This window comes from Papaver somniferum, chromosome 3 (assembly GCF_003573695.1).
Source record: "Papaver somniferum cultivar HN1 chromosome 3, ASM357369v1, whole genome shotgun sequence".
Classification (NCBI taxonomy): Eukaryota; Viridiplantae; Streptophyta; class Magnoliopsida; order Ranunculales; family Papaveraceae; genus Papaver; species Papaver somniferum.
In genome coordinates this window covers 76,404,405-76,476,493 of record NC_039360.1, presented here as the reverse complement: position 1 = coordinate 76,476,493, position 72,089 = coordinate 76,404,405, and the positions used below count along the sequence as shown (strand labels likewise).

General features: G+C 38.2%; 4 protein-coding genes, 3 long non-coding RNA genes and 5 pseudogenes across 7 annotated transcripts; all 12 read left to right on the top strand.

The window, feature by feature from the left end:
• Positions 1-22,615: 22,615 nt before the first annotated feature.
• On the top strand, positions 22,616-24,074 carry LOC113361384 (cytochrome P450 CYP736A12-like). Its single transcript, XM_026604639.1, has 2 exons — positions 22,616-23,359; positions 23,505-24,074. The coding sequence occupies exons 1-2, from the start codon at positions 22,616-22,618 to the stop codon at positions 24,072-24,074; spliced, it is 1,314 nt and encodes a 437-aa protein (XP_026460424.1).
• A 707-nt stretch (positions 24,075-24,781) lies between these two features.
• Positions 24,782-25,387, top strand: LOC113361383. The gene is made up of 3 exons (XR_003365104.1): positions 24,782-24,849; positions 24,968-25,018; positions 25,270-25,387. It is a non-coding gene; the product is annotated as an uncharacterized LOC113361383 (long non-coding RNA).
• Positions 25,388-28,068: 2,681 nt separating this feature from the next.
• Positions 28,069-29,838, top strand: LOC113361382 (annotated as a pseudogene).
• Positions 29,839-30,257: 419 nt separating this feature from the next.
• Positions 30,258-32,273, top strand: LOC113356548 (annotated as a pseudogene).
• A 5,934-nt stretch (positions 32,274-38,207) lies between these two features.
• Positions 38,208-39,861, top strand: LOC113359638 (annotated as a pseudogene).
• Positions 39,862-40,519: 658 nt separating this feature from the next.
• LOC113361381 lies at positions 40,520-41,300 on the top strand. Its single transcript, XR_003365103.1, has 3 exons — positions 40,520-40,587; positions 40,706-40,756; positions 41,008-41,300. It is a non-coding gene; the product is annotated as an uncharacterized LOC113361381 (long non-coding RNA).
• A 2,379-nt stretch (positions 41,301-43,679) lies between these two features.
• On the top strand, positions 43,680-45,774 carry LOC113361380 (cytochrome P450 CYP736A12-like). Its single transcript, XM_026604638.1, has 2 exons — positions 43,680-44,685; positions 44,826-45,774. Exons 1-2 carry the CDS (start codon positions 43,783-43,785, stop codon positions 45,438-45,440), a joined length of 1,518 nt encoding a protein of 505 aa, XP_026460423.1. The 5' UTR covers positions 43,680-43,782; the 3' UTR covers positions 45,441-45,774.
• Positions 45,775-46,083: 309 nt separating this feature from the next.
• LOC113356546 lies at positions 46,084-48,017 on the top strand (annotated as a pseudogene).
• A 6,082-nt stretch (positions 48,018-54,099) lies between these two features.
• On the top strand, positions 54,100-55,559 carry LOC113361379 (cytochrome P450 CYP736A12-like). The gene is made up of 2 exons (XM_026604637.1): positions 54,100-54,843; positions 54,990-55,559. The coding sequence occupies exons 1-2, from the start codon at positions 54,100-54,102 to the stop codon at positions 55,557-55,559; spliced, it is 1,314 nt and encodes a 437-aa protein (XP_026460422.1).
• Positions 55,560-56,266: 707 nt separating this feature from the next.
• LOC113361378 lies at positions 56,267-57,170 on the top strand. The gene is made up of 3 exons (XR_003365102.1): positions 56,267-56,334; positions 56,453-56,503; positions 56,755-57,170. It is a non-coding gene; the product is annotated as an uncharacterized LOC113361378 (long non-coding RNA).
• On the top strand, positions 57,169-61,523 carry LOC113359637 (cytochrome P450 CYP736A12-like). The gene is made up of 3 exons (XM_026603234.1): positions 57,169-57,253; positions 59,596-60,434; positions 60,575-61,523. The coding sequence occupies exons 1-3, from the start codon at positions 57,169-57,171 to the stop codon at positions 61,187-61,189; spliced, it is 1,539 nt and encodes a 512-aa protein (XP_026459019.1). The 3' UTR covers positions 61,190-61,523.
• Positions 61,524-61,923: 400 nt separating this feature from the next.
• Positions 61,924-63,768, top strand: LOC113359636 (annotated as a pseudogene).
• Positions 63,769-72,089: the final 8,321 nt, after the last annotated feature.

Below are 72,089 nucleotides of genomic sequence, written 5' to 3'. Positions count from 1 at the left end.
GGATTCCATGCGTACCCAGTTCGTGGAACGCTATGAAGTGCATCAAGCGGCTCAGAGGGTCGGACATATGACATCTGCCATCCAGCACGCCTTAGATGATGTTGTTACAACTCGGTATGCTGCTAGTTCGCTTTTCACGGAGTCTTCATCAATGACGGCAACTATAAATCATGTCATCGCTGATTTTCGCTTGTCACCCTCTGATCAAATGACTTCGCGACTTCCTGGCTATACCCTGTCCTTAGCGGCTGTCTCGACGCTTGTAAACTTTCTCTATCCCAGGGATGAACTCGCGCGCTTACTGGTGTTAAAAGCGGAGGTGGAGGCGCTCTGTACTTTAAGGTGGGCTCGCTTAGACAAAGCTCACAGGGAACGTGGCGAACACGAAGGCACTCTGGAGCTCGCTCGTAGTGCAGGAGGCAAGGGTAAAGTCATGTGAGATATCCGTAGATTGATTAGCGGGGCTGACTGGGAATTATCTCAAGCTGTCGTTCAATGTGATGAGGGGCATCTGATGGCCGAATCCGTGGATATGGACATTTCCCGTTGTTGTGAGCTGGTAGTTGGCTAAGGTCGCACGTCACTTTGGGGCGACTTATTTCACTAGTTGTAGTTTTATTACCTGCTGTTACGCTTGCTAGTTTTTTATTTATGCGCTTGTTTTGGAATTGCCTCTTGTGGTCTTTTGGTGTTATTTATGGTTTGGTGCGAGGCTTTTCTTCTTCGTTGTTACTTCCTCTGCCCCTTTGTCTTGTAGACGTTACCATGTTGACTTCTTAGTTCTCGAGGCCCCAGGGTTTGTTTCGAGCTTATCTTTTCTCGGGGAGGTTCCCTAAGACTACCCTGGAAGCACTATCTCCCATACTTCACTGTTGGGGTGTATTGACACGTGTCTCCACGTGTAAAGAGAAAGAGGAAGGGGGTGTGGGTGGTAACTGCATCGTGAATTACGCTCATTGCCTTTATATACGGTTCTTCTCTCTAGTATGCTTACCGGTATCTTCTTGATTTTCCTTCTCTCCCTCCTGATCAATATATTGCCTGCATGGCCAACTCTCTTCACATGTATGTGTTATCCTTGGCGCCTATTCCTATGTTGGTTTCGGCGGGATTCAGGCGCTGTGAATTGAAGCGACTTTTGCTTGTGAAGTCTGAGATCGAGGATCTTCGAAAGCAGAGGAGGCTGGATAGAGATGCCAAGCACAAGAATTTTAAGTTACGAGATGAGGCGTATCAGACTGCTCGGCGAGCTGACCCATCAGGTCGTGTGCCATTAGAGGTTCGACGAGCGCTGGACGAGGCTACTACCGCTCGTGATGTGACAAATCGATTATTCGCAGATTCTGTGATGATGGCGGCCACTATAGATCGCGCCATCTCCGATTGTCATCTCTGGATTTCGGACCAGATAGCCTTGCCGCTTCTCGGGCATGCTCTGACCTTGGCGTCCGCGTCTACGCTCGTATATTACCCCTATCTTGAGGACGAGTTGGCTCGTTTATTGGTTCTGAAAGAGGAAGCGGGTTTGTTGTGGACACTTCGGTTGATCCATCAAGATAAATCTCGTAAAGAGTACGATGATCATGAGGATATTCTTTCGCTTGCTCGTGGAGCCGGGGCTGAGGGTGAATTTATTCAAGACATCAATCATTTAGTGCATGAAGCTGATCAGGATCTTCGTTTGGCTACTGCCCAGTGTGATAACGGGCGTTTGATGGTGGAAGCTTTGGATGCGGATATTGCTCGTTGTCGGGTATTAATGGCTGATTAGATTGCATATCCCCTGCTGGGATATTTTTTGACTTTGTTTCCTTTTGTGTTTGTTTTGATTCAGTTTGAAAAGTTTTTGCTTTTAAATTGAAGTATTGTTCTTTTCCCCTTTTTTTTTGAATGCGCTTACTCCTTATCTCTCACGTTTCTCTCTTGAGAGGGGTATGCGTACTCCCTTCCTCTTTTATGAGGGGGTGACCGCTGGTAAAAGAGGGTTAAGCGTCCTTGTAAAGTGCGCCTACTCCCCCTTATTTTTATTGAAGGGGTGTTGGGTGGGGTGGGCGCTAGTGAAACGCGCCTACTCCCCCTTCTTTTTATTGAAGGGGTGTTGGGTGAGGTGGGCGTTAGTGAAACGCGCCTACTCCCCCCTTTTTCTTTTTATTGGAAAAGGTGTTGAGCGGGGCGGGCGCCTATTCTTTTTACTGAAAAGGGTATCGGGTGGGGTGGGCGTTAATGAAACACGCCTACTCCCCCCCTTTTCTTTTTATTGGAAAGGGTGTTGGGTGGGGTGGGTGTTAGTGAAACAGACCTACTCCCCCTTCTTTTTATTGAAAGGATGTTGGATGGGGTAAGCATTAGTGAAACACGCCTACTCCCCCTTCTTTTTTATTGAAAGGGTGTTGGGTGGGGTGGGCGGTAGTGAAACACGCCTTCCAGTCAATCACTAGGTGTTTTCGGGGTCCCATGGTCTTTGTAGATTTATCAATCAATCAGATTCCCTTTGCTGTCCTGATATCTTTTGTAGATTCGTCGGTCGATCAGGTGCCTTTGGCTAGCCTGAGAATTTTTGTATATTTGTCAGTCGGTTGAGCGCCTTTGGCTAACCCGAGATCTTTTGTGAATTTGTCAGTCAATTAGGCGCCTTTGGCTGTCCTGAGACCTTTTGTGAACTTGTCAGTCAATCAGGCGCCTTTGGCTGTTCTGAGACCTTTTGTGAATTTGTCAGTCAATCAAGCGCCTTTGGCTGTCCTGAGACCTTTTGTGAATTTTTCAGTCAATCAGGCACCTTTGGCTGCCCTGAAACCTTTGTGAATTTCTCAGTCAATTAGGCGCCTTTAGCTGTCCTGAGAATTTTTATGAATTTGTCAGTCAATCAGGCTCCTTTGGCTTCCCTGAGACCTTTTGTGAATTTGTCAGTCAATCAGGCGCCTTTGGCTATCCTGAGACATTTTGTGATTTTTTTAGTCAACCATGTGTCTTTAGCCATCCTGAGACCTTTTATGAATACACCGCTTTCATAAACTTACTTTTATTGCTTAAGACGGATGTTTACATGGTCTGGTTTATGTGTGGAATTTTTTCAACCACTTTCCATTGATAGGCATTTTAACCTTGGTTCCATTCTGTGAATGGGGAAAAACGGTTTGCTGGTTTTCTAGGAAAGTGGAGAGTCGAGCGTACTGTCGAGGCTCCTCGACCGAGCAAACTGCTGAACCTCACACAGATGCACCGCTGCAAAGGGGGTGCTTAGATTCGGGAAATCAATCTGTAGGACTCCGGCCTAAACCAAGACAATGTCCGTTCCAGAGTTAATTCGGTCTCAAAGAGTAAGATGGGTTGATCTATAGGAGGGAAGCTGAGAATTGTGTGGGATCAATGATGATAGAGGATTGTGGGTGTGTTGAAGGTTTCTGCAATATTACTGAACTGCTGAAATTGAGTTCTGTAAATAAGTTTGTATCGATTTGTTGACAGATGACGATGATAATCGATGATATCCTGATGTCCTCGATTTAGACTTATTTATATTGCAAGAATGATGTACCACTGATCCCTGTAAGTGTGACGGTTTCTTGAGTGAAAGAGTGCGAAAGTGGGAGATCGTGGTAAAGTCAGTTCCACGTCGTGTGGAGACTTGACTGATCGTGCACCCACTACTTTGTTAACTCCTTCAACCGTTTACACGAATTACACACATTTCTCGTTGTGGATGAATCCACGTGTCGTAGACCGCCAGACCAAAACCCTAAGTGATATCCCCCATTTGTGACGTGATTGATTTCTCACGAATTGTGGAGTCTGCAAGGAAGATGTGTATTAGTTAGTCAGTTGTTGACTAATTAGATAATGGGTCTAGGTTTGTTGAATCGAGCATAAGTGGTGAATGCTCAGCGATTCATGGATTGAACATGTAGTTCTCTGAGATGTCAATGAATTTCTGACCAGAGCGACTGAGCAAGTATTGCTCAACTCGACGAATTGCTGAATATTAAGAGTTTGATGAGCCACTGAGCAAGTATTGCTCAATTCAACAAAATACTGAATATTGGTAATTTGACGTGCAATTGAGAAAGTGTTGCTCAATTCGACAAACTACTGATGAATTACTGAATATTGATGGTTAGAACAATAGTCGAGCAACTGAGCAAGTATTGCTCAATTCGATGAATTATTTAATGGTGTTGTGACCCCAATAAAATATTAATCAAAAATATTGGTGACTTGCCGAATATTATTAATTTGGATGTTGATTGTTGAATCAACATAATTTTGTGTTTGAACTTGCTCAGAATGGTGATTCGTGGAGCATTTGTTCGAAACCCTAATTTATGATTAATCCTTCAACAATTGGTGAATTGCTGAAAATTGGTCATGAGTGAAGAGGGACCGACCACATGGGATGATGAGAGTCCGTGTGGTGCCCAGTGCTCGAGTGAGCACGCACCAGGGTTCTCAGTCAGTTTGAGGGTTGGTGGAAGAACGATGATTAAATGCCGGTTTCATCATTTATTGAAATATTGCTGGATTCAGCATTAGATGATAAAAACTAGAGATGAGACATAGGGACCGACCAAGAGAGCATGGGATTGGTTCTTGGTGATCACGGGACCAGTTGTTGGTCATTTGAAGGATTCCCCAGTTGGTTGGAGAGAGTTCGGGCCCAGTATGAGAAATTGAGCAAATTAGGTCAGAATTATGAAAACATGTGGGACCGTCTTTGTGCAATCCCTAGAAATGACTCTGGTCGGTCATGAAGGCATGCACGTGTTGTCGTGGTGTCTGTGTTTTCATACTGAGAGTTTCAGTATTTTCTGATGCGCGTTCGAGCAACATCGTGAATTTTCAGAAGAGTTTCATCTTGACTGAGAATTCTCGATTTTTTGTTGGAATGAGCATGTATGCTCAATTCATCAATATTTTGAAAATATTAAAATAAAATATTTTAATATTTAGAATTGCCGTGAGAGGCTAGCTAGTCGTGTGACTATGTTGGCTTTTGGTTTTTCGTGATTTGAGCAATATTTGAGAAAATATGAAGATATCATGAATTTTGCTCAAACCCAGGAGTTTCATGAATTGAGAAAAATAATAATTATGATAGAATAGGGATTGCAAGGTTTTGGACCGACCATGGCTAGGGCATGGACGGCCAGCTAGGTTGTCGGTCCCGCATACCTTTCCTGTTTTATTATTTTTCATGAATCCTTGAAGTTATGGAGAATCCTTGAAGTTACGGAGAATCCACGAGTTTTTGTTGAAACGGAGGAGTTTCATGAGATTAGGGAATAATAATTATAAAAATATAAGGATAGTGAGGTGTGGGACCGACCACGGCTCGGGCATGGCCGTCCGGCTGGGTTTCCCGGTCCCGCACACCTTTTCTTATTTTATAATATTTTTCGTGAATCCACGAAGTTATGGAGAATTCACGAGTTTTGCAAAACAAGGAAAGTTGCTAAAACCAAGGAGTTTCCACGAGTTCATGAAATAACAAAAAAAAAAAATAATGGGAGAGGCATGGACCGACCATGGCTAGGGCACGGCCGGCCGGCCGGCTGTTGGGCCCGCCCTGAGCGCCTCTTATTATTTTATTATTATTTATTGTTTTCTCCTGTTCTGCGAAGGATTCTTCATTATTTCATATTTTTGGACGCTCGTTCGTGCATCCGGGTGCTCAGTCGTGCATCATTGTCGAGTACACTCGCACCATTTTTGTGGGGCTTACTCAGTGATGGTCCAGATGCCCGGTTATTGAGTATTTATTACTAATTTATGAAATTCAGTGGAGAATAATTTATGAAACTGAGTAATAAAAATGAATAGTTGTTTATTATTAATTCATAGGATTAGCTGTGGATTCGACTACGATTTCGGAATAATAAAGCATGCATTACCATCCTATGGGATCATGGGTTCGACCATAAAATCAGAGTAATTAAAGTTATCTATCACCATTTCATGATATCATATGTGGATTCGATCATGAAATCGGAGTAATGGGATAGTACAGTTATTTTATTGTCATTCTATGAGATCAAGTTGTGGATTCGATCATAGAATCAGAGCAATTGTTATTGCCATTCCATGGGATTAAGTCGTGGATTCGACCATGGAATAGGAGCAATTGTTATTGTTATTCCATGGGATCAGGCCGTGGATTCGACCATGGAATAGGAGCAATAATAGATTTTTCTAGGAGTTCAGTAGTGAATATCACGGCAGAATTAACCTATTGCAGAAAGAATATTATCTAGTTAAGGCGTCACATCCGTTCTGAATGGTGTATAGTCAGGGAGTCACGGTGTTGTTTACGACCTGAAGGCGTTAGTGCTCTCAATATACGGAGAACCGCCTGAATCTATACACGGTCTCTCCACATAGTCAGGGAATGGTGAGTGTCACCGACGTCCTGAAGGCGTTCGCCGCCTAACTATTCTTCTATATGGAGGTGGGTCTCTCTCATGCAGTCAGGGAACAATGAGTGTCACCGACGTCCTGAAGGCGTTAAGCTCTCAATCATCGGAGAACCACCCAATTATGTTAGTCTGCATAGAGGTCATGATGAAATGCCAGGGATCGAATTGCTCAGCTGGTGGAGTTTTTCGAAAACATATTCATCATGGCTTCGTAAAATATGAATCGTTGCATGCCTGAAAGCCATGTCAAAAACATGCCTCATGATTTTACGGTTTTTCCCTTTGTTGAAAATCCACCATCAACACATTCATGCGTCGAAGCTTGTAGTATCCGCTTTCTGCCACTTTCCTTATTGTGAACGGGCCCTCCCAATTTGCAGCGAACTTGCCGGCACTGGCATTTCTTTGTACGTGTGGGGCGATTTTTAAGACCAATTCGTCCACCTTGAACATTCTCTCCTTTACGCTTTGGTTATAGTAGTTTGCTGCGCGCCTCCTATAAGCTTCTGCGAATCTTTCCGCTCGTGTTTTTCTTTCCTCTATGGTGTCTAAATGAGCGAAACGGCTTACTCCATATGGTGCTGTGTGGCTAGCCATTGCCACTCTTGCAGATGGAATCGCTATTTCTACGGGTAGGATTGCATCTTCTCCATAAACTAGCGAATAAGGTGATGCTCCCGTGGAAATACGCTTAGAAATCCTATATGCCCAGAGTGCCAATGGAAACTGCTCGTGCCATTCCCTATGGTGATCATGCACTGTTCTGCTAGGGATGCGGATGAGCGTTTTATTTGTTGCTTCCGCCTGCCCATTCCCTTTAGGGTAATAAGGGGTTGACGTGTGAAGCCTTGTGTTGTATTGGCGGACTAGGTCGATCACGTCTTTGTTCACAAACGACTTCGCGTTATCTGCCCTGATTATCATAGGTGCGTCGAACTTACAAATGATGTTCTCTTTAATGAATGCGGCTATTGTAGCACTCGCGTAATCTTTGAGGGGTATTGCTTCAACCCACTTGGACGCGTACTCAGTGGTGGATATTATGTATTTATGACGTTTCGAGGATGTTGGGTTGATCGGCCCATGAGATCGAGCCCCCAATTGTGGAACAACTAGGGTGTTACTATACTATGTAGCAAGGCATGCGGCGCTTGGATCAAATTTCCATGTGTTTGGCAGTGTAAGCATTTTCAGACGTGTTCCGCGGAATCACCTTCCATAGTTGGCCATTAAAAACCTCCTTCATAAAGATGTAAGAACAATTTCTGCATCCCTTGATGTTCTGTATCGTGGGATCGGGTCATGACTTCAGCTGCTTCCTGACTCGACAGACACCGTAGCGCGACGTTACCATAAGTTCTGCGATAAAGGATACCTTCGTGTATGGAGAAACGCGCTACCTTATTTTGGATCTTTAGGGTCGTCTTCCTGTCACTGGGTAGCTTCCTGTGTTGGATGAAATCAATGTAAGTTTGTCTCCAGTCTACTTCTTCGAATGTGCAGACTTCCGCGGGTTGCGTAGGAGCTTGGAAATCGGCACAGCTATCTTGGAGTGCTGCCGCTTGAGCTGACATGCTTGGCCAATACACGCCCAACCTTTTAAGCTTTCTGCAGATGTGAACAGCGCCGGTCTGCCCACATGTTTCCGCGTGTAATTCTTGGAGTAACTTTTCCGCTTCTCTTTTATTTACACATCTCGCAAGGGACCCTCTGGCTACTCTGTAGTACATGGATCTTTGGATCATTACAAACTGCTTCAAGGCCTGGGTAGGAATCACCCGCTCTTCGTCCATTCGAGTCAAGTCTTCAATGTACACCTGCCTCCAGTCGTCCGCCTCTTCGAAGGACAAGTCTTCTTTCCAAGTGCTGGGAAACTCTTTTCTTCGTATCATGACTATACCCTCCTCTTCGCCATTTAATTGTACCTTACTTTCCAGGGTCGCTAGGGCATCCGCATGTTTGTTTCCACCCCTGCCGGTATGGTCTAAATTCGACCCTGTTTGACTCACCAGCCTTTGGGCTTCCGCTCGGTAGGGGGCCAAGTGAGGTTCTTTGACGTGGAAGTCGTCGTTTACTTGATTCGTTACGAGTCGGGAATCGCGTTTGACTTTTACGCTCCCCAGATTAAGTTCTTTTGCCATTCGTAGTCCTAAAATCAAAGCTTTGTACTCGGCGACACTATTACTGCACGGAAAATCCAGTTTGAATGAGTACGAGAGAAATTCTCCTCACGGAGCTTCGAAAACTACTCCTGCTCCTCCTACAGTACCGTAGGAGGACCCGTCAAAGAACATGGTCCAAGGTTTTTCGACGTCCGCGGCCGCCACCTCTCCAGGTATATACTCATGTACCTCGTCGTCCCCTACTCCTGGAAACATGGCCATAAGATCGGCTATTGCTTGTCCTCTTACTTCATTTGTACGTTGGTACTTGAGCTCAAATTCTGATAATTGAAGCAACCATCAAGCAGTTCTCCCTGTTAGGACAGGCATCGAAGCTAGATATGCTATCGGGTTCGCCGCTGCCGCCACGATGGTTTCGTGCACTAGGAGGTAGGGGCGTAACTTTTGTGTCATGTATATGAAAGCTAGGCACGCTTGTTCTACACGCGGGTACCTTAATTCTGCATCTCGCAGGACTCGTCTTACACAATAGATAGGTGACAGCTCGTTCCCCCCATTTCTTGCGCGAGGACTATGCCTATAGCTGAGTCGGTAAACGTCGTGTAGAGGTAAAGAAGGGTTCCGCGTATCGGGGGTCTGAGGACTTTAGGGATGATGAGGCATTGTTTCAGTTTTTCAAACGAAACACACTGTATTTCCCCCCACACGAAAGGTACATCTTTCTTCAGTAAGGAAAGGAATGCGGTCATCAGCTGCGCTAAACCGGGTACAAAGCGTCGTATATACGATATTCGTCCTATGAAAGCCTGTAGCTCTTTTGTGTTCGCCGGCGGTGCCATCGTCGTGATCGCTTCAACTTTGCTCGGGTCTACTTGGATTCCCTCATTGGTTACCACGAAGTCAAATAATTTTCCTGATGCGACCCTAAAGGCGCACTTGAGGGGGTTCATTTTGAGTTTGAATTTCCTGCATCTTTCGAAGGCCGTCTTCAGGTGAGAGATGTGATCCTCGGCTTCTTGTGTTTTAACCACGATGTCATCAACATACACTTCTACCGTCCGATGCAACAGATCGTGAAATATAGACGCCATGGCGCGTTGGTACGTGGCACCAGCGTTCTTCAAACCAAATGGCATTACTACATAGTAAAAATTGCCATATGGGGTTTGGAAGGCAGTCTTTTTTGCGTCCGCAGGATCCATCTTTACTTGGTTGTATCCGATGAAGCCATCCATGAAGGAGTACCTTTTTTTCTTTTCCGTCGCATCGAGCGTCATGTTGATGTTTGGTAGCGGGAAGTCGTCCTTCGGGCAAGCGTGGTTCAGGTCTCTATAATCCACGCAACATATGATTTTCCCATTCTTCTTGGTTACTGGTACGATGTTGGCGATCCAAGTGGGGTGTTGGATAGACTTCATAAACTTGGCTTTAAGTAATCGTTCCACTTATTCCTTTATCGCGAGAGCGGTGGTCCTAGGAAATTCCCTGCTCCTTTGTTTCACAGGTTTGAATTCAGGTGATACCCCGAGGTTGTGGACCACCAGGTTTCTATCCAGACCTGGCATTTCGTCGTAGTCGTAGGCGAAGACATCTTTGTAATCCTTAAGAAGCGCGACCAAGGCCTCCCTCTCTTCTCTATCTAGATTCTTACTTATCATGATCGAGCGCTTGTCTCCTTGCGTTCCTATGTCGACTTCTTCCATTCCATCCATAGTGAGATCTCCTGGTGTTCGTTCTTCGGCAGCTTTGGTGGTAGTACCTGTCGATTGGCTTCGGAACTCCTCATCATCGATCGTGTTATAAAGGAGTTCAGACAAACTTTGTTCGACGCTTTCATCGGGAGGCTCCGCTTCATTCATTGTCACGTTAGCGTGATCTTGCGTGCTTGCGGGCGCTCCCTCAGTTAATTGCTACAAGCGGTACACATGTCCCCCATTTGGTTTGGAGAAACGTTGAAAACTGGGTTGCTCCTCTTGTTTCCTCTTCTTCTCTGCTGGGAACACCAGTCTTGACGGGCTGAATACGGACTTGGCCGGATCTGATTTTTCTTCCTCTCCCCATTTTGGTAACGGGATGAGTTGTGCTTCCGGAACCTCATCTTCCTTTTTCGGCTCGTCATAGAAGATTGCATCTGCCATGTATACTTCCTTTGGATCGAAGGGGTTACTCGTAGCGGGGATTTGGTATTGCTTACCGCCTACGTTAGTCTTTACACACTGATGGTACGTTGATGCGACCACCTTATGATTAAGTAGCCATCCTCGCCCTAGTAACACATGGAATATAGTGCCCTCTTCTAGTACGTAAATGGTGTTGGACTTCGGATAGGACCAACCCTCATGACCAAGCTGACGATTCCAATGGTTGTCTGAGCCTGGCCTCCGAACCCTTTCACTGTTGTATCTCTCATTCTGATGGCAGACCGTTGCACGCCTAGGACTTCCAATGTGTGCATCGATATTAAGTTTAAGGACGCGCCCCCATCTATGAAAGCCCTCTTTAGCGGCTGCCTGTTGATGTGCACTGTGAGATACAAGGGTCTGAGGTGTTCTCCTGGATAGCAGATATCTTCATTTGTGAACACAATCGCTTCTTTGGGGAGGAGACCACAGGGCCTTCCTGCCGCTATGGAAGCTATAGCCTTGGATGCTTCTTTGATTTGGTCTTCACTGAAACCGAGGGAATCGAAGAATTGTTGAGCTAACACCGTTTTGGAAAACTGTCCAGCCACGTTGTCCGTGTTTGAAAATGCTGGGTTTTCCATCTCGACTTCACATGCCTGTTCCACCTCATCATCCCATGGCTTCCAAACGTCCCCGCTCGGATCGTGGGAGAGCATCATGATTTGGTGTTGAGTCGTTTTGCCGCCTTCCGGGTTGCTCATCTCAATCTCGCATATGTCCAAATTTTTCTGTAACATTCTCCGAAGATTGAAGCAGTCGATCGTAGGATGCTTTACCCTGCGGTGGTAATGGCATTACCTGGTGTCATTTGTGTCAATAGTGTTGGGGTCAGTCTTTGTTGGCGGCAGTTGGATTTACTTGTTTGCTACTCATTGTTCCAATAATCCCACAATTTGTTCTTTTCTACAAGGGAGGGGTGGTGGAAGCGCATGTGTTCCCCAACCCTCTCGGCTGTTATTTGCGCGGGTATTCCTGGGCGTGGTTGAAACAGTGTTCACCAAGTTTCGCCAGATGTAGTATGTGCTCGGTTCCTCAATGCAGTCGGCGATTCTTGTGGCTGCTTCTTCTAGCTCCACAAATGTGGGGAAGTGGAAGTTGACTAGGCTTTTCTTGAAGGATGGGGTCATTCCTCGCACGCAAATTTCCATTAGCGCTTCCTCCCTGACATCCTCGTGGAAATCAAGGGTAAGCAGGCGAAACCTTGCGATGTATTTGTTGGAAATTCAGCTCTGTAACCTTTATGCTTTACCACTAAACATCATATAAGCTGACTACATGCTGAAATTAGACTTGAACCTAGTATTAGCATACTCAACAACTCACTGAAATCAGCACCATACATAGTAGTGACACTACATATAGTTCACACAAAAACAGGTTGTAGTACAAGGAAATAGAAAGCACAAAGACACTAAACCTTTCATGACTTATTATCAACTTTTATTTCCTCACACTACTTTATGATGGATGAAAACTGATTTTTCTTTATAAAACATATGAGTCTAGAAGTGAGTCCTAGTCATGCTTTCCACAAATCTACTCCAACCTTTCCATCATGTGTAGGATGACACTTCAAGGCTACATTGGACAGCACATATGACATATCAAGCTAAAGGACATGTCATACTTTTACTCAACCTTATCTAGCATTAACCTTAAGCTAGTCCTTAATGCATGATTAAAACCATAAACATGCCTTAATGTGGATTAAGATTAATCCGACTTAACATAGTATAAACAAGATTAGTTTAATCAAATGGAGATTTGTTGCATAAAACACAAAACAGTCTAACATCTCCCACTTGTTTAAGAAACAAAACCTTTTTAAACCTTTTATTAGAAACTTTTTATGCTAGCCGCTCACCCGAGTCAATAGTATGCTAGCCTTCGACTATAGAGACCTACACGTCACATTTAAGATGCGTAAGCCGTTTCTATAATCAGAAAACTAGACGGCCTACTATTCTCAAGTAAAACATTTTATTTTTCAACTTAAGTAAAACATTTTATTTTTCAAAACACAAAAAAAAAATTATTGGCTTAGCTTTACGCCAAAACCAACTGACCCTTAAAGACTTTACTTGGCTTAACCTTATGCCAAACCTGAATTGCATTTGTAACTTTATTGGCTTGGCTTAAAGCCATACAAGCAACACTACAGATGCTTTTAAGCCACCCGCTTTTTCTCCTAAATGATATCTCCATTGTCTTGCTCGAATTAAGCACTATGCTTGTATTCATAATGAGACCAAGAACTTTAGGACATTTTAATGATATCAAATGAGAACCATGTCTCATACCATAGACTACTTGATAGGCATATAACACCTTACAAAAGTAAGGAAACAAACATGATGCTAAAACCATAAACATCATATTTCCATTAGCTTTCAACTACAACATGCTTTATCTCAAACTAGAGGCTACTTTATAAGCATTCAAACCATTACAAGAATAAGAGAATGATGATAAACAAGCTACAAAACACCACTCCCACTGAATTTTAGATTGAAACACATGGAATAAACTTGATGGTAAATCACAATCACAATCCCATTGAAATTCAGATTTTACCGCAACACACATGCTTATAATCACTTTATGTAGCTATACTAAGAAACCATGTAGATAGCATATTAATCAGCAAGAACAATAACATCTTAAACTCAAAAACAAAACTAGGTATCATCGCAAATCACCTTTGGGCAGAAAATACGACACACATGAGTCCCAATAAGTTTAAGACAAATTCTCATATGAAAAGCTTTCACTCATATGAGACTTGATTCACATCAGATTTCATTAACATAAAACACCTTTGGGTAAGATTCGTGATTACGATTTCTGAATGAATCAAACAAAACATCACAACCACATAATTCTCATTAAAACACTTCCACATACTCTCAAAGCATCACTTTGGCAACGCTTAGTCGAGTAATGAAAGATACAGATTGTACAAGTTACAATTTTTCAAAACAGGAAAAATTCAGACCTTATACTTGTCCGGAAAACACCATTTGAGAAGCCCAAATCCATCACAGATAAGAACAAAGCTTGATTGTGATATAAGAATCTTCCACAACTGCTCCAATACTTTTTCACCTAATTTTTCAGACTCACCACATCAAGCATGATGTACCAAAACCACGATATGTGAGAAAACTAAACCTTTGGAAGAAAAACAATGCAAAACCCCAACCATACAATCACCCTAGCTGTTGAATATGTAATAACTAGGTGAAACAGAAGTTGAATGTTGGAATTTCAGCTCCATAACCTTTATGCTTTACCACTAAACATCATATAAGCTGAATACATGTTGAAATTAGACTTGAACCTAGTATTAGCATACTCAACAACTCACTGAAATCAGCACCATACATAGTAGTGACACTACATATAGTTCATACAAAAAAAGGTTGTAGTACAAGGAAATAGAAAACACAAAGACACTAAAATTTTCATGACTTATTATCAACTTCTATTTCCTCACACTACTTTATGATGGATGAAAACTGATTTTGCTTTATAAAACATATGAGGCTAGAAGTGAGTCCTAGTCATGCTTTCCACATGTCAACTCCAACCTTTCCATCATGTGCAGGATGACACTTCATGGATACATTGTACAGCACATATGACATGTCAAGCTAAAGGACATGTCATGCTTTGACTCAACCTTATCTAGCTTTAACCTTAAGCTAGTCCTTAATGCATGATTAAAACCATAAACATGCCTTAATGCGGATTAAGACTAATCCGACTTAACATAGTATAAACAAGATTAGTTTAAACAAATGGAGATTTTTTGCACAAAACACAAAAAGTCTAACAATATTTTCCTATCTCCTCGCCTACGCGTTGGTTGCACTTACTCAAGTCTATTGTTGTGACTTTCCTTTTGGCTGAATAGAATTTTCTGAGCAAGAGTGTGGACATGGTCACGAGATGATGCTTCCTGACTTTAGGTTATAATACCAAGTGAAAGTTGTATCAGTTAGCGACTTCGGTAACTCTCTCAAGCATAGTTTCCCATCAGTTGAGCGATCATTCATAGCAGATAGGAACCGAATGAGGTGCTCTCTTGCTTTACCTTGACCATCGTAGACCTTGAATTTAGCCGAAGTGTAATCCTCCGGGTACTGGTATTCTGTTATTTCAGAGGAGTAAGGACTCTCCATGAAGTTGTAATTGTCTTTTTTTACGACCCTATAGTTCGTCTCTAAGTATCTTGTTATCGCATCTTGTGTCATAGCTACATGCTCTTCCTATTCCGCGTTCTCCGTTGTCTCTTTGGCGCTCTTCTCGGCATTGGCTGCCTTCATGAGTTTTCTCAGTTCTTGTTCCCTGCGTATATGGACTTCTAGTTCCTTCCGCAGTTCCTCGAGGGAAGGTTGGGGCACCTCTTCGGTTTCCTGTCGTTTGTCTTCTTCACGCGTGGCACCTGGTTTTTTCGCTTGTATGATCGTGTCTGTTACTATTCATATCCTCTCGCTTTCTAGATTGAGTGGCGGAATATTTGGGCTCTCTGTCGCGCATGAGTTAGCGCCTTCTGTGTGTGTCATAGTGACCTAGGCACGAGCCTCCGGGTGTGGTCGCCAAATGTTGAAAGGTGAATTCAGGTTTGAGGTTCTACCCCCCTAGCTAGCCAAATGACCTCACTTTTCTAAGGTAGTAAGAGAGAGAGTTATCTTTCCATTGTACCTTGTCCTTCTTTATATAGACTCTCCAAAAGCCTCTTCCTTTCATGACATCATGCCATGTGTCCTAAACTCCCTTAATTACTACTAATGCCATCCCTTATCAAATAAAACCTCTTTCTTCCCTCTTAATTCCTCCCTTGTCCTTTTCATTTCATGGATACTTTCTTGGTGGACTTGGGTTTCAGTCCCCATGTCTCATGTTGGGTTTGCCTCCCTTTTGAGGGCACACTAGCCTGGATAAGGAGTAGTATTTTTCATGTATCAACACTAATCATGTTGGCTAGGATTCCATATTTGATAAATGAATAAAAATTAATAATACATATAACAATGCCGAACTGAATATCCAATAAATGTAATTGTGATTATGATAGTAAGATCCTTATTTTCTTTTTCTTCTCACAGTAAATGTCATTAAGATTATGCACTGACTCGAACATTGTTTCTCATTGAAAATAGTTGTTAGAATCCAATGATGTGAATTCAGTACTTTAGCGACTAGTGTAGGGTTATCTCTTCAAGGCACAGTCGTATAAGAAATACCAAGTTAATGGCTTCGTTTTTTGTGCACAAGATTCCGATGAGCGAATGGTAACAGAAAACGGCGGTGTCTCGATGAGAGCAATTACCAGGCATAGAGCGAAGTCTACGGACATAAATTACATCGAAGCTAAAGTTGTCTATAACGGAATCATTAAAAAGATTATCAGTTTAAACTATATGGAATTTGAAGAAACAGTTTTTTTTTTATGATTGGGTCAGAGTTGAAGATAAGACTAATGGGTGCCAAGTTGGTCCAAACTCATACTTGATAAAGGTTAACTTGTCTAAGTTGAAAAGCATTGATAGAGTGCAGGATGAATCCCTTTATCATGGCTTCAGAAGCAAGCCAAGTGTTCTACTCAATGGATCTTTCACCTGAGGGATGGTCCATGGTCTTGCATTCAACGCAGGGGTTAACTTCCTTAGTAGATAACCCTAAGATACCCACTATTTATCAGTCTGTTTTTACTGAAAATGAAAGTTTAGAAAAACTTATATGTGTTGATTCTGTAGTTTAGAATGATATGATTTCCACAAAGTTTTACCTTGTAGTTTAATCATTTGAAAAATCTAAATGCATTGCTTTCTTTTTATAACCTTTTATTATTATGTTTATATGGATTGTGCAGGTTTGTTATAGGTTTTGTGATAATAATGGGGTTAGCTTTGGTTAGTTTGCAGGTTATTATGGTAGAAGTGGAGATGAATGAAAATGGACTTCCTGTTTCCGCTAACGCAACAAAACTTGGCCATAGGAAGGGTGCCTTGGTTCTTACCCATGTGCCTATTTCGTTCAAAACCTGGAAGCACGTACATCAGAAGTACAAAGACGATGTTTGGAATGAATTAAAGGTACCACATTTACCCTGAATCTGAATTTGGTTGACAACAACATTAACTTTGACTTGAGGTAGTTATAGATGTATTAAGCAATAAACTTTGTCTTTCCAGGGAGTGTATAATTTACCTGAGACTTCTAAGAGAACTACAATGAATTCGATGTCTGACCCATGGAGGAGATTTAAGCATGAGTTAAGAGTGGACTACTATGACATATATCCTACTCACGAAGAAAGAATCAAAATTGTGACTCCTCTTATGAAATAAGAGGAATGGATAACATTTTGTATCAATGCAAATGATGAAAAGGTAGCTCAACTAAGAGCTGAGAATAAGAGGAAAAGACAATTGTATGATTACTCTCATTGCTCTGGGCGCAAACCTCATTGCTTGGTCAAAGCTGAACTGGTATGTTTAGCTCAGTTTTAACAATGCTTCGATATGACTCTTATAGAAAATAATGGTTGATCAATATTCACAGACTCATTATATTTGTGTTTTAGGAGGGCGTTAATCTTGGAGTAGAAGTCAGTACCTCCGATGTGTGGGTAAAAGCTCATTCACAAGAGGGTGGGGGAATTTTACCTAGTGCAGAACCATACTTAATTTGTAAGTCAGCTTATTTTCCATTTATATCATTTCTGGAATTATACATATACTATTTATCGTGATTTATAAATACAAAATTTTATGCTCAGTACCGCAGGCTGAGCTTCAGAAGAAACAAAAACAGATCAAAGAGTTGCAAGACGCGGGTACTCCCCCATCAAAAACAGATGCATTGACTGAAGCATTTGGGAAGGATTCTAGGGGACAGGTTCGTGTTGTTGGCCCCGTTTCTCGTACGTAAGTTGATAGTTCTGCTCCTACGCATGCTAAAGTGTATGATCTGAAGTCTAAAGATGTAATTCTGAAGCATAAGGTGAATGAACTAGGTGGTGAGATAGAGGTTCTGATCGGTGGCTTTGGATCATTGTGTCACATTCTGAAGGATATGCAATCTTTAATGCCAGCATCATATGTTGCCTCGACAAGTTCACATACTCATGCGTGTTCATCTGGTCATGGAATTGGTTCAGCTGGTCACTTAGATTTATCTCCTGAAACCTCACCTGTTAACTTAAGTTCACCTGGTGAACACGTATTTCCAGCTCGATCAACAACATGTGATATGCAACAATGTTCCTTGCTTAACATGGATGGTAAAATCATCGCGATTGGTAAACTCTGTACTGGTGAATTTGGACTTATGTGTCACGGCTCGCCTGTACCACCTAATCTTGCAAAGGTTTTGCTTGATTGCATTCTCCTGCCAGCTGAGCGCACTGTAAAAGCTAACAACTTAGCAGCGACCTTTCAAGATGTTGGAATTGGAGGATACATGGTTCATCCAAAGATGTGCATCAAATATGATTACAAGGGTGAATTAACTTTTTTGGAGATACGTTATGCTTCATGGATATCTCATCCATCGTATATCGTGCATACAAGCAACTAACATTAATGGCTTTTATGTTTTTGATTATGTTCACACTTTTATACTTAGGTTGAACATAGCGGTTATGTAACTATTATGCAGTTGTGCATAAGACTCTTTTGCAGTTGTGCTTACAAAGACTTTATGCAGTTGTGCATAAGTATCTAACTTCACCAGAAACAACTTTAATATATATGTATATAAGTTTATTTTACTTTGATTCCTATGTTTCTATTAAACTTCTGTACATATGTGTGTGGTTTTATTCTCTTTTATGTGATTAGGTAGGTGACTTCAGCTAAGGCCATCAGAGGGGAATATCAATCCCTGGTACGTACTTTTATTTATGCTTATGCTTTCATGTTTACATGGTTGAATACTAACCTTCAGTATACTTTTTTGCGAGGTAATGATCAGTATTAATTGCTGGGTGACAAGTGAATTGCGTGAGGATTGGGATCAACTTATGCCTCAGTGTGCATTATTCAGTTAATGCACATTGGAAACCCTAGATAGAGCAGCAGCAGTCGTTGGGAAGAAAAGAAGAAGAAGAAATCAGCCATGGGTAGAAGTAAGTTTTCCCCAAAATCCCTTTTCTATTCTTATGTATGATTATTGCTTGATAATCTGTTTTTATTATTAGATTTTCCGTTGGTTCCATAATCTTTAGTAGTTACTATGTTGACCAGCTTAAATGTGCCCCCTGCTTTCTGGTTCTAGGTTGCACAACCTTTAAGAGAAGCATGATATCTTCACATGAATATCTTTAATCTAATTGGTATATCCCTGTCTATTAAGATGTGATTCATTAGTGACTGGGAGCTGATGACCTTTGTCAGATCTAATGTGGTTGTTTGTTTTCAGTTCTGTTATCTTCACTGCATAGGGTTTGAGTATTTTTTCTTATATTTTTTACATTGGTTAAATATTGCAGGACCTGCTAGGTGTTACAGGCAGATTAAGAACAAGCCTTACCCAAAGTCAAGGTACTGTGTGGTGTACCTGACCCAAAGATTAGGATTTATTATGTTGGCATGAAAAAGAAAGGAGTTGATGAGTTCCTTTCCGTGTCCATTTGGTGAGTTCCCTTTCTGTGTCCATTAGAATTTATGATGTTGGCAACAAGTACATGACCAAGTTTGTTGGGAAGGATGCTTTCCATTTGAGAGTCAGGGTACATCCTTACTATGTCTTGTGTATCATCAATCTCTTGTTCAGTAATATCTTCTCTTTATATACAGGTGATACGTTACGAGCTTCCTAGCACTTAGGAGATCTTTCTCAAAGGTCTGGTAGAACAAGACGTGCTGGAAAGATGGTGAAATTTATACCCCCTGCTGACAGGTATGTGTTATACTGAAGTTCTATTCGTACACAGTACTGGAAACATAAAATTATAACCTATATACCAGTTATAACACATCAGGAAAAACCGAAAACAAAAATGCTACGACCTATGTAATATGATTCTAAAGTAGCAGTTAGTATATGCCTTAGAGGTTCTAATTTTCCTCTATGCTAGCTTATATCATCTCTGGAATTTGAACTCATATGTGAACTCATAACTGAACTTGAGAAATATACTGAAATTTTCTATCTTTTGGTTGTTCATATCTAGGGCTGCATATGGGAGGGTATGGGCGGGTATAAGCTAAAACCAACCTCGTACCCACTGACTGCTGGGTTTTTTTTCATAACAAACCCCGCATCCACAAACAACAGGCAGATTTTGTTACCCGCCCGCTACGGGTTGGTCGGGTATGGGTTTAAACGGGTTTAAACCCGCGTTATATTCAAGTATTTAGAGTAACTTCTATTCTCCTTGATTAAGTGAGAAAAAAAAACCAAAACCCCCAAACTATTCATACCTAGGAAGTTCACAGATGAAGATTAAGTGTTGAATCTGTTGATTTTTCGATTGTTGTCGATTTCTGGTGAAGATTCAAAGTTGTTGTTGTCAATTTCTAGTGAAGATTTCTGGTAATTGTCGTTTGTAGGTGAAGAAGAAGAACTGAGGAGGAAGAAGAGGAGAGGCCGAACAGAGAGAAGAGTATAGAAAGTGAATGAGGGTTATCAGTTATCCTATCTACTAGTATTAGGGTTTCATAATGGACGACTAGGATTAGTTTTATCTAATGGTATATAATTTGCGGGTTTTTTGGGCGGGTATTAGCTTCAACCAACCTCGCACCCACAGACAGCGGGTTTTTTTTCATAACCAACCCCGCACCCCCAGCGGGCGGGTATGGACTACAAACCCACGGGTTTAGCTGGTACGGGCGGGTTTGGGTATCGTGGGCGGGTCTTGTGCAGCCCTATTCATATCATTCTTCAGAAACTTAAGAAATGTCTCCTGAAACTGAACTTTATTGGGTATTGATTGTATGTTATTGGCCCGAATATATTGTTCAAATGGAAGACTTTGTTGTTCGGTGTGCAATGTGTCTCTCACTGCCTGGATTTGGCCTGAGTTTAGAAACTGAACTTCATTGGATATATTGATTGTATGTTATTGGCATGAATAAATTGTTTAAATGGAAGACTTTGTTATTCAGTGCGCACTCAATGTGTCTCTCAGTAGTATTTGTCCTGGATTTGGCCTGAATATGTTACAGGGAACTCTTGACTAGGTCAACGACAAGTTGACTTGATTTTTTTTTGTTGCAAAAATTTAGCAACGGCCAGAAACTGTTGCTAAATTTAGAACCAAAATAATAAAACTGTGTTCGGCTAAGTTTAGTAGTTCTAAGTTTTTTGGTTCTAAATTTCGCAACTGCTTCGGAGCCAGCAGTTGCTAAACCTATTCGCAACAACCAAAATTGTTGTAAAGCCGAAAAAAAACACCCCGGTGATCCTAAAACCGTTGCGAAAAAAAATCGCAACGGCCTGGGGAGTTGTTGCAAAAAAAAATGCAACGCCACGTTTCTCAACAGGTACCTGCTGTTGCAAGTCCCTTTTGCTCTGAAAACAGCCGTTGTTATTCTAGAAAAATGGTTGGTGATGAGTTTGACATTTTTTGAAATGTCATTACGTTGAACACTTAACACTTTTTTTTTTTTTTTGTTCAGTAAAGTAAAGAATTTATTAGAAAAAGGAGAGCATGCAAAAGAGCAGCCAACCACCAAAATTACAATAAAACCAAAAGGAGGGAGGCCCTCAAAACAGAACTACCCTAAGGAGTTTCGAAAAAAAACATTCCTCCAGTGTACAATGACCTCATCGATTGAAATTCCAAACATGGAAGGAGAGTATCTAGCCCACTGAAAAATAGTTAACTTGATATCGTTGATGATGTTTTCAATTGTTCTTTCTTTGTTGTTGAAGACCCGATTGTTGCGCTCCAGCCAGATAATCCAAAAGATCGTGGCATACATACGCTTCCACACTTCCTTACCACATACCGATAAACGAGAGGTTGACCAGTTTGTTGTTATATCCATAGTAGAACCACTAAGATTCACCTGCCTGTTAGTTTCAGAGCAGAAGTAATTCCATATACACTTCGAAAGGACACAGTTAACAAAAATATGATCGTTTGTTTCCGCAACCATCTTGCAAAAACAGCATAAATTAACTATAGCATTGCCACTTGTAGAGACTAACACAAAGTTCCTTTTCTGCAGATTATCAGTTGTAGGGAGCCTATTGAACACTTAACACTTAAAAGGTAGAAAACTTCGTAGTGGGATTTACAGGCAACAGAATCAAATGTACCAGCAGAATGCAGCATCATTATATGCATGTAAGTGAATTAAGAATCCAATAGAAAATTCCGGAATAGGGAGCTAGACTCCAAGTCAAAACAAGAAAAAGCCGATTGGAGAATCAAGAACAAGTTAACATGCAAAATTAAGAGACTTTGATACTAACGATCAGTATTTATTAATTCCAATATGTCGTCTTCACAAGAGATCAATAGCATCACCATTGCCGTTCTTTGCCATAGTACCATTGTAATATAAGAATTTGGAATCTTCAGTCTTGGGCCATGCACTTGATTGTGTACTCTTAGCACTTCTGTTTTTTTGTTTTCTTTTAACACAAACCATGCATATAAGCACAATATTAGCTCCCCTCATTTTATACACCAAACCTCAGTATTTAATAGCTCACTTGACTTGAGTGTTTTGCACCTCTAAATCGTTCTTATTCTCTTGCTCTCTAAAACTTTGACCGTCTGTTATCATTCATGTCTTCCATAACATTTACATGGATTTCATCATTTCTTTTCCTTTTACTAGCTTATATTCTCCATGCCTACAAATCCAAATGCAATCACAAACATAAACCCTTACCTTCTGGTCCAAAAGGCTTACCAATTTTAGGTAACCTTCTCATGATAGGTGAATTCCCTCACCGAGATCTTCATCGTTTATCAACCCAATATGGTCCCATATTCTACATACGTCTAGGTTTCATTCCAACCATTGTTGTTTCTACCCCTCAAACTGCCGAGCTTTTCCTCAAAACTCATGATCTTAGTTTTGCTGGTAGACCCTTCAGTTCAGCAGCCAAAAGTATTTCATATGACCAAAAAGGCTTAACCTTTGCCACATACGGTCCATATTGGCGTAATATTCGAAAATTATGTATTTCAAAACTACTTAGTAGCAACAAAGTAGAGTCATTTAGATCCATGAGAAGTACTGAGTTAGGACTGTTTATCACATCCCTCAAACATGCCGCAATATCGCGCGAAATAGTAAATGTTAGTAATAAGGTTTTGTCTCTCAGTACTGATATGTCGTGTTTAATGGTATTTGGAAACAAGTCAATGAAAAGTAGTGATGATCATAAAGGATTCCAAGATGTGGTTCATGAGGGAATGAAACTTGCGGCAATTTTTAATATCGCCGACTATATTCCTTATATTGGTTTGCTTGATGTTCAAGGGCTAGGGAAGCGGATGAAAGAGGTTAGTAAAGTTTTCGATGAATTGTTTGAGAAAATTATCGACGAACACGTCAAAGTATTCGATAAGGATAATCAGAAAGATTTTGTCGATGTTATGTTGGCTTTTATGGACGAAAAAGATACCGACTTTTTTATCGATCGTTCCAATATCAAAGCGATCATACTTGTAAGTAACTTGTTATTATTACTACGCGAATTTGCTCTCTCAAAGTACAAGTTGTTTTTTCTTTTTAACTGTAGATAAGTTTCAAACTCAGGTGTTGGGTCGTATTTATTTTTCTTTTCATTTCTGGTCCTACAATTATTTGCAGGACATGCTGGTAGGTTCTATGGATACTTCATCAACGGCCGTTGAGTGGACAATATCCGCACTATTGAAGAATCCAAGAGTGATGAAGAAATTGCAAGAAGAGTTGGAAAGAGTCATTGGTTTAGACCGACTTGTGGAAGAATCGGATTTACCAAACTTGGAATACTTGGATATGGTTATTAAAGAAAGCATGAGACTCTATCCGGTTGCACCACTGTTAATTCCCCATGAAGCAATGGAAGACACCATTGTCAATGGCTTCTTCATACCAAAAACTTGTCGCATAATAATAAACAGTTGGGCAATTGGACGTGACCCGAATTCATGGACAGATCCTGAAGAATGTATCCCAGAAAGATTCATGGAGAGCAGGATTGATCTTCGAGGACAAGATTTTCAACTCCTCCCATTCGGATCAGGTAGGCGAGGTTGCCCCGGAATTCAACTGGGTCTCCTAGCGGTTCGATTGATCGTTGCTCAGCTCGTTCACTGTTTTGATTGGGAACTTCCAAATGGCATGTCACCTGATGATTTGAATATGACCGAAGAGTTTGGTCTCACAATGCCTTGAGCTAAAAATCTACTTGCTATCCCAACAAAATATCGTCTTCGCAATTAAATTGAGTTGCACAATTAACAGTACTATGACTATCGATTGCGAATTCCAAAATGTCAGTTTTCACAAGAGATAAACATGGCCACTGTCTATTAGTGTCGCGTAACTTTCTTTGCCATTATGCACATTGTAACGTAGTACAGAATAATATGGAGTCTTCCGTCTTGGATTGTACACTTGATCGTATATGTGTGGCACCTACTTTTTTGCCCAAAAGCTGATTTGGGGGAAAATATCATTCTTACATAAAAATGAACAAGAAAAATGTGGCAAAAGATAATGAAGTGAAGTCGGTCACAATTTGGCCATACTCATGGAGCCCATGATTGGCCATAGTATTTCGGGAAAAATTGCTCGGTAGGGCCGGCCGGTTGCGGTATCCTATCAAATGATTGGCCAAACCAATGTAGTCAATTTCGTCCGTACCGGCCGATATATCGGCGATATTACCGGTATCGGACGCTGAGCGATACGGAAATCCTAATATCGCGATACGATTTTTTACCGATAATATCGTCCGATACGGGAAAAACGGTACATCGATTTATCGGCGATATTCGGCGATATTTGGCTTTTACAGTAATTTATGAGGGCATTTTCGGAATTCTATGAGAAGGGAAGAAATTTAATCCCTAAATCCCATCGATACGCAAAGGGAAGAGATTTAATTCAGGTAAATTTGTTTGCAGGTTCTTCTTCTCCATCTTAATTGATTCTATCTTAACAAAAGGTTGGTTTTCATCATTAACAAATTAGTTTCTCCATCTTAATTGATAGTTCCATTCTTGTTAGATCTAATCAATTTATGTGTGTTCTTTCTGTATGAAACTATCAAACCAACTGTACAGATTCAGCGTATAGCTTCTCCAATGATTAACGTAAGAGCAGAATAAATCAAGGTACGGCTACTGCTGCAACTGTTTCATGAAATATTCTTAATATTTTGTCTAAATCTAGGCTACTGTTTCATTTCAACTCATACTTTGTAGTACAATCCATTGATTTAATTCGTAAATTCATTGTTGGATTTAATTCGTACAATCCATTTCATTTCAACCACTACTTTTGTTGTTATTTAACAGCAACAGAACACAATTGTGTTCCTTGATTTGCTCAAACCACTCTCCTATATATTTTATTTCTGTTGTAGGTTGTGATTATGGATTCTTCTAATGCATCAAATTCAAATGCCACAAACACTACCTGTGATTCATTGCCCTCTTCTTCGGCTACTCAAACTAAAGATCCAGCATGGGAATGGGGTGAACGCCAAGACCTAGCAAATCAAAATATTACTTGTTTGTTATGTAAGAAATTAATTCGTGGTGGTGGAATTACTAGGCTTAAGGAGCATTTTACATATTAAAGGGAATGTTTCTTCATGTCCAAATGTGTCCATTGACATTATGAACAAAGTTAGTCTGGTGTATTCTGTAAAGAGGACCAAAAAATCTCATAGGGATAACATTGATTTGGCGTATCGGCGTGCAAACAACTCAAATGAAGGCTCTGATGCTGATACCGATGTTGAAGAACAAGAAGTTGAAATTGATGGCAATATGGGCAGTCGTGGTGCTAGTGCTGGTGTGGGTGCTAGTCAACTAGTTTCTCAGAATCAGACAAAGAGAAAGAGGATAAGCCAAAGTAATAGTAGAGGTCCAATTGATTTATATATGAAGACAGACCACCAAAAAACTCAACAGGCCACTCTTGAAAGAGACTCAGCTGTGAAAGAGAAGTTAATTTTAATGTTGTATAATTTTGTGTGAAACAATATAAATTATAGATATAAATTTAGAACCGATATCTCCCCGATATTTGAAACCGAGATCTCCCCGATACAATGTTGTACCAGTGTACCGGTCCTCAGCCGAGACAAACCGGTATCCGATATTGACTACATTGGGCCAAACTAAAATTTTAAGCACGAAAGAAAAAAGTAAAAAAAGTAGAAATAAAATCTCCTTACGGTAAATTTGGATTTTACATGGACATAGCTGAGCAGAATCAGCGGATGAAAGAACATTCTAGCCGGACCTATTATCTACCCCTTCCGTCCCAAATCAATTGGACTATTTGTAATTTGCACAATTATTAAAGCAAGGAGAAAAGAAAAGTATGTGTAAGTATTTTTTACAATTATATCCCTATGGATGATAACTAGTAAAACTTAGAAATGATTCATCTCTTAAATCATATCACAGTTTTCGTAAACTTTATGTCGTTGAAAAGCATTTTAAAACACATACGTAAAGAATATAAACATGACTATCAAATTATACATATTTCTTATAGTAACAATAATCAATTAAAAGTGTAGTTTTAGAAATATCCCTTGATTATAGTGAGATAGCTCAATTATTTGTGGGACAAAATTTAAAACCAATTAGCTCAATTAATTTGGACGGGAGGAGTATATGTTTTAAAATTGTAGCAGAAACAAATGTCCTTGCAGAATGCAATCATCAGTATATGCACGCAATAGTGATGTGATGAAGTTAGAACAAGAAAAAGCTGACCGGAGAATCAAGAAGAAGCTTACATAGGAAATAAAGGGACTGTAAAATTCCATAGTTAGATGTCGTCTTCACTAGAGATAACATCAGGGTTATGTTGTGTAACTTTCTTTGCCGTTATATAAGACTTTGGTTATGTTGTGTAACTTTCTTTGCCGTTATATAAGACTTCCGAGTCTTGATTGTATTCAGCAGAAGATTCCACTAAAACAATAAGATGTGTACTGATATTAGTATCTGTGAAAGAAATTACTATCAGGGACGGCCAGGAGTCTCTCGCCACACCTAATAGAAAATGCATCAGGACGGGACGAGCCGAAGCCGAAGCCGAGCCACACCTAATTAAAAATGTATCAGGACCGGGCGAGGCGAAGCCGAAACCGAATCACACCTAATTAAAAATGTATCGCGACAGGGCTGGGAGAAGCTCCACAACACCTAATAAAAAAAATTAGCCAGAGCATATAAAATATGGTTAAAATAAGAAAAAAAATACACGATGCGAAGCACGGGCATAAAATCTAGTTAGAAGGTAGTAAAGGTAACAAAGTCGCGTTAAAAAGTTGTGGTAGAAACAAAAGTATAGGCAAAATGCAACTATCAATATACGAAAAATGGGTCATTTGTCCAAATATTTTTAAATCACGGTTCAAATGGACGAGTAAAAAATAGTTTGGGTGAAATGGCCAAAAAAAAATAGTAAGGATGAAACTGGTTTCAACCTAGCTTAAATTTAAAAAATAGCAAGGATGAAACTGGATACATCCTGTGTAAATTAAAAATAAGAAAAATATTTGAAAATGGGCACGATGAAACTGGTTACATCCTGCCTATTATTAAATTTTTGTCCATTTAAACAGTATCAAAATCTAACTGTCCATTTCACCCATAAATTATTGATTTTGGTCTTTTTAACCAATTTTGTGATCAATATATGCCCGTTAGCGACTTAAGAGTCCAAGAGTGGAGGCCGGCATTAGGAGCTAGACTCCAAGTCAATACAAGAAAAGGCCGATTGGAGAATCAAGAAGAAGTTAACATACAAAACTAAGAGACTTTTGCAAAAAAAAAAATAAAGAAGAAGAGACTTTAATACTATCGATTCATATTTAGTAAAACCAAAAATGTCGCCTTCACGGGAGACAGCATCACCACTGATTAGTGTTGTGTAACTTTCTTTGCCATTGTACGCATTATAGTACTCCTTAGTCCTGGACCATACACTTGATTGTATATTGGTGCATGTTTATTATTTTTTAACACAAGCCATGCATGCATCTAAGCACAATTTAGCTCCCCTCACTCTATATATCACACTCCCAGTATTTAATAGCTCACCTGACTTAGTTTTTTGCACCTCTATATCTTTCTGTATTTCTTGCTCTCTGATACTTCGCCTGTATGCTATTATTCATGTCTTCCATGACTTTTACATGGATTTCGTCTTTTTTTTTCTTTTACTAGCTTATATTATCCATGCCTACAAATCCAAATCCAATCACAAACATAAACCCTTACCTCCTGGTCCAAAAGGCTTACCAATTTTAGGTAACCTTCTCATGATAGGTGAATTTCCTCACCGAGATCTTCATCATTTATCAACCCAATATGGTCCCATATTCTACATACGTCTGGGTTTCATTCCAACCATTGTTGTTTCTACCCCTCAAACTGCCGAGCTTTTCCTTAAAACTCATGATCTTAGTTTTGCTGGTAGACCCTTTAGTTTAGCATCTAGATATTTTCATACGACCAAAAAACTTAACCTTTGCCACATACGGTCCATATTGGCGTAATATTCGAAAATTATGTACTTTAAAACTACTTAGTAGCAAGAAAGTTGAGTCATTTAGATCCATGCGAAGTACTGAATTAGGATTATTGGTGACATCTCTCAAACATGCCGCAACTGAGTGTGAAATAGTAAATGTTAGTAACAGGGTCTTATCTCTCAGTACCGATATGTCGTGTTTAATGGTATTTGGAAACAAGTCAATGAAAAGTAGTGATGATCATAAAGGATTCCAAGATGTGGTTCATGAGGGAATGAAACTTGGGGCAATTTTTAATATCGCCGACTATATTCCTTATATTGGTTTGCTTGATGTTCAAGGGCTAGGGAAACGGATGAAAGAGGTTAGTAAAGTTTTCGATGAATTGTTCGAGATGATTATCGACGAACACGTCAAAGTATTCGATAAGGATAATCAGAAGGATTTTGTCGACGTTATGTTGGCTTTTATGGATGAAAAAGATGCCGACTTCTTTATCGATCGCTCCAATATCAAAGCGATCATACTTGTAAGTAACTTGTTATTATTACTACGCGACTTTGGTCTCTCAAAGTACGAGTGGTTTTTTTTTTTTTTTTACTGTAGACAAGTTTCAAACTCAGTCATTATCATATTTATTTTTCTTCTCATTTCTAAAATTATTTGCAGGACATGATGATAGGTTCTATGGATACTTCATCAACGGCGGTCGAGTGGACAATATCCGCACTATTGAAGAATCCAAGAGTGATGAAGAAAGTGCAAGAAGAGTTGGAAAGAGTCATTGGTTTAGACCGACTTGTAGAAGAATCGGATTTACCAAACTTGGAATACTTGGATATGGTTATCAAAGAAAGCATGAGACTCTATCCAGTTGCACCACTACTAGTTCCTCATGAAGCAATGGAAGACACCATTGTCAATGGTTTCTTCATACCAAAAACTTCTCGGATAATAATAAACAGTTGGGCAATTGGACGTGACCCGAATTCATGGACAGATCCTGGAGAGTTTATCCCCGAAAGATATATTGAGAACAACATTGATCTCCGGGGACAAGATTTTCAACTCCTCCCGTTCGGATCAGGTAGGCGAGGTTGCCCCGGAATTCAACTGGGTCTCCTAGCGGTTCGATTGATCGTTGCTCAGCTGGTTCACTGTTTTGATTGGGAACTTCCAAATGGCATGTTACCTGATGATTTGGATATGACAGAAGAGTTTGGTCTCTCAATGCCAAGAGCTAAAAATCTACTTGCTATTCCAAAATATCGTCTTCGCAATTAAATTGCGCTGCACATTTTAACCATCGATTACTATTTAGTGATTCCAAAATGTTAAGTCTTCACAAGAGATAAACATCACCACTGTCGGTTAATGTTGTGTAACTTTCTCTGCCATTATGCGCATTATAACATATAGTACATGTAAGAATTTGGAGTCTTCAGTCTTGGATATACACTTGATTGTATATTTTGTGTCCCTTATCTTTTGCCCAAAAGCTGATTTGGCAGAAGATATATCATTCAACAAAAATTGAATAAGAAAAATGTGGCTAAAGATAGGGAAGTCGGTCACAAATTGGCCATACTCGTCGACCCCATGATGCGTACTGATACTATTTCGGGAAAAAATTGCCCGGCAGGGCCGGCTGTAGATGAATAAAGATAAAAGCATATCGAATCTCCTTCATCATATTTGGAAATAGTAGAGCAGAGACTGTACATGTTGTCTTCACCGGAGATCACATCACGGTCATGTTGTGCAACTTTCATTGCCGTTATATAAGACTTTGGAGTCTTGACTTGTATTCGGCAGAAGATTCCACTAAAACAACAAAATGTGTAATGAAGTTTCAATTTTTATTTTGACAAAAAAAAAATGTTAAACCTCAATCTCTCCATAAGGAAATAAAAGAAATAATTGAGCTAAAAATGGAACAGTTCTAGCTAGAACTCCGTACTCTAGTGTAGCAAGAACGGTGAGCCTCTCACGACAAAATATATCATCTACAGACTTGCTATATGCGTACCAAGTGTCATCCTCGTCATCGTCATCCTCTTCCACAGTATGTATGGTTACGGGATCACCATCAACAAGAAAACAAAATAAAGTCTCATCTTCTGCGCTCCTCTCTCTGCAAAAAAACCTCAACTGTGCGTCAATGTATTCTTCCATAGCTGTTACATGGATTTCATCTCTTCTCTTCTTTCTCCTAGTAGCTTATTATTTAATTCACACCTACATATCTAAATCCAGAAACAAATCGAAACCTTTACCTCCAGGTCCAAAAGGCCTTCCGATTGTAGGAAACTTTTTCATGTTAGGAGAAGCCGTTCATCGGGATCTCCATCGGTTATCGACCAAATATGGTCCGATTATGTATCTTCGTCTAGGATCTCTCCCAACTATTGTTGTCTCCTCTGCTGAAGCTGCCGAACTTTTTCTCAAAACACACGATCTCAACTTCGCTAGTAGACCTTTCAGTGCAGCTGCCAAGTATATAAGTTATGATCATAAAGGCTTTTTCACTGAATATGGTCCGTACTGGCGGAACGTTCGTAAATTAAGCACGCTAAAGCTGCTTAACCATAACAAAATTGAGTCTTTCGGGTCCATGAGAAGTTCGGAGATAGAGCTATTGATAACATCACTGAGAGATGCTGCAAGTTTACATGAAAGTAGTAGATATTACTAGTAAGATTTTTGCTCTAAATAAAGATATGTCGTCTTTAATGGTGTTCGGAAAGAAGCGTGTGGAAAGTGACCATAATAAGAAGTCGTTTCATGAAGTTGTGCAAGAAGGAATGAGGCTTGCTGCGGCTCCAAATTTAGCTGAATATATCCTTTTGTTGGTCGATTTGATCTTCAAGGTATAGAGAAAGGAATGAAGGCAGTTAGTAAAGTTTATGACGCTATGCTTGATAAGATTATTGATGAACATGTGGAGGTATTTGATAAGGATAATTTAAAGGACTTCATCGATGTCTTGTTGGATTGTATGGCATCTAATGACACCGAATTTTCAATCGGCCGATCCAATATCAAAGCCATCGCTTTGGTAAGTGTGGTCTTTTTGGCCATGTGATACAGTGGTAAAGTCACACACCAGTGGTATGAGTTCAAAACTCGCCAGCATAAAATTCTTTACCGTTCAATTCTTTTTTTTTAATCTTTTGACAGTTTTCCATTTTCCCTGATTTTTGAGAAATAATTAATTTTGACCATTTGATGCAGGACATTCTCTTGGGATCAATGGACACTACAGCTGCTGCGATTGATTGGACCCTGACAGAGATAATCAAGAATCCAAAAGTAATGTGAAAAGTCCAGGATGAGTTAGAGAGAGAGGCCGGTTTGGACCGTCTGGTCGAAGAATCAGATATACAAAAACTTGAGTACCTGGATATGGACGTGACCCGGTTGCACCACTTCTACTTCCTCATGAATCAATTGAAGATTGCCAAGTTAACGGCTTTTTCATACCCAAAATGTCTCGAGTAATAATCAACAGTTGGGCAATTGGACGTGACCCGCAAACGTGGACTGATCCTGAAAAATTCATGCCAGAGAGGTTCATGGGAAAGGATATAGATGTTCGAGGACGTGATTTCCAACTCCTTCCGTTTGGGTCAGGTCGTCGAGGTTGTCCTGGATTGTCGTTAGGCTACTTGGTGGTTCGATTGGTTGTGGCGCAATTGGTTCATTGCTTCGATTGAGAGCTTCCAAATAATATGTCGCCTAATGATTTAGATACAAATGAAGCATTTGGTATCGTAATGCCAAGAGCCAAACATCTACTTGTCATTCCAAAGTAACGTCTTAACAGTTGATAAATATGTAATAATCGATAATGTTTGTGTGTAGGATATCATCATTGGAATTGTTTCTTTGTAAAATTATGGACTTCCAAAACACCAAAAGGCTAGAACTGAACTTAGAATCTAAGACCAAAAAAGTTCGAAATAACAGTCAGACAAAAAGGTCTTGCTACATTAATTGACTATATTGCTTCTACGGCAGGGTTATGGAGCAATTATTCTGTACCCTTGTTTAAAATACATTAGTAAAAGATAAACCCAAAAATCTATATGAGATTATTTTGTACCATCGTATGCAAATCATAGATATTTGAGTACATGAATGTTGGTGAATCATAAGTTCGGTTGGGAACAGTTCATGAACCTGGTTGGCGAATCTTGGTGAACTGAATTTATAGGTTGGATTATTAATTGGCTTCCAGTTCACGAACCCAGTTCACGAACTATGGTTAACTGAGTTCTGGAGTCCAGTAGGATTGGCGAACTCGATTCACGAACCGTTGCACCCTGATTTGTGAACAAGCCCTACGGTTTGTACCAACTGTCCTGACAATGTTTAGCAGATGCTCAAAGACTTATTATTTTAAAATGTTTAGCATTGCTAGCACTCTCTTAAACACTCCTAAGGCTTCATTAATTTCTTAGGTGTTTAAATGAATATCAAGTAACTTTTAGTTTTTTGGCTAACTTGCCAAACTGAACAGTCATTTTGCGCGGTTACTAAACTCGGTCTAACTGAACCTATGTGTATAGTCTTTTATTGCAGTTTGAAGACCTATTTTGTTTTCTTGATTCTCAAGTTATCTTAGCTTGAATTCTAAACTGAAAATTATAAATAGAGCATCTCTGCCAACTAGGAAAATCAAGCCCTGACACTTTGTGTCCTAGTCGATTCAATAGACGCCTCTATTGACCTTTTAGGTCTACAACTAAATATACTTCGCTTGGGGATTCATGAAGTCATGTTTGAAAATCTTTGATGGAGCATTGCTCGGTCGAACTCACAAGTGTTGCCATCTCAATCTTGTAGTGTCAAATTTAGTTGTCAAAACTTTATCTTGATTTATATTTTGCAATTAGTTTAGTCTCCTACTAGGATAGAAATATAGTTGAGAAACAGTGGATCACGACAGTCATCATTGCGTGATCAACCAAAACTTTTGGATACCTTTATTAACCATAGGTAAGTGAAGACTGAACCACCTATTTCTCAAGTTATATTCACTTTTCTATCATTGAGACGTTTCGTGTAACTAATTAGACTATCATGCATATCCAAGAATTTCGAGTCAAGTTTATATTGATAATTAGTCCTCGAAATATAATGACTAAGCTTAATGAACATTTGTTCATACTAAATGAATTTCGGTTAAGGACAATTTATTGTCCGCAATCAAAATCATAATTGAAGTTTTATCTTCTAAAAATAGCTTGGAACAGTGATGTGTGTTATTGATGTTATTCGAGAATGTTTCGAATCGATTTAGAGACAAATACAAAACTACTATAGATTCTGAAAAGATGAGGGTGCCCAAATATACCTCAATCTAAAACTTTTCCACCTATAAGTCCTTTCTCCGAAAGTGATTGTTTATGGACAGAGTCGAGACAATACAACTAATCGGTTCACACTTCGTGTGATCGTCTATGGATACGAGATCGAGACAATACGACAACAAGATAACTTGTGTGATTGACTATGGATACAAGATCGACACAATACAACAACGAAGTATGTTCACTTGATAAATGGTTCAGACTCAACCAAACACAATAAGATTACTATCAAGTAAATAGGAATTAACGTTTGTGTATTTTACTTCTAATTATAATAAAACAATTATAATCACAGAAATAGAAAAGTAAAAGACACATCAAGATTTTGTTAACGAGGAAACCGCAAATGCAAAAAAAAAACCCCGGGACCTTGTCCAGAATTGAATACTCTCAGGATTAAGCCGATATACAAAATCTAAACCAACTTCGTATAGTTGAGACCAAACAACTAAACCTATAGTTCACCTAGTTCCTTTTGTATCCATGCGCCTCCAACTTGCAATAAGTCACGCACTTGGAACAATTCCTTTAGTTCATATTCCAAACAGTAAAGGAACAAAAATCTATGCGGTAACAACTCTTTTCAACCAAGCGATATGAGTTCGACAAAAGGATCTTCCGTTTATCCCAATAAACTCCTTTGTCAGGTCCTTAGATCTATCCAATAACAACTACCAAAATAATTGTCAAGATTTTGCAATCAATACTTTGAATCACAAAGAATTGTATTGACGCTGATCTACTCAACTAATCAATCAAATCTACCGCAAGGACAAACCGATTATAGTTGGATCTTCTTTACCCGAAACAAGTATGTGCACACCAAAGATTATGAACCAAAATCAGAAATCTTCTTCGTCTTCAATCTTCTTAGATCTTCAATAAACACTGCACACAATCAACATGAATCTCTTGTGATCAATCACACACAGAACAGAGTCTGTTAATAATGGATTATCACAAGACGTCTTTAGATCTACAAACAGTCTAAAGATTCCCGTCGAAACTTCGATCTAGTTTGAGTGAATCTTATATCAGAAGAGAATATTCTCATGCATAAACAAACTAGGTGCAATCAAATTTCAACAACCATTAGTCAATCAAATCAATCGAAAACATTGCATAGGGTTTGAGTATTTTTTCTTATATTTTTTACATTGGTTAAATATTGCAGGACCTGCTAGGTGTTACAGGCAGATTAAGAACAAGCCTTACCCAAAGTCAAGGTACTGTGTGGTGTACCTGACCCAAAGATTAGGATTTATTATGTTGGCATGAAAAAGAAAGGAGTTGATGAGTTCCTTTCCGTGTCCATTTGGTGAGTTCCCTTTCTGTGTCCATTAGAATTTATGATGTTGGCAACAAGTACATGACCAAGTTTGTTGGGAAGGATGCTTTCCATTTGAGAGTCAGGGTACATCCTTACTATGTCTTGTGTATCATCAATCTCTTGTTCAGTAATATCTTCTCTTTATATACAGGTGATACGTTACGAGCTTCCTAGCACTTAGGAGATCTTTCTCAAAGGTCTGGTAGAACAAGACGTGCTGGAAAGATGGTGTGAAATTTATACCCCCTGCTGACAGGTATGTGTTATACTGAAGTTCTATTCGTACACAGTACTGGAAACATAAAATTATAACCTATATACCAGTTATAACACATCAGGAAAAACCGAAAACAAAAATGCTACGACCTATGTAATATGATTCTAAAGTAGCAGTTAGTATATGCCTTAGAGGTTCTAATTTTCCTCTATGCTAGCTTATATCATCTCTGGAATTTGAACTCATATGTGAACTCATAACTGAACTTGAGAAATATACTGAAATTTTCTATCTTTTGGTTGTTCATATCTAGGGCTGCATATGGGAGGGTATGGGCGGGTATAAGCTAAAACCAACCTCGTACCCACTGACTGCTGGGTTTTTTTTCATAACAAACCCCGCATCCACAAACAACAGGCAGATTTTGTTACCCGCCCGCTACGGGTTGGTGGGTATGGGTTTAAACGGGTTTAAACCCGCGTTATATTCAAGTATTTAGAGTAACTTCTATTCTCCTTGATTAAGTGAGAAAAAAAACCAAAACCCCCAAACTATTCATACCTAGGAAGTTCACAGATGAAGATTAAGTGTTGAATCTGTTGATTTTTCGATTGTTGTCGATTTCTGGTGAAGATTCAAAGTTGTTGTTGTCAATTTCTAGTGAAGATTTCTGGTAATTGTCGTTTGTAGGTGAAGAAGAAGAACTGAGGAGGAAGAAGAGGAGAGGCCGAACAGAGAGAAGAGTATAGAAAGTGAATGAGGGTTATCAGTTATCCTATCTACTAGTATTAGGGTTTCATAATGGACGACTAGGATTAGTTTTATCTAATGGTATATAATTTGCGGGTTTTTTGGGCGGGTATTAGCTTCAACCAACCTCGCACCCACAGACACGGGTTTTTTTTCATAACCAACCCCGCACCCCCAGCGGGCGGGTATGGACTACAAACCCACGGGTTTAGCTGGTACGGGCGGGTTTGGGTATCGTGGGCGGGTCTTGTGCAGCCCTATTCATATCATTCTTCAGAAACTTAAGAAATGTCTCCTGAAACTGAACTTTATTGGGTATTGATTGTATGTTATTGGCCCGAATATATTGTTCAAATGGAAGACTTTGTTGTTCGGTGTGCAATGTGTCTCTCACTGCCTGGATTTGGCCTGAGTTTAGAAACTGAACTTCATTGGATATATTGATTGTATGTTATTGGCATGAATAAATTGTTTAAATGGAAGACTTTGTTTCAGTGCGCACTCAATGTGTCTCTCAGTAGTATTTGTCCTGGATTTGGCCTGAATATGTTACAGGGAACTCTTGACTAGGTCAACGACAAGTTGACTTGATTTTTTTTTTGTTGCAAAAATTTAGCAACGGCCAGAAACTGTTGCTAAATTTAGAACCAAAATAATAAAACTGTGTTCGGCTAAGTTTAGTAGTTCTAAGTTTTTTGGTTCTAAATTTCGCAACTGCTTCGGAGCCAGCAGTTGCTAAACCTATTCGCAACAACCAAAATTGTTGTAAAGCCGAAAAAAAACACCCCGGTGATCCTAAAACCGTTGCGAAAAAAAATCGCAACGGCCTGGGGAGTTGTTGCAAAAAAAAATGCAACGCCACGTTTCTCAACAGGTACCTGCTGTTGCAAGTCCCTTTTGCTCTGCAAACAGCCGTTGTTATTCTAGAAAAATGGTTGGTGATGAGTTTGACATTTTTTGAAATGTCATTACGTTGAACACTTAACACTTTTTTTTTTTTTGTTCAGTAAAGTAAAGAATTTATTAGAAAAAGGAGAGCATGCAAAAGAGCAGCCAACCACCAAAATTACAATAAAACCAAAAGGAGGGAGGCCCTCAAAACAGAACTACCCTAAGGAGTTTCGAAAAAAAACATTCCTCCAGTGTACAATGACCTCATCGATTGAAATTCCAAACATGGAAGGAGAGTATCTAGCCCACTGAAAAATAGTTAACTTGATATCGTTGATGATGTTTTCAATTGTTCTTTCTTTGTTGTTGAAGACCCGATTGTTGCGCTCCAGCCAGATAATCCAAAAGATCGTGGCATACATACGCTTCCACACTTCCTTACCACATACCGATAAACGAGAGGTTGACCAGTTTGTTGTTATATCCATAGTAGAACCACTAAGATTCACCTGCCTGTTAGTTTCAGAGCAGAAGTAATTCCATATACACTTCGAAAGGACACAGTTAACAAAAATATGATCGTTTGTTTCCGCAACCATCTTGCAAAAACAGCATAAATTAACTATAGCATTGCCACTTGTAGAGACTAACACAAAGTTCCTTTTCTGCAGATTATCAGTTGTAGGGAGCCTATTGAACACTTAACACTTAAAAGGTAGAAAACTTCGTAGTGGGATTTACAGGCAACAGAATCAAATGTACCAGCAGAATGCAGCATCATTATATGCATGTAAGTGAATTAAGAATCCAATAGAAAATTCCGGAATAGGGAGCTAGACTCCAAGTCAAAACAAGAAAAAGCCGATTGGAGAATCAAGAACAAGTTAACATGCAAAATTAAGAGACTTTGATACTAACGATCAGTATTTATTAATTCCAATATGTCGTCTTCACAAGAGATCAATAGCATCACCATTGCCGTTCTTTGCCATAGTACCATTGTAATATAAGAATTTGGAATCTTCAGTCTTGGGCCATGCACTTGATTGTGTACTCTTAGCACTTCTGTTTTTTTGTTTTCTTTTAACACAAACCATGCATATAAGCACAATATTAGCTCCCCTCATTTTATACACCAAACCTCAGTATTTAATAGCTCACTTGACTTGAGTGTTTTGCACCTCTAAATCGTTCTTATTCTCTTGCTCTCTAAAACTTTGACCGTCTGTTATCATTCATGTCTTCCATAACATTTACATGGATTTCATCATTTCTTTTCCTTTTACTAGCTTATATTCTCCATGCCTACAAATCCAAATGCAATCACAAACATAAACCCTTACCTTCTGGTCCAAAAGGCTTACCAATTTTAGGTAACCTTCTCATGATAGGTGAATTCCCTCACCGAGATCTTCATCGTTTATCAACCCAATATGGTCCCATATTCTACATACGTCTAGGTTTCATTCCAACCATTGTTGTTTCTACCCCTCAAACTGCCGAGCTTTTCCTCAAAACTCATGATCTTAGTTTTGCTGGTAGACCCTTCAGTTCAGCAGCCAAAAGTATTTCATATGACCAAAAAGGCTTAACCTTTGCCACATACGGTCCATATTGGCGTAATATTCGAAAATTATGTATTTCAAAACTACTTAGTAGCAACAAAGTAGAGTCATTTAGATCCATGAGAAGTACTGAGTTAGGACTGTTTATCACATCCCTCAAACATGCCGCAATATCGCGCGAAATAGTAAATGTTAGTAATAAGGTTTTGTCTCTCAGTACTGATATGTCGTGTTTAATGGTATTTGGAAACAAGTCAATGAAAAGTAGTGATGATCATAAAGGATTCCAAGATGTGGTTCATGAGGGAATGAAACTTGCGGCAATTTTTAATATCGCCGACTATATTCCTTATATTGGTTTGCTTGATGTTCAAGGGCTAGGGAAGCGGATGAAAGAGGTTAGTAAAGTTTTCGATGAATTGTTTGAGAAAATTATCGACGAACACGTCAAAGTATTCGATAAGGATAATCAGAAAGATTTTGTCGATGTTATGTTGGCTTTTATGGACGAAAAAGATACCGACTTTTTTATCGATCGTTCCAATATCAAAGCGATCATACTTGTAAGTAACTTGTTATTATTACTACGCGAATTTGCTCTCTCAAAGTACAAGTTGTTTTTTCTATTTTAACTGTAGATAAGTTTCAAACTCAGGTGTTGGGTCGTATTTATTTTTCTTTTCATTTCTGGTCCTACAATTATTTGCAGGACATGCTGGTAGGTTCTATGGATACTTCATCAACGGCCGTTGAGTGGACAATATCCGCACTATTGAAGAATCCAAGAGTGATGAAGAAATTGCAAGAAGAGTTGGAAAGAGTCATTGGTTTAGACCGACTTGTGGAAGAATCGGATTTACCAAACTTGGAATACTTGGATATGGTTATTAAAGAAAGCATGAGACTCTATCCGGTTGCACCACTGTTATTCCCCATGAAGCAATGGAAGACACCATTGTCAATGGCTTCTTCATACCAAAAACTTGTCGCATAATAATAAACAGTTGGGCAATTGGACGTGACCCGAATTCATGGACAGATCCTGAAGAATGTATCCCAGAAAGATTCATGGAGAGCAGGATTGATCTTCGAGGACAAGATTTTCAACTCCTCCCATTCGGATCAGGTAGGCGAGGTTGCCCCGGAATTCAACTGGGTCTCCTAGCGGTTCGATTGATCGTTGCTCAGCTCGTTCACTGTTTTGATTGGGAACTTCCAAATGGCATGTCACCTGATGATTTGAATATGACCGAAGAGTTTGGTCTCACAATGCCTTGAGCTAAAAATCTACTTGCTATCCCAACAAAATATCGTCTTCGCAATTAAATTGAGTTGCACAATTAACAGTACTATGACTATCGATTGCGAATTCCAAAATGTCAGTTTTCACAAGAGATAAACATGGCCACTGTCTATTAGTGTCGCGTAACTTTCTTTGCCATTATGCACATTGTAACGTAGTACAGAATAATATGGAGTCTTCCGTCTTGGATTGTACACTTGATCGTATATGTGTGGCACCTACTTTTTTGCCCAAAAGCTGATTTGGGGGAAAATATCATTCTTACATAAAAATGAACAAGAAAAATGTGGCAAAAGATAATGAAGTGAAGTCGGTCACAATTTGGCCATACTCATGGAGCCCATGATTGGCCATAGTATTTCGGAAAAATTGCTCGGTAGGGCCGGCCGGTTGCGGTATCCTATCAAATGATTGGCCAAACCAATGTAGTCAATTTCGTCCGTACCGGCCGATATATCGGCGATATTACCGGTATCGGACGCTGAGCGATACGGAAATCCTAATATCGCGATACGATTTTTTACCGATAATATCGTCCGATACGGGAAAAACGGTACATCGATTTATCGGCGATATTCGGCGATATTTGGCTTTTACAGTAATTTATGAGGGCATTTTCGGAATTCTATGAGAAGGGAAGAAATTTAATCCCTAAATCCCATCGATACGCAAAGGGAAGAGATTTAATTCAGGTAAATTTGTTTGCAGGTTCTTCTTCTCCATCTTAATTGATTCTATCTTAACAAAAGGTTGGTTTTCATCATTAACAAATTAGTTTCTCCATCTTAATTGATAGTTCCATTCTTGTTAGATCTAATCAATTTATGTGTGTTCTTTCTGTATGAAACTATCAAACCAACTGTACAGATTCAGCGTATAGCTTCTCCAATGATTAACGTAAGAGCAGAATAAATCAAGGTACGGCTACTGCTGCAACTGTTTCATGAAATATTCTTAATATTTTGTCTAAATCTAGGCTACTGTTTCATTTCAACTCATACTTTGTAGTACAATCCATTGATTTAATTCGTAAATTCATTGTTGGATTTAATTCGTACAATCCATTTCATTTCAACCACTACTTTTGTTGTTATTTAACAGCAACAGAACACAATTGTGTTCCTTGATTTGCTCAAACCACTCTCCTATATATTTTATTTCTGTTGTAGGTTGTGATTATGGATTCTTCTAATGCATCAAATTCAAATGCCACAAACACTACCTGTGATTCATTGCCCTCTTCTTCGGCTACTCAAACTAAAGATCCAGCATGGGAATGGGGTGAACGCCAAGACCTAGCAAATCAAAATATTATTACTTGTTTGTTATGTAAGAAATTAATTCGTGGTGGTGGAATTACTAGGCTTAAGGAGCATCTTTTACATATTAAAGGGAATGTTTCTTCATGTCCAAATGTGTCCATTGACATTATGAACAAAGTTAGTCTGGTGTATTCTGTAAAGAGGACCAAAAATCTCATAGGGATAACATTGATTTGGCGTATCGGCGTGCAAACAACTCAAATGAAGGCTCTGATGCTGATACCGATGTTGAAGAACAAGAAGTTGAAATTGATGGCAATATGGGCAGTCGTGGTGCTAGTGCTGGTGTGGGTGCTAGTCAACTAGTTTCTCAGAATCAGACAAAGAGAAGAGGATAAGCCAAAGTAATAGTAGAGGTCCAATTGATTTATATATGAAGACAGACCACCAAAAAACTCAACAGGCCACTCTTGAAAGAGACTCAGCTGTGAAAGAGAAGTTAATTTTAATGTTGTATAATTTTGTGTGAAACAATATAAATTATAGATATAAATTTAGAACCGATATCTCCCCGATATTTGAAACCGAGATCTCCCCGATACAATGTTGTACCAGTGTACCGGTCCTCAGCCGAGACAAACCGGTATCCGATATTGACTACATTGGGCCAAACTAAAATTTTAAGCACGAAAGAAAAAAGTAAAAAAAGTAGAAATAAAATCTCCTTACGGTAAATTTGGATTTTACATGGACATAGCTGAGCAGAATCAGCGGATGAAAGAACATTCTAGCCGGACCTATTATCTACCCCTTCCGTCCCAAATCAATTGGACTATTTGTAATTTGCACAATTATTAAAGCAAGGAGAAAAGAAAAGTATGTGTAAGTATTTTTTACAATTATATCCCTATGGATGATAACTAGTAAAACTTAGAAATGATTCATCTCTTAAATCATATCACAGTTTTTCGTAAACTTTATGTCGTTGAAAAGCATTTTAAAACACATACGTAAAGAATATAAACATGACTATCAAATTATACATATTTCTTATAGTAACAATAATCAATTAAAAGTGTAGTTTTAGAAATATCCCTTGATTATAGTGAGATAGCTCAATTATTTGTGGGACAAAATTTAAAACCAATTAGCTCAATTAATTTGGACGGGAGGAGTATATATTTTTAAAATTGTAGCAGAAACAAATGTCCTTGCAGAATGCAATCATCAGTATATGCACGCAATAGTGATGTGATGAAGTTAGAACAAGAAAAAGCTGACCGGAGAATCAAGAAGAAGCTTACATAGGAAATAAAGGGACTGTAAAATTCCATAGTTAGATGTCGTCTTCACTAGAGATAACATCAGGGTTATGTTGTGTAACTTTCTTTGCCGTTATATAAGACTTTGGTTATGTTGTGTAACTTTCTTTGCCGTTATATAAGACTTCCGAGTCTTGATTGTATTCAGCAGAAGATTCCACTAAAACAATAAGATGTGTACTGATATTAGTATCTGTGAAAGAAATTACTATCAGGGACGGCCAGGAGTCTCTCGCCACACCTAATAGAAAATGCATCAGGACGGGACGAGCCGAAGCCGAAGCCGAGCCACACCTAATTAAAAATGTATCAGGACCGGGCGAGGCGAAGCCGAAACCGAATCACACCTAATTAAAAATGTATCGCGACAGGGCTGGGAGAAGCTCCACAACACCTAATAAAAAAAATTAGCCAGAGCATATAAAATATGGTTAAAATAAGAAAAAAAATACACGATGCGAAGCACGGGCATAAAATCTAGTTAGAAGGTAGTAAAGGTAACAAAGTCGCGTTAAAAAGTTGTGGTAGAAACAAAAGTATAGGCAAAATGCAACTATCAATATACGAAAAATGGGTCATTTGTCCAAATATTTTTAAATCACGGTTCAAATGGACGAGTAAAAAATAGTTTGGGTGAAATGGCCAAAAAAAAATAGTAAGGATGAAACTGGTTTCAACCTAGCTTAAATTTAAAAAATAGCAAGGATGAAACTGGATACATCCTGTGTAAATTAAAAATAAGAAAAAATATTTGAAAATGGGCACGATGAAACTGGTTACATCCTGCCTATTATTAAATTTTTGTCCATTTAAACAGTATCAAAATCTAACTGTCCATTTCACCCAATAAATTATTGATTTTGGTCTTTTTAACCAATTTTGTGATCAATATATGCCCGTTAGCGACTTAAGAGTCCAAGAGTGGAGGCCGGCATTAGGAGCTAGACTCCAAGTCAATACAAGAAAAGGCCGATTGGAGAATCAAGAAGAAGTTAACATACAAAACTAAGAGACTTTTGCAAAAAAAAAAATAAAGAAGAAGAGACTTTAATACTATCGATTCATATTTAGTAAAACCAAAAATGTCGCCTTCACGGGAGACAGCATCACCACTGATTAGTGTTGTGTAACTTTCTTTGCCATTGTACGCATTATAGTACTCCTTAGTCCTGGACCATACACTTGATTGTATATTGGTGCATGTTTATTTATTTTTTAACACAAGCCATGCATGCATCTAAGCACAATTTAGCTCCCCTCACTCTATATATCACACTCCAGTATTTAATAGCTCACCTGACTTAGTTTTTTGCACCTCTATATCTTTCTGTATTTTCTTGCTCTCTGATACTTCGCCTGTATGCTATTATTCATGTCTTCCATGACTTTTACATGGATTTCGTCTTTTTTTTTTCTTTTACTAGCTTATATTATCCATGCCTACAAATCCAAATCCAATCACAAACATAAACCCTTACCTCCTGGTCCAAAAGGCTTACCAATTTTAGGTAACCTTCTCATGATAGGTGAATTTCCTCACCGAGATCTTCATCATTTATCAACCCAATATGGTCCCATATTCTACATACGTCTGGGTTTCATTCCAACCATTGTTGTTTCTACCCCTCAAACTGCCGAGCTTTTCCTTAAAACTCATGATCTTAGTTTTGCTGGTAGACCCTTTAGTTTAGCATCTAGATATATTTCATACGACCAAAAAAACTTAACCTTTGCCACATACGGTCCATATTGGCGTAATATTCGAAAATTATGTACTTTAAAACTACTTAGTAGCAAGAAAGTTGAGTCATTTAGATCCATGCGAAGTACTGAATTAGGATTATTGGTGACATCTCTCAAACATGCCGCAACTGAGTGTGAAATAGTAAATGTTAGTAACAGGGTCTTATCTCTCAGTACCGATATGTCGTGTTTAATGGTATTTGGAAACAAGTCAATGAAAAGTAGTGATGATCATAAAGGATTCCAAGATGTGGTTCATGAGGGAATGAAACTTGGGGCAATTTTTAATATCGCCGACTATATTCCTTATATTGGTTTGCTTGATGTTCAAGGGCTAGGGAAACGGATGAAAGAGGTTAGTAAAGTTTTCGATGAATTGTTCGAGATGATTATCGACGAACACGTCAAAGTATTCGATAAGGATAATCAGAAGGATTTTGTCGACGTTATGTTGGCTTTTATGGATGAAAAAGATGCCGACTTCTTTATCGATCGCTCCAATATCAAAGCGATCATACTTGTAAGTAACTTGTTATTATTACTACGCGACTTTGGTCTCTCAAAGTACGAGTGGTTTTTTTTTTTTTTTTACTGTAGACAAGTTTCAAACTCAGTCATTATCATATTTATTTTTCTTCTCATTTCTAAAATTATTTGCAGGACATGATGATAGGTTCTATGGATACTTCATCAACGGCGGTCGAGTGGACAATATCCGCACTATTGAAGAATCCAAGAGTGATGAAGAAAGTGCAAGAAGAGTTGGAAAGAGTCATTGGTTTAGACCGACTTGTAGAAGAATCGGATTTACCAAACTTGGAATACTTGGATATGGTTATCAAAGAAAGCATGAGACTCTATCCAGTTGCACCACTACTAGTTCCTCATGAAGCAATGGAAGACACCATTGTCAATGGTTTCTTCATACCAAAAACTTCTCGGATAATAATAAACAGTTGGGCAATTGGACGTGACCCGAATTCATGGACAGATCCTGGAGAGTTTATCCCCGAAAGATATATTGAGAACAACATTGATCTCCGGGGACAAGATTTTCAACTCCTCCCGTTCGGATCAGGTAGGCGAGGTTGCCCCGGAATTCAACTGGGTCTCCTAGCGGTTCGATTGATCGTTGCTCAGCTGGTTCACTGTTTTGATTGGGAACTTCCAAATGGCATGTTACCTGATGATTTGGATATGACAGAAGAGTTTGGTCTCTCAATGCCAAGAGCTAAAAATCTACTTGCTATTCCAAAATATCGTCTTCGCAATTAAATTGCGCTGCACATTTTAACCATCGATTACTATTTAGTGATTCCAAAATGTTAAGTCTTCACAAGAGATAAACATCACCACTGTCGGTTAATGTTGTGTAACTTTCTCTGCCATTATGCGCATTATAACATATAGTACATGTAAGAATTTGGAGTCTTCAGTCTTGGATTATACACTTGATTGTATATTTTGTGTCCCTTATCTTTTGCCCAAAAGCTGATTTGGCAGAAGATATATCATTCAACAAAAATTGAATAAGAAAAATGTGGCTAAAGATAGGGAAGTCGGTCACAAATTGGCCATACTCGTCGACCCCATGATGCGTACTGATACTATTTCGGGAAAAAATTGCCCGGCAGGGCCGGCTGTAGATGAATAAAGATAAAAGCATATCGAATCTCCTTCATCATATTTGGAAATAGTAGAGCAGAGACTGTACATGTTGTCTTCACCGGAGATCACATCACGGTCATGTTGTGCAACTTTCATTGCCGTTATATAAGACTTTGGAGTCTTGACTTGTATTCGGCAGAAGATTCCACTAAAACAACAAAATGTGTAATGAAGTTTCAATTTTTATTTTGACAAAAAAAAATGTTAAACCTCAATCTCTCCATAAGGAAATAAAAGAAATAATTGAGCTAAAAATGGAACAGTTCTAGCTAGAACTCCGTACTCTAGTGTAGCAAGAACGGTGAGCCTCTCACGACAAAATATATCATCTACAGACTTGCTATATGCGTACCAAGTGTCATCCTCGTCATCGTCATCCTCTTCCACAGTATGTATGGTTACGGGATCACCATCAACAAGAAAACAAAATAAAGTCTCATCTTCTGCGCTCCTCTCTCTGCAAAAAAACCTCAACTGTGCGTCAATGTATTCTTCCATAGCTGTTACATGGATTTCATCTCTTCTCTTCTTTCTCCTAGTAGCTTATTATTTAATTCACACCTACATATCTAAATCCAGAAACAAATCGAAACCTTTACCTCCAGGTCCAAAAGGCCTTCCGATTGTAGGAAACTTTTTCATGTTAGGAGAAGCCGTTCATCGGGATCTCCATCGGTTATCGACCAAATATGGTCCGATTATGTCTTCGTCTAGGATCTCTCCCAACTATTGTTGTCTCCTCTGCTGAAGCTGCCGAACTTTTTCTCAAAACACACGATCTCAACTTCGCTAGTAGACCTTTCAGTGCAGCTGCCAAGTATATAAGTTATGATCATAAAGGCTTTTTCACTGAATATGGTCCGTACTGGCGGAACGTTCGTAAATTAAGCACGCTAAAGCTGCTTAACCATAACAAAATTGAGTCTTTCGGGTCCATGAGAAGTTCGGAGATAGAGCTATTGATAACATCACTGAGAGATGCTGCAAGTTTACATGAAGTAGTAGATATTACTAGTAAGATTTTTGCTCTAAATAAAGATATGTCGTCTTTAATGGTGTTCGGAAAGAAGCGTGTGGAAAGTGACCATAATAAGAAGTCGTTTCATGAAGTTGTGCAAGAAGGAATGAGGCTTGCTGCGGCTCCAAATTTAGCTGAAATATTCCTTTTGTTGGTCGATTTGATCTTCAAGGTATAGAGAAAGGAATGAAGGCAGTTAGTAAAGTTTATGACGCTATGCTTGATAAGATTATTGATGAACATGTGGAGGTATTTGATAAGGATAATTTAAAGGACTTCATCGATGTCTTGTTGGATTGTATGGCATCTAATGACACCGAATTTTCAATCGGCCGATCCAATATCAAAGCCATCGCTTTGGTAAGTGTGGTCTTTTTGGCCATGTGATACAGTGGTAAAGTCACACACCAGTGGTATGAGTTCAAAACTCGCCAGCATAAAATTCTTTACCGTTCAATTCTTTTTTTTTAATCTTTGACAGTTTTCCATTTTCCCTGATTTTGAGAAATAATTAATTTTGACCATTTGATGCAGGACATTCTCTTGGGATCAATGGACACTACAGCTGCTGCGATTGATTGGACCCTGACAGAGATAATCAAGAATCCAAAAGTAATGTGAAAAGTCCAGGATGAGTTAGAGAGAGAGGCCGGTTTGGACCGTCTGGTCGAAGAATCAGATATACAAAAACTTGAGTACCTGGATATGGACGTGACCCGGTTGCACCACTTCTACTTCCTCATGAATCAATTGAAGATTGCCAAGTTAACGGCTTTTTCATACCCAAAATGTCTCGAGTAATAATCAACAGTTGGGCAATTGGACGTGACCCGCAAACGTGGACTGATCCTGAAAAATTCATGCCAGAGAGGTTCATGGGAAAGGATATAGATGTTCGAGGACGTGATTTCCAACTCCTTCCGTTTGGGTCAGGTCGTCGAGGTTGTCCTGGATTGTCGTTAGGCTACTTGGTGGTTCGATTGGTTGTGGCGCAATTGGTTCATTGCTTCGATTGAGAGCTTCCAAATAATATGTCGCCTAATGATTTAGATACAAATGAAGCATTTGGTATCGTAATGCCAAGAGCCAAACATCTACTTGTCATTCCAAAGTAACGTCTTAACAGTTGATAAATATGTAATAATCGATAATGTTTGTGTGTAGGATATCATCATTGGAATTGTTTCTTTGTAAAATTATGGACTTCCAAAACACCAAAAGGCTAGAACTGAACTTAGAATCTAAGACCAAAAAAGTTCGAAATAACAGTCAGACAAAAAGGTCTTGCTACATTAATTGACTATATTGCTTCTACGGCAGGGTTATGGAGCAATTATTCTGTACCCTTGTTTAAAATACATTAGTAAAAGATAAACCCAAAAATCTATATGAGATTATTTTGTACCATCGTATGCAAATCATAGATATTTGAGTACATGAATGTTGGTGAATCATAAGTTCGGTTGGGAACAGTTCATGAACCTGGTTGGCGAATCTTGGTGAACTGAATTTATAGGTTGGATTATTAATTGGCTTCCAGTTCACGAACCCAGTTCACGAACTATGGTTAACTGAGTTCTGGAGTCCAGTAGGATTGGCGAACTCGATTCACGAACCGTTGCACCCTGATTGTGAACAAGCCCTACGGTTTGTACCAACTGTCCTGACAATGTTTAGCAGATGCTCAAAGACTTATTATTTTAAAATGTTTAGCATTGCTAGCACTCTCTTAAACACTCCTAAGGCTTCATTAATTTCTTAGGTGTTTAAATGAATATCAAGTAACTTTTAGTTTTTTGGCTAACTTGCCAAACTGAACAGTCATTTTGCGCGGTTACTAAACTCGGTCTAACTGAACCTATGTGTATAGTCTTTTATTGCAGTTTGAAGACCTATTTTGTTTTCTTGATTCTCAAGTTATCTTAGCTTGAATTCTAAACTGAAAATTATAAATAGAGCATCTCTGCCAACTAGGAAAATCAAGCCCTGACACTTTGTGTCCTAGTCGATTCAATAGACGCCTCTATTGACCTTTTAGGTCTACAACTAAATATACTTCGCTTGGGGATTCATGAAGTCATGTTTGAAAATCTTTGATGGAGCATTGCTCGGTCGAACTCACAAGTGTTGCCATCTCAATCTTGTAGTGTCAAATTTAGTTGTCAAAACTTTATCTTGATTTATATTTTGCAATTAGTTTAGTCTCCTACTAGGATAGAAATATAGTTGAGAAACAGTGGATCACGACAGTCATCATTGCGTGATCAACCAAAACTTTTGGATACCTTTATTAACCATAGGTAAGTGAAGACTGAACCACCTATTTCTCAAGTTATATTCACTTTTCTATCATTGAGACGTTCTCGTGTAACTAATTAGACTATCATGCATATCCAAGAATTTCGAGTCAAGTTTATATTGATAATTAGTCCTCGAAATATAATGACTAAGCTTAATGAACATTTGTTCATACTAAATGAATTTCGGTTAAGGACAATTTATTGTCCGCAATCAAAATCATAATTGAAGTTTTATCTTCTAAAAATAGCTTGGAACAGTGATGTGTGTTATTGATGTTATTCGAGAATGTTTCGAATCGATTTAGAGACAAATACAAAACTACTATAGATTCTGAAAAGATGAGGGTGCCCAAATATACCTCAATCTAAAACTTTTCCACCTATAAGTCCTTTCTCCGAAAGTGATTGTTTATGGACAGAGTCGAGACAATACAACTAATCGGTTCACACTTCGTGTGATCGTCTATGGATACGAGATCGAGACAATACGACAACAAGATAACTTGTGTGATTGACTATGGATACAAGATCGACACAATACAACAACGAAGTATGTTCACTTGATAAATGGTTCAGACTCAACCAAACACAATAAGATTACTATCAAGTAAATAGGAATTAACGTTTGTGTATTTTACTTCTAATTATAATAAAACAATTATAATCACAGAAATAGAAAAGTAAAAGACACATCAAGATTTTGTTAACGAGGAAACCGCAAATGCAGAAAAACCCCGGGACCTTGTCCAGAATTGAATACTCTCAGGATTAAGCCGATATACAAAATCTAAACCAACTTCGTATAGTTGAGACCAAACAACTAAACCTATAGTTCACCTAGTTCCTTTTGTATCCATGCGCCTCCAACTTGCAATAAGTCACGCACTTGGAACAATTCCTTTAGTTCATATTCCAAACAGTAAAGGAACAAAAAATCTATGCGGTAACAACTCTTTTCAACCAAGCGATATGAGTTCGACAAAAGGATCTTCCGTTTATCCCAATAAACTCCTTTGTCAGGTCCTTAGATCTATCCAATAACAACTACCAAAATAATTGTCAAGATTTTGCAATCAATACTTTGAATCACAAAGAATTGTATTGACGCTGATCTACTCAACTAATCAATCAAATCTACCGCAAGGACAAACCGATTATAGTTGGATCTTCTTTACCCGAAACAAGTATTGTGCACACCAAAGATTATGAACCAAAATCAGAAATCTTCTTCGTCTTCAAATCTTCTTAGATCTTCAATAAACACCTGCACACAATCAACATGAATCTCTTGTGATCAATCACACACAGAACAGAGTCTGTTAATAATGGATTATCACAAGACGTCTTTAGATCTACAAACAGTCTAAAGATTCCCGTCGAAACTTCGATCTAGTTTGAGTGAATCTTATATCAGAAGAGAATATTCTCATGCATAAACAAACTAGGTGCAATCAAATTTCAACAACCATTAGTCAATCAAATCAATCGAAAACATTGCATAGGGTTTGAGTATTTTTTCTTATATTTTTTACATTGGTTAAATATTGCAGGACCTGCTAGGTGTTACAGGCAGATTAAGAACAAGCCTTACCCAAAGTCAAGGTACTGTGTGGTGTACCTGACCCAAAGATTAGGATTTATTATGTTGGCATGAAAAAGAAAGGAGTTGATGAGTTCCTTTCCGTGTCCATTTGGTGAGTTCCCTTTCTGTGTCCATTAGAATTTATGATGTTGGCAACAAGTACATGACCAAGTTTGTTGGGAAGGATGCTTTCCATTTGAGAGTCAGGGTACATCCTTACTATGTCTTGTGTATCATCAATCTCTTGTTCAGTAATATCTTCTCTTTATATACAGGTGATACGTTACGAGCTTCCTAGCACTTAGGAGATCTTTCTCAAAGGTCTGGTAGAACAAGACGTGCTGGAAAGATGGTGAAATTTATACCCCCTGCTGACAGGTATGTGTTATACTGAAGTTCTATTCGTACACAGTACTGGAAACATAAAATTATAACCTATATACCAGTTATAACACATCAGGAAAAACCGAAAACAAAAATGCTACGACCTATGTAATATGATTCTAAAGTAGCAGTTAGTATATGCCTTAGAGGTTCTAATTTTCCTCTATGCTAGCTTATATCATCTCTGGAATTTGAACTCATATGTGAACTCATAACTGAACTTGAGAAATATACTGAAATTTTCTATCTTTTGGTTGTTCATATCTAGGGCTGCATATGGGAGGGTATGGGCGGGTATAAGCTAAAACCAACCTCGTACCCACTGACTGCTGGGTTTTTTTTCATAACAAACCCCGCATCCACAAACAACAGGCAGATTTTGTTACCCGCCCGCTACGGGTTGGTCGGGTATGGGTTTAAACGGGTTTAAACCCGCGTTATATTCAAGTATTTAGAGTAACTTCTATTCTCCTTGATTAAGTGAGAAAAAAAACCAAAACCCCCAAACTATTCATACCTAGGAAGTTCACAGATGAAGATTAAGTGTTGAATCTGTTGATTTTTCGATTGTTGTCGATTTCTGGTGAAGATTCAAAGTTGTTGTTGTCAATTTCTAGTGAAGATTTCTGGTAATTGTCGTTTGTAGGTGAAGAAGAAGAACTGAGGAGGAAGAAGAGGAGAGGCCGAACAGAGAGAAGAGTATAGAAAGTGAATGAGGGTTATCAGTTATCCTATCTACTAGTATTAGGGTTTCATAATGGACGACTAGGATTAGTTTTATCTAATGGTATATAATTTGCGGGTTTTTTGGGCGGGTATTAGCTTCAACCAACCTCGCACCCACAGACAACGGGTTTTTTTTCATAACCAACCCCGCACCCCCAGCGGGCGGGTATGGACTACAAACCCACGGGTTTAGCTGGTACGGGCGGGTTTGGGTATCGTGGGCGGGTCTTGTGCAGCCCTATTCATATCATTCTTCAGAAACTTAAGAAATGTCTCCTGAAACTGAACTTTATTGGGTATTGATTGTATGTTATTGGCCCGAATATATTGTTCAAATGGAAGACTTTGTTGTTCGGTGTGCAATGTGTCTCTCACTGCCTGGATTTGGCCTGAGTTTAGAAACTGAACTTCATTGGATATATTGATTGTATGTTATTGGCATGAATAAATTGTTTAAATGGAAGACTTTGTTGTTCAGTGCGCACTCAATGTGTCTCTCAGTAGTATTTGTCCTGGATTTGGCCTGAATATGTTACAGGGAACTCTTGACTAGGTCAACGACAAGTTGACTTGATTTTTTTTTGTTGCAAAAATTTAGCAACGGCCAGAAACTGTTGCTAAATTTAGAACCAAAATAATAAAACTGTGTTCGGCTAAGTTTAGTAGTTCTAAGTTTTTTGGTTCTAAATTTCGCAACTGCTTCGGAGCCAGCAGTTGCTAAACCTATTCGCAACAACCAAAATTGTTGTAAAGCCGAAAAAAAACACCCCGGTGATCCTAAAACCGTTGCGAAAAAAAATCGCAACGGCCTGGGGAGTTGTTGCAAAAAAAAATGCAACGCCACGTTTCTCAACAGGTACCTGCTGTTGCAAGTCCCTTTTGCTCTGAAACAGCCGTTGTTATTCTAGAAAAATGGTTGGTGATGAGTTTGACATTTTTTGAAATGTCATTACGTTGAACACTTAACACTTTTTTTTTTTTTGTTCAGTAAAGTAAAGAATTTATTAGAAAAAGGAGAGCATGCAAAAGAGCAGCCAACCACCAAAATTACAATAAAACCAAAAGGAGGGAGGCCCTCAAAACAGAACTACCCTAAGGAGTTTCGAAAAAAAACATTCCTCCAGTGTACAATGACCTCATCGATTGAAATTCCAAACATGGAAGGAGAGTATCTAGCCCACTGAAAAATAGTTAACTTGATATCGTTGATGATGTTTTCAATTGTTCTTTCTTTGTTGTTGAAGACCCGATTGTTGCGCTCCAGCCAGATAATCCAAAAGATCGTGGCATACATACGCTTCCACACTTCCTTACCACATACCGATAAACGAGAGGTTGACCAGTTTGTTGTTATATCCATAGTAGAACCACTAAGATTCACCTGCCTGTTAGTTTCAGAGCAGAAGTAATTCCATATACACTTCGAAAGGACACAGTTAACAAAAATATGATCGTTTGTTTCCGCAACCATCTTGCAAAAACAGCATAAATTAACTATAGCATTGCCACTTGTAGAGACTAACACAAAGTTCCTTTTCTGCAGATTATCAGTTGTAGGGAGCCTATTGAACACTTAACACTTAAAAGGTAGAAAACTTCGTAGTGGGATTTACAGGCAACAGAATCAAATGTACCAGCAGAATGCAGCATCATTATATGCATGTAAGTGAATTAAGAATCCAATAGAAAATTCCGGAATAGGGAGCTAGACTCCAAGTCAAAACAAGAAAAAGCCGATTGGAGAATCAAGAACAAGTTAACATGCAAAATTAAGAGACTTTGATACTAACGATCAGTATTTATTAATTCCAATATGTCGTCTTCACAAGAGATCAATAGCATCACCATTGCCGTTCTTTGCCATAGTACCATTGTAATATAAGAATTTGGAATCTTCAGTCTTGGGCCATGCACTTGATTGTGTACTCTTAGCACTTCTGTTTTTTTGTTTTCTTTTAACACAAACCATGCATATAAGCACAATATTAGCTCCCCTCATTTTATACACCAAACCTCAGTATTTAATAGCTCACTTGACTTGAGTGTTTTGCACCTCTAAATCGTTCTTATTCTCTTGCTCTCTAAAACTTTGACCGTCTGTTATCATTCATGTCTTCCATAACATTTACATGGATTTCATCATTTCTTTTCCTTTTACTAGCTTATATTCTCCATGCCTACAAATCCAAATGCAATCACAAACATAAACCCTTACCTTCTGGTCCAAAAGGCTTACCAATTTTAGGTAACCTTCTCATGATAGGTGAATTCCCTCACCGAGATCTTCATCGTTTATCAACCCAATATGGTCCCATATTCTACATACGTCTAGGTTTCATTCCAACCATTGTTGTTTCTACCCCTCAAACTGCCGAGCTTTTCCTCAAAACTCATGATCTTAGTTTTGCTGGTAGACCCTTCAGTTCAGCAGCCAAAAGTATTTCATATGACCAAAAAGGCTTAACCTTTGCCACATACGGTCCATATTGGCGTAATATTCGAAAATTATGTATTTCAAAACTACTTAGTAGCAACAAAGTAGAGTCATTTAGATCCATGAGAAGTACTGAGTTAGGACTGTTTATCACATCCCTCAAACATGCCGCAATATCGCGCGAAATAGTAAATGTTAGTAATAAGGTTTTGTCTCTCAGTACTGATATGTCGTGTTTAATGGTATTTGGAAACAAGTCAATGAAAAGTAGTGATGATCATAAAGGATTCCAAGATGTGGTTCATGAGGGAATGAAACTTGCGGCAATTTTTAATATCGCCGACTATATTCCTTATATTGGTTTGCTTGATGTTCAAGGGCTAGGGAAGCGGATGAAAGAGGTTAGTAAAGTTTTCGATGAATTGTTTGAGAAAATTATCGACGAACACGTCAAAGTATTCGATAAGGATAATCAGAAAGATTTTGTCGATGTTATGTTGGCTTTTATGGACGAAAAAGATACCGACTTTTTTATCGATCGTTCCAATATCAAAGCGATCATACTTGTAAGTAACTTGTTATTATTACTACGCGAATTTGCTCTCTCAAAGTACAAGTTGTTTTTTCTATTTTAACTGTAGATAAGTTTCAAACTCAGGTGTTGGGTCGTATTTATTTTTCTTTTCATTTCTGGTCCTACAATTATTTGCAGGACATGCTGGTAGGTTCTATGGATACTTCATCAACGGCCGTTGAGTGGACAATATCCGCACTATTGAAGAATCCAAGAGTGATGAAGAAATTGCAAGAAGAGTTGGAAAGAGTCATTGGTTTAGACCGACTTGTGGAAGAATCGGATTTACCAAACTTGGAATACTTGGATATGGTTATTAAAGAAAGCATGAGACTCTATCCGGTTGCACCACTGTTAATTCCCCATGAAGCAATGGAAGACACCATTGTCAATGGCTTCTTCATACCAAAAACTTGTCGCATAATAATAAACAGTTGGGCAATTGGACGTGACCCGAATTCATGGACAGATCCTGAAGAATGTATCCCAGAAAGATTCATGGAGAGCAGGATTGATCTTCGAGGACAAGATTTTCAACTCCTCCCATTCGGATCAGGTAGGCGAGGTTGCCCCGGAATTCAACTGGGTCTCCTAGCGGTTCGATTGATCGTTGCTCAGCTCGTTCACTGTTTTGATTGGGAACTTCCAAATGGCATGTCACCTGATGATTTGAATATGACCGAAGAGTTTGGTCTCACAATGCCTTGAGCTAAAAATCTACTTGCTATCCCAACAAAATATCGTCTTCGCAATTAAATTGAGTTGCACAATTAACAGTACTATGACTATCGATTGCGAATTCCAAAATGTCAGTTTTCACAAGAGATAAACATGGCCACTGTCTATTAGTGTCGCGTAACTTTCTTTGCCATTATGCACATTGTAACGTAGTACAGAATAATATGGAGTCTTCCGTCTTGGATTGTACACTTGATCGTATATGTGTGGCACCTACTTTTTTGCCCAAAAGCTGATTTGGGGGAAAATATCATTCTTACATAAAAATGAACAAGAAAAATGTGGCAAAAGATAATGAAGTGAAGTCGGTCACAATTTGGCCATACTCATGGAGCCCATGATTGGCCATAGTATTTCGGGAAAAATTGCTCGGTAGGGCCGGCCGGTTGCGGTATCCTATCAAATGATTGGCCAAACCAATGTAGTCAATTTCGTCCGTACCGGCCGATATATCGGCGATATTACCGGTATCGGACGCTGAGCGATACGGAAATCCTAATATCGCGATACGATTTTTTACCGATAATATCGTCCGATACGGGAAAAACGGTACATCGATTTATCGGCGATATTCGGCGATATTTGGCTTTTACAGTAATTTATGAGGGCATTTTCGGAATTCTATGAGAAGGGAAGAAATTTAATCCCTAAATCCCATCGATACGCAAAGGGAAGAGATTTAATTCAGGTAAATTTGTTTGCAGGTTCTTCTTCTCCATCTTAATTGATTCTATCTTAACAAAAGGTTGGTTTTCATCATTAACAAATTAGTTTCTCCATCTTAATTGATAGTTCCATTCTTGTTAGATCTAATCAATTTATGTGTGTTCTTTCTGTATGAAACTATCAAACCAACTGTACAGATTCAGCGTATAGCTTCTCCAATGATTAACGTAAGAGCAGAATAAATCAAGGTACGGCTACTGCTGCAACTGTTTCATGAAATATTCTTAATATTTTGTCTAAATCTAGGCTACTGTTTCATTTCAACTCATACTTTGTAGTACAATCCATTGATTTAATTCGTAAATTCATTGTTGGATTTAATTCGTACAATCCATTTCATTTCAACCACTACTTTTGTTGTTATTTAACAGCAACAGAACACAATTGTGTTCCTTGATTTGCTCAAACCACTCTCCTATATATTTTATTTCTGTTGTAGGTTGTGATTATGGATTCTTCTAATGCATCAAATTCAAATGCCACAAACACTACCTGTGATTCATTGCCCTCTTCTTCGGCTACTCAAACTAAAGATCCAGCATGGGAATGGGGTGAACGCCAAGACCTAGCAAATCAAAATATTATTACTTGTTTGTTATGTAAGAAATTAATTCGTGGTGGTGGAATTACTAGGCTTAAGGAGCATCTTTTACATATTAAAGGGAATGTTTCTTCATGTCCAAATGTGTCCATTGACATTATGAACAAAGTTAGTCTGGTGTATTCTGTAAAGAGGACCAAAAAATCTCATAGGGATAACATTGATTTGGCGTATCGGCGTGCAAACAACTCAAATGAAGGCTCTGATGCTGATACCGATGTTGAAGAACAAGAAGTTGAAATTGATGGCAATATGGGCAGTCGTGGTGCTAGTGCTGGTGTGGGTGCTAGTCAACTAGTTTCTCAGAATCAGACAAAGAGAAAGAGGATAAGCCAAAGTAATAGTAGAGGTCCAATTGATTTATATATGAAGACAGACCACCAAAAAACTCAACAGGCCACTCTTGAAAGAGACTCAGCTGTGAAAGAGAAGTTAATTTTAATGTTGTATAATTTTGTGTGAAACAATATAAATTATAGATATAAATTTAGAACCGATATCTCCCCGATATTTGAAACCGAGATCTCCCCGATACAATGTTGTACCAGTGTACCGGTCCTCAGCCGAGACAAACCGGTATCCGATATTGACTACATTGGGCCAAACTAAAATTTTAAGCACGAAAGAAAAAAGTAAAAAAAGTAGAAATAAAATCTCCTTACGGTAAATTTGGATTTTACATGGACATAGCTGAGCAGAATCAGCGGATGAAAGAACATTCTAGCCGGACCTATTATCTACCCCTTCCGTCCCAAATCAATTGGACTATTTGTAATTTGCACAATTATTAAAGCAAGGAGAAAAGAAAAGTATGTGTAAGTATTTTTTACAATTATATCCCTATGGATGATAACTAGTAAAACTTAGAAATGATTCATCTCTTAAATCATATCACAGTTTTTCGTAAACTTTATGTCGTTGAAAAGCATTTTAAAACACATACGTAAAGAATATAAACATGACTATCAAATTATACATATTTCTTATAGTAACAATAATCAATTAAAAGTGTAGTTTTAGAAATATCCCTTGATTATAGTGAGATAGCTCAATTATTTGTGGGACAAAATTTAAAACCAATTAGCTCAATTAATTTGGACGGGAGGAGTATATATGTTTTAAAATTGTAGCAGAAACAAATGTCCTTGCAGAATGCAATCATCAGTATATGCACGCAATAGTGATGTGATGAAGTTAGAACAAGAAAAAGCTGACCGGAGAATCAAGAAGAAGCTTACATAGGAAATAAAGGGACTGTAAAATTCCATAGTTAGATGTCGTCTTCACTAGAGATAACATCAGGGTTATGTTGTGTAACTTTCTTTGCCGTTATATAAGACTTTGGTTATGTTGTGTAACTTTCTTTGCCGTTATATAAGACTTCCGAGTCTTGATTGTATTCAGCAGAAGATTCCACTAAAACAATAAGATGTGTACTGATATTAGTATCTGTGAAAGAAATTACTATCAGGGACGGCCAGGAGTCTCTCGCCACACCTAATAGAAAATGCATCAGGACGGGACGAGCCGAAGCCGAAGCCGAGCCACACCTAATTAAAAATGTATCAGGACCGGGCGAGGCGAAGCCGAAACCGAATCACACCTAATTAAAAATGTATCGCGACAGGGCTGGGAGAAGCTCCACAACACCTAATAAAAAAAATTAGCCAGAGCATATAAAATATGGTTAAAATAAGAAAAAAAATACACGATGCGAAGCACGGGCATAAAATCTAGTTAGAAGGTAGTAAAGGTAACAAAGTCGCGTTAAAAAGTTGTGGTAGAAACAAAAGTATAGGCAAAATGCAACTATCAATATACGAAAAATGGGTCATTTGTCCAAATATTTTTAAATCACGGTTCAAATGGACGAGTAAAAAATAGTTTGGGTGAAATGGCCAAAAAAAAATAGTAAGGATGAAACTGGTTTCAACCTAGCTTAAATTTAAAAAATAGCAAGGATGAAACTGGATACATCCTGTGTAAATTAAAAATAAGAAAAAATATTTGAAAATGGGCACGATGAAACTGGTTACATCCTGCCTATTATTAAATTTTTGTCCATTTAAACAGTATCAAAATCTAACTGTCCATTTCACCCATAAATTATTGATTTTGGTCTTTTTAACCAATTTTGTGATCAATATATGCCCGTTAGCGACTTAAGAGTCCAAGAGTGGAGGCCGGCATTAGGAGCTAGACTCCAAGTCAATACAAGAAAAGGCCGATTGGAGAATCAAGAAGAAGTTAACATACAAAACTAAGAGACTTTTGCAAAAAAAAAAATAAAGAAGAAGAGACTTTAATACTATCGATTCATATTTAGTAAAACCAAAAATGTCGCCTTCACGGGAGACAGCATCACCACTGATTAGTGTTGTGTAACTTTCTTTGCCATTGTACGCATTATAGTACTCCTTAGTCCTGGACCATACACTTGATTGTATATTGGTGCATGTTTATTTATTTTTTAACACAAGCCATGCATGCATCTAAGCACAATTTAGCTCCCCTCACTCTATATATCACACTCCAGTATTTAATAGCTCACCTGACTTAGTTTTTTGCACCTCTATATCTTTCTGTATTTTCTTGCTCTCTGATACTTCGCCTGTATGCTATTATTCATGTCTTCCATGACTTTTACATGGATTTCGTCTTTTTTTTTTCTTTTACTAGCTTATATTATCCATGCCTACAAATCCAAATCCAATCACAAACATAAAGGCTTACCTCCTGGTCCAAAAGGCTTACCAATTTTAGGTAACCTTCTCATGATAGGTGAATTTCCTCACCGAGATCTTCATCATTTATCAACCCAATATGGTCCCATATTCTACATACGTCTGGGTTTCATTCCAACCATTGTTGTTTCTACCCCTCAAACTGCCGAGCTTTTCCTTAAAACTCATGATCTTAGTTTTGCTGGTAGACCCTTTAGTTTAGCATCTAGATATATTTCATACGACCAAAAAAACTTAACCTTTGCCACATACGGTCCATATTGGCGTAATATTCGAAAATTATGTACTTTAAAACTACTTAGTAGCAAGAAAGTTGAGTCATTTAGATCCATGCGAAGTACTGAATTAGGATTATTGGTGACATCTCTCAAACATGCCGCAACTGAGTGTGAAATAGTAAATGTTAGTAACAGGGTCTTATCTCTCAGTACCGATATGTCGTGTTTAATGGTATTTGGAAACAAGTCAATGAAAAGTAGTGATGATCATAAAGGATTCCAAGATGTGGTTCATGAGGGAATGAAACTTGGGGCAATTTTTAATATCGCCGACTATATTCCTTATATTGGTTTGCTTGATGTTCAAGGGCTAGGGAAACGGATGAAAGAGGTTAGTAAAGTTTTCGATGAATTGTTCGAGATGATTATCGACGAACACGTCAAAGTATTCGATAAGGATAATCAGAAGGATTTTGTCGACGTTATGTTGGCTTTTATGGATGAAAAAGATGCCGACTTCTTTATCGATCGCTCCAATATCAAAGCGATCATACTTGTAAGTAACTTGTTATTATTACTACGCGACTTTGGTCTCTCAAAGTACGAGTGGTTTTTTTTTTTTTTTTACTGTAGACAAGTTTCAAACTCAGTCATTATCATATTTATTTTTCTTCTCATTTCTAAAATTATTTGCAGGACATGATGATAGGTTCTATGGATACTTCATCAACGGCGGTCGAGTGGACAATATCCGCACTATTGAAGAATCCAAGAGTGATGAAGAAAGTGCAAGAAGAGTTGGAAAGAGTCATTGGTTTAGACCGACTTGTAGAAGAATCGGATTTACCAAACTTGGAATACTTGGATATGGTTATCAAAGAAAGCATGAGACTCTATCCAGTTGCACCACTACTAGTTCCTCATGAAGCAATGGAAGACACCATTGTCAATGGTTTCTTCATACCAAAAACTTCTCGGATAATAATAAACAGTTGGGCAATTGGACGTGACCCGAATTCATGGACAGATCCTGGAGAGTTTATCCCCGAAAGATATATTGAGAACAACATTGATCTCCGGGGACAAGATTTTCAACTCCTCCCGTTCGGATCAGGTAGGCGAGGTTGCCCCGGAATTCAACTGGGTCTCCTAGCGGTTCGATTGATCGTTGCTCAGCTGGTTCACTGTTTTGATTGGGAACTTCCAAATGGCATGTTACCTGATGATTTGGATATGACAGAAGAGTTTGGTCTCTCAATGCCAAGAGCTAAAAATCTACTTGCTATTCCAAAATATCGTCTTCGCAATTAAATTGCGCTGCACATTTTAACCATCGATTACTATTTAGTGATTCCAAAATGTTAAGTCTTCACAAGAGATAAACATCACCACTGTCGGTTAATGTTGTGTAACTTTCTCTGCCATTATGCGCATTATAACATATAGTACATGTAAGAATTTGGAGTCTTCAGTCTTGGATTATACACTTGATTGTATATTTTGTGTCCCTTATCTTTTGCCCAAAAGCTGATTTGGCAGAAGATATATCATTCAACAAAAATTGAATAAGAAAAATGTGGCTAAAGATAGGGAAGTCGGTCACAAATTGGCCATACTCGTCGACCCCATGATGCGTACTGATACTATTTCGGGAAAAAATTGCCCGGCAGGGCCGGCTGTAGATGAATAAAGATAAAAGCATATCGAATCTCCTTCATATTTGGAAATAGTAGAGCAGAGACTGTACATGTTGTCTTCACCGGAGATCACATCACGGTCATGTTGTGCAACTTTCATTGCCGTTATATAAGACTTTGGAGTCTTGACTTGTATTCGGCAGAAGATTCCACTAAAACAACAAAATGTGTAATGAAGTTTCAATTTTTATTTTGACAAAAAAAAATGTTAAACCTCAATCTCTCCATAAGGAAATAAAAGAAATAATTGAGCTAAAAATGGAACAGTTCTAGCTAGAACTCCGTACTCTAGTGTAGCAAGAACGGTGAGCCTCTCACGACAAAATATATCATCTACAGACTTGCTATATGCGTACCAAGTGTCATCCTCGTCATCGTCATCCTCTTCCACAGTATGTATGGTTACGGGATCACCATCAACAAGAAAACAAAATAAAGTCTCATCTTCTGCGCTCCTCTCTCTGCAAAAAAACCTCAACTGTGCGTCAATGTATTCTTCCATAGCTGTTACATGGATTTCATCTCTTCTTCTTTCTCCTAGTAGCTTATTATTTAATTCACACCTACATATCTAAATCCAGAAACAAATCGAAACCTTTACCTCCAGGTCCAAAAGGCCTTCCGATTGTAGGAAACTTTTTCATGTTAGGAGAAGCCGTTCATCGGGATCTCCATCGGTTATCGACCAAATATGGTCCGATTATGTATCTTCGTCTAGGATCTCTCCCAACTATTGTTGTCTCCTCTGCTGAAGCTGCCGAACTTTTTCTCAAAACACACGATCTCAACTTCGCTAGTAGACCTTTCAGTGCAGCTGCCAAGTATATAAGTTATGATCATAAAGGCTTTTTCACTGAATATGGTCCGTACTGGCGGAACGTTCGTAAATTAAGCACGCTAAAGCTGCTTAACCATAACAAAATTGAGTCTTTCGGGTCCATGAGAAGTTCGGAGATAGAGCTATTGATAACATCACTGAGAGATGCTGCAAGTTTACATGAAGTAGTAGATATTACTAGTAAGATTTTTGCTCTAAATAAAGATATGTCGTCTTTAATGGTGTTCGGAAAGAAGCGTGTGGAAAGTGACCATAATAAGAAGTCGTTTCATGAAGTTGTGCAAGAAGGAATGAGGCTTGCTGCGGCTCCAAATTTAGCTGAATATATTCCTTTTGTTGGTCGATTTGATCTTCAAGGTATAGAGAAAGGAATGAAGGCAGTTAGTAAAGTTTATGACGCTATGCTTGATAAGATTATTGATGAACATGTGGAGGTATTTGATAAGGATAATTTAAAGGACTTCATCGATGTCTTGTTGGATTGTATGGCATCTAATGACACCGAATTTTCAATCGGCCGATCCAATATCAAAGCCATCGCTTTGGTAAGTGTGGTCTTTTTGGCCATGTGATACAGTGGTAAAGTCACACACCAGTGGTATGAGTTCAAAACTCGCCAGCATAAAATTCTTTACCGTTCAATTCTTTTTTTTTTTAATCTTTTGACAGTTTTCCATTTTCCCTGATTTTTGAGAAATAATTAATTTTGACCATTTGATGCAGGACATTCTCTTGGGATCAATGGACACTACAGCTGCTGCGATTGATTGGACCCTGACAGAGATAATCAAGAATCCAAAAGTAATGCGAAAAGTCCAGGATGAGTTAGAGAGAGAGGCCGGTTTGGACCGTCTGGTCGAAGAATCAGATATACAAAAACTTGAGTACCTGGATATGGACGTGACCCGGTTGCACCACTTCTACTTCCTCATGAATCAATTGAAGATTGCCAAGTTAACGGCTTTTTCATACCCAAAATGTCTCGAGTAATAATCAACAGTTGGGCAATTGGACGTGACCCGCAAACGTGGACTGATCCTGAAAAATTCATGCCAGAGAGGTTCATGGGAAAGGATATAGATGTTCGAGGACGTGATTTCCAACTCCTTCCGTTTGGGTCAGGTCGTCGAGGTTGTCCTGGATTGTCGTTAGGCTACTTGGTGGTTCGATTGGTTGTGGCGCAATTGGTTCATTGCTTCGATTGAGAGCTTCCAAATAATATGTCGCCTAATGATTTAGATACAAATGAAGCATTTGGTATCGTAATGCCAAGAGCCAAACATCTACTTGTCATTCCAAAGTAACGTCTTAACAGTTGATAAATATGTAATAATCGATAATGTTTGTGTGTAGGATATCATCATTGGAATTGTTTCTTTGTAAAATTATGGACTTCCAAAACACCAAAAGGCTAGAACTGAACTTAGAATCTAAGACCAAAAAAGTTCGAAATAACAGTCAGACAAAAAGGTCTTGCTACATTAATTGACTATATTGCTTCTACGGCAGGGTTATGGAGCAATTATTCTGTACCCTTGTTTAAAATACATTAGTAAAAGATAAACCCAAAATATATATGAGATTATTTTGTACCATCGTATGCAAATCATAGATATTTGAGTACATGAATGTTGGTGAATCATAAGTTCGGTTGGGAACAGTTCATGAACCTGGTTGGCGAATCTTGGTGAACTGAATTTATAGGTTGGATTATTAATTGGCTTCCAGTTCACGAACCCAGTTCACGAACTATGGTTAACTGAGTTCTGGAGTCCAGTAGGATTGGCGAACTCGATTCACGAACCGTTGCACCCTGATTTGTGAACAAGCCCTACGGTTTGTACCAACTGTCCTGACAATGTTTAGCAGATGCTCAAAGACTTATTATTTTAAAATGTTTAGCATTGCTAGCACTCTCTTAAACACTCCTAAGACTTCATTAATTTCTTAGGTGTTTAAATGAATATCAAGTAACTTTTAGTTTTTTGGCTAACTTGCCAAACTGAACAGTCATTTTGCGCGGTTACTAAACTCGGTCTAACTGAACCTATGTGTATAGTCTTTTATTGCAGTTTGAAGACCTATTTTGTTTTCTTGATTCTCAAGTTATCTTAGCTTGAATTCTAAACTGAAAATTATAAATAGAGCATCTCTGCCAACTAGGAAAATCAAGCCCTGACACTTTGTGTCCTAGTCGATTCAATAGACGCCTCTATTGACCTTTTAGGTCTACAACTAAATATACTTCGCTTGGGGATTCATGAAGTCATGTTTGAAAATCTTTGATGGAGCATTGCTCGGTCGAACTCACAAGTGTTGCCATCTCAATCTTGTAGTGTCAAATTTAGTTGTCAAAACTTTATCTTGATTTATATTTTGCAATTAGTTTAGTCTCCTACTAGGATAGAAATATAGTTGAGAAACAGTGGATCACGACAGTCATCATTGCGTGATCAACCAAAACTTTTGGATACCTTTATTAACCATAGGTAAGTGAAGACTGAACCACCTATTTCTCAAGTTATATTCACTTTTCTATCATTGAGACGTTGTCGTGTAACTAATTAGACTATCATGCATATCCAAGAATTTCGAGTCAAGTTTATATTGATAATTAGTCCTCGAAATATAATGACTAAGCTTAATGAACATTTGTTCATACTAAATGAATTTCGGTTAAGGACAATTTATTGTCCGCAATCAAAATCATAATTGAAGTTTTATCTTCTAAAAATAGCTTGGAACAGTGATGTGTGTTATTGATGTTATTCGAGAATGTTTCGAATCGATTTAGAGACAAATACAAAACTACTATAGATTCTGAAAAGATGAGGGTGCCCAAATATACCTCAATCTAAAACTTTTCCACCTATAAGTCCTTTCTCCGAAAGTGATTGTTTATGGACAGAGTCGAGACAATACAACTAATCGGTTCACACTTCGTGTGATCGTCTATGGATACGAGATCGAGACAATACGACAACAAGATAACTTGTGTGATTGACTATGGATACAAGATCGACACAATACAACAACGAAGTATGTTCACTTGATAAATGGTTCAGACTCAACCAAACACAATAAGATTACTATCAAGTAAATAGGAATTAACGTTTGTGTATTTTACTTCTAATTATAATAAAACAATTATAATCACAGAAATAGAAAAGTAAAAGACACATCAAGATTTTGTTAACGAGGAAACCGCAAATGCAAAAAAACCCCGGGACCTTGTCCAGAATTGAATACTCTCAGGATTAAGCCGATATACAAAATCTAAACCAACTTCGTATAGTTGAGACCAAACAACTAAACCTATAGTTCACCTAGTTCCGTTTGTATCCATGCGCCTCCAACTTGCAATAAGTCACGCACTTGGAACAATTCCTTTAGTTCATATTCCAAACAGTAAAGGAACAAAATATCTATGCGGTAACAACTCTTTTCAACCAAGCGATATGAGTTCGACAAAAGGATCTTCCGTTTATCCCAATAAACTCCTTTGTCAGGTCCTTAGATCTATCCAATAACAACTACCAAAATAATTGTCAAGATTTTGCAATCAATACTTTGAATCACAAAGAATTGTATTGACGCTGATCTACTCAACTAATCAATCAAATCTACCGCAAGGACAAACCGATTATAGTTGGATCTTCTTTACCCGAAACAAGTAATGTGCACACCAAAGATTATGAACCAAAATCAGAAATCTTCTTCGTCTTCAAATCTTCTTAGATCTTCAATAAACACATGCACACAATCAACATGAATCTCTTGTGATCAATCACACACAGAACAGAGTCTGTTAATAATGGATTATCACAAGACGTCTTTAGATCTACAAACAGTCTAAAGATTCCCGTCGAAACTTCGATCTAGTTTGAGTGAATCTTATATCAGAAGAGAATATTCTCATGCATAAACAAACTAGGTGCAATCAAATTTCAACAACCATTAGTCAATCAAATCAATCGAAAACAAAAGATAAACAACAATTATCTAGTTTCCCACCAACGGTACTAATAGAGCTTCTCAATCCCAAAGAAGTCTTTAAACTGAGCGATCGTAAGAGATTTCGCTTAATTAGGGTACTTTACTCTCCGAATAGGCGGCTCCACCAGTAAAAACACAACTAGGTAGTTTTGATGGCTCTGAAGATTAGTTTGATCGAAATGCAAACTTTGATATTTATAGACCAAAGAAGTTTGGACACCAAGGTATTTCCAAAACTGAAAATATTCTCAAGATATGCAATATATTTCCAAATTCGGTTTCCATAATTCCTTGAAATGCTTTGTCCAAATATTGACCGAAATCTCTTAAAAATCTCCAACTAGTAAATGCACATTACTAATTTTTATTTTCCAAATATAAAATTAAAAACCTTAATTAAAAGATTCTCAATTTATTTTCAATCTGAGATTCTCCTTTAGCTATTAAGGAATATCTTTGAACAATAAAAGATAAGCGTTACTGCACATGTTCAAAGAATGTCGACATCTTTACTTTGTAAGTCCCCTTTCATACTTACAATCTTGGAATCGATTTTCCACACTTCCAAACAAGTTTGGATTTAGTTCGTCTGACTTCCAAGAACTACGTGATTGATTATCCTATCAAATCACCAAACATGGGTTTCACGGTTTTACCAAAACAAGTTTCGGCTCTACCTTCATGTGGGTACTAGAATTAGTCACGCTAGTTACCAAAACTTGGTTGACTAGGTACTAGGATCGGTTCCCACATATATATGATATCTAAATTGTATTTGTTGCACATGTCCATAGAATCGGTTCCCAATGTCTAAAAACGTGTTGAACATGTTCATAGGATCGGTTCCCAATAATTAGAAACTTGGTGCACCTATTACAAGGATCGATTCCCTTTTTGTGACCGGTAGCACCTCTTACTAGGATCGGTTCCCCTTAGCCTAAAGTTGGTCATACCAATTACAATAAATTGATCATACCATCTCAGGTGATTACTTAAGATCGGTTTCACTAATAAAAATCATACCAATACAAAAATCAGGCCTTCTGAATAGTTTTACCAATAACATAAGCAAGTCATGAGCGGTTATACTAACATATTGGTAATTCAAAAGATATGCAATGAATAACAATACCAATAAGCCTAGCGATTTCCCTTTCGATTCACAAAACAAGTTCATGAATTTACTTCCTTTAAACGAATGTAAAACATTGTTTCCTAGAATGAAATCTTCACCTCATACCCATACATAATCACAATAGCATTCAAACGATTATGTCGATGTCTTATATACGCAGTTCAAAAGATAAGCGTTATACTTCATATTGTATTCCTTAATACTACATCTAACTAGAGTATAATCATTCATAGCTTGCAGTTATGTCTTCAATATGCATGACTTGAAAGATATGTTAGGGAATGAAAAAGTTCAAGTCAAATATTACTAACCTCAAGTGGAAGGATGATGTCGTTGCTGTAGATCCTTACTTCTTCACATTCTTCTAATCTTCACATAATACTTGTAATGTCTCATATCCTAATACTTTCAAGTTATTTTATACGAAGTTGACTCTAGTATATAATCAAGCGACTCTTTAAATAAGTTTTGATTCACTAAAATATGACAACCAAACTTGACATACCAACGCTTGGTGGGTTCAACCGCGCTACGCTCTAACAGATTCGGATACAAGACAGTGTTATCGGTCTTATAAATGGGGAAAACTGTTATAAGTTTGAATCCGTATTACATGTACTCGTACACGTAGCGGAGTAGCTATATGTCGACTTGCATATTTTTGGTACGCATATCCTTATGCACATCCTGTAAAAAATTTATTCATCTCGTGAACCAGATCGGTATGCATACCCGTATGCCAACCGTAAATGAATTGTGGTCATGGAAGCGGTTTGGTATCCATATACCGGTACATGTACCATAAAAGTTATGTATTCGGGAACTCGGTTGTGTATCCATACCGATATGCATACTAAAATAGTTTTGTGGACTCCGGAACCGGTCATAGTATTAAGGTACGGATACCGGTATTTGGAATTTCCCTGGTTGTGCTCAATTCAAATAAAATGGGAAATTCTTTAAAGGAGCACAAGAATATGAAGAACGCATAATATTATACTCTTGAACATCTAAAGTATTTTTCTATACTTGGAATGTCTTTTCTATTTTAGAAAAATACTTTCGATCTTTGGGAAGTCCATGAGAAAAGTTGGGAAAAATATTTTCAGAACTCCTTGATCATACTGGTTCGGAAAAACTCTTATGTAGTTTCCGAAAGTGTATATTTTCACAAGTAAAATACCGAGATTAGGTATCTCATTCTTGGAAACCAAGTTTGAATGATTATATAAACCATCTATAGGACCGATCCTTTTATGTTCTGTATACGGTCAAATATTGGTGAAAATACTATTGACATTGAATCCCAACTTCGAAAACTTGAGACCTTTCCAGTTGAGTTCAAATGCTATTTCTCTGATGAACAAAAAAGAATCATATTTCTTTTGAGCTTATCCTTATGTTAATGGGAGATTTTGAAGTCGCTCGTGATCTTTTGGAAACTGCAATAGTGAATGAAAAACTGCTCGAGCCAAACCTCTTGAAGTCGATTGTGGAATTGAATATTCTGAAACAAAGACTCAATCATCTGAAAGAGAAGAGAAGACTCAAAAACCAAAACACCGAGGAATCTTCGGTAAACAACAAGAGCTCCACGAGAGATTAAGTTATATGTTGTAATACTTAATCCAGAAAAATAAACATAAATTTTTGATTTCTTTCAATGATTGTATTAAGTCTATTATGAATAAAAATATTTGATTTATAATTTTTCTTGTGATAGTTTTTGATTTACATAGCCAGTGTTTAATGCTTTATTTGTATGTTTATGAGACGTTTGATTTCGGTTTTATCACCTTAATAGTCGGTCTCATAATGTTGTGAACCCTTATGGTTTGGGTGACTTTTTGAGTTAGCAGGATTAAGTTCTAGCCCATGTTGGTAGGCTTTATCAAAGGATCATGAGGGGTTCTAATAGAAACAATATATGAAAAAGTCACAATATGTTGAATCGATTTTGGTTTAGCATAAAAGCATATGTGTTTCGAGGGTTTTCAAATTTTGCTTGTAATAGTTAATAACCGGTTTTCAACCTTTCTCTGGTAAAGGTTGGTTGTTGTTATTCTTTTGTTTTCCATAAGGATGACAACATAATGATATTTCGATATCAATTCTCCTTGGAAGAAGATGCAAACATAGTGGAGAAGTGGATGCGAAATTTGAGGTAACAATCTTGTTAGTTAATTGTTTTCCTGTTTAAGAAAAGCCTGATTTTTATTTCATCTATTTATTGCTTCTTCTTAACAAAATTTGGGTACAATTGATGTTTTATTCCATTATGTGTGTATGGATGTGTGTGCGATTCGATTGGTCCCGGTTAATAAAAACTATTTTTATATTTCTTTATTGTGTGGTATCAATTATTTAAGCTTACAAAATTTTGGTGCAATTGCGGTGCTTTAATGTCTATGTTGTTTCAATTGCTTCCGGTTGAGGTGAATAATTCTGCAAGTTGATTTATTTTGGTTTGTATGAATTATTTATGGCTTAACGAAAGAAAAGGTTTATGGGATGAATTTTTTAGTCCAATTCGATTCTGGATAAGAGAAACTAAGTTAATTCTGATCTTAGTTAGACTTATCAAAGTGGAGGTTTCGGTTATTCAAGTCTAATCGAATGCCTTAACAAGATATACTAGTTAACTAACCTAGTACTTTTCTTGTTTAAAAAGTAAAAGGTCTAAGTTATATGGATAATTAGAACCTGATGAGAAAAATAGAGTTATCTTTATATTGGTCTTATCGAACAAAGCGGTTATATTTGTACAATCGGTTTAGCAAAGGGACTAGGGTGCTTGGTTGATTTTTGGTTTGCTAAACTATTAGGGAAAATTGCTTCGGTCAATTGTTTCCTTGATAACATATCAAACCAAATTACTTTGTAGTTTCGGTTTTGATATTGATTATCATAAATGGTGTGTGGAACCCTCATGCTTAACTCTATAGGTTTGCAAGTCTATTTTGAGACTCGTAAGATCCTTTCGGTTTGTCCTTTATTTTTTTCGTTTTTTTTTTCATTTTGTGACAAAAAGGGGGAGAAATATATTGAGTAAAAAAGTGATACTGCATTGATTTTATATTGATTGATACCACTAAAGAACGAACAATTGTGCTTAAACGTTTATCTAACGAAAGAGTGAAAGCATAGACTAAGGGGGAGTAACATATCATTACAAAGGGAATAACAAAGACATGTGGATTGATAAAATTCACCTATCTTACCTTTAGGGGGAGTAATATTCTTTGTTATTATAATGTCAACAACAACATTTAAGGATTGAATGTATACAGGTTATTGTGTTGTTGAATTCGGGAATCAAGCGTATGTGTAATGAATTCTTGTAATTTGTTTATCCATCTGATGTAAGAGTTTTCTCACTAAATTGACAAAGGGGGGGATTGTTAGAGCATAGCTCGGTTTAACCCACCAAGCGTTGGTATGTCAAGTTTCATTGTCATATTTTTGTGAATCAAAACTCATTTTAAGAGTTGCTTGATCATGTACTAGAGTCAACTTCGTATAAGTTAGCTTCAAAGTATTAGGATATGAGACATTACAAGTATTACGAAGACTTGAAGAAGTTAAGAAGTAAGAAGCTACAACAACAACATCATCCTTCCACTTGAGGTTAGTGATATTTGACTTGAACTATTTCATTCCCTAATGTATCTTTCAAGTCGTGCATATTGAAAACAAAACTGTGAAGCATGAAAACTCTAGATAGACATAGTATTAAGGAATACAATACGAGGTTTATTGCTTAACCATTAAACTTTGTAGATAAGACATCGACATAATCGTTTTAATGCTATTGTGATTATGTATGGGTATGAGATGAGGATTTCATCCTAGGAAACAATGTTCTACATGTGTTTTAAGGAAGTAAGTTCATAAACTTGTTTTATGAATCGAAAAGGGAATCGCCAGGTATTATTTGTATTGTTATTCATTGCATATCTTGTGAACAACCAATATATGTGATTAGTATAAACGCTCATGACTTGTTTGTGTTCTTGGTAAAACTATTCACAAACGCCTGACTTTTGTATTGGTATGACTTTTATTAGTGAAACCGATCTTAAGTAATCACCTGAGATGGTATGATCGAGTTTGTGATTTTGTGTATGACCGACACTGGGTAAATGGGAACCGATCCTAATAAGAGGTGCAACACATCACAAAGGGGAATCGATCTTTGTATGAGGTGCAACAAGTTTTTAGCAGAAAGGGGAACCGATCCTATGGACATGTGCAACACGTTTTTAGGCAAAGGGGAACCTATCCTATGGAAATTTGCAACACATATGAGTTGGATACTATATATATGTGGGGAACCGATCCTAGTACCTAGTCAACCGAATTTTGGAAAGCTAGTGACTATGCACAGTACTCGAAAGGAGGTTGAACCGAAACTTGTTTTGGTAGAACCGTTAAACCCATGATTTGTGATTGAGTGTTTCTTAACCAATCGTTTTTCTTGAAAGTCAGATGAACCAATTCTAAACTTCTTTGGAAGTGTCGCAAATCGGTTTCAAGGTTGTAAGT

Excerpts from the sequence above, each read along its gene's own strand:
- LOC113359637 (XM_026603234.1), top strand. The coding sequence starts at position 57,169 with ATGGGCAGTCGTGGTGCTAGTGCTGGTGTGGGTGCTAGTCAACTAGTT. Across the intron at positions 57,254-59,595 it reads GAGAAAGAGGATAAGCCAAA|CTTATATTATCCATGCCTAC; the intron begins GTAATAGTAGAG and ends TTCTTTTACTAG. Across the intron at positions 60,435-60,574 it reads ATATCAAAGCGATCATACTT|GACATGATGATAGGTTCTAT; the intron begins GTAAGTAACTTG and ends AATTATTTGCAG.
- LOC113361380 (XM_026604638.1), top strand. The coding sequence starts at position 43,783 with ATGCTATTATTCATGTCTTCCATGACTTTTACATGGATTTCGTCTTTT. Across the intron at positions 44,686-44,825 it reads ATATCAAAGCGATCATACTT|GACATGATGATAGGTTCTAT; the intron begins GTAAGTAACTTG and ends AATTATTTGCAG.
- LOC113361384 (XM_026604639.1), top strand. The coding sequence starts at position 22,616 with ATGATAGGTGAATTCCCTCACCGAGATCTTCATCGTTTATCAACCCAA. Across the intron at positions 23,360-23,504 it reads ATATCAAAGCGATCATACTT|GACATGCTGGTAGGTTCTAT; the intron begins GTAAGTAACTTG and ends AATTATTTGCAG.
- LOC113361379 (XM_026604637.1), top strand. The coding sequence starts at position 54,100 with ATGATAGGTGAATTCCCTCACCGAGATCTTCATCGTTTATCAACCCAA. Across the intron at positions 54,844-54,989 it reads ATATCAAAGCGATCATACTT|GACATGCTGGTAGGTTCTAT; the intron begins GTAAGTAACTTG and ends AATTATTTGCAG.